The 72,089-nt window shown below is 42.0% G+C and overlaps 1 long non-coding RNA gene across 1 annotated transcript; it reads left to right on the forward strand.

Annotated features, from left to right (window-relative positions):
* Window positions 1–3,064: 3,064 nt before the first annotated feature.
* On the forward strand, window positions 3,065–36,163 carry LOC134356227 (uncharacterized). Its single transcript, XR_010020309.1, has 3 exons — window positions 3,065–3,155; window positions 6,001–6,109; window positions 36,030–36,163. It is a non-coding gene; the product is annotated as an uncharacterized LOC134356227 (long non-coding RNA).
* Window positions 36,164–72,089: the final 35,926 nt, after the last annotated feature.

The raw sequence follows: 72,089 nt of genomic DNA on the forward strand, positions 1-72,089 counted from the left end.
CCGCTTAAAATCAGCTGTATTGAATTTTATTTGATAATAGATCATACAGAATTGCATACCCTGGGGTCATATTCATAGGAGAAGAATGGAGTGCAATACAGATAAAGGGTTAAGAGAGCCAGAAATATGCTGTATGAAAAATGTTTTTTCAGCCATAAGCAAAGGCTTTGCAAATACGGCCAAGGTATTAATAGAGTTCAAATTTGGCTGCACTGGTTCAAATAACCCAGGCTCTGTCAATCTAGTTAATGTATTTGAAACAGTAATGGTGTTCAACAATATAAATGAAAATAAACAATTTCCTACAAGAAAAGAATCTGCAACAAGTGAGCATAATCTTAAAAGTAGATCTAAGCCAATCAATAATTCTTGAGTCATTTTATATTTCTTATGAAATTATCAGAATAAAAGAAAATAGCCAGGGAAAGCCAGATTTTTAGGTGTTAACTGGCTCCTTAAGCTGCCAGTATGCTGACTAAGAAGTACAGGGACAATTCAAATTTGGTCCATGGCTGAACTTGCACAGTGTAATGTGATAATAGTCCCTGTACCCACTTGAATGTTGAGCTGGCTGGACCAGGATTCCTTATCACAATTATCAACCACAATTATTGAGCTTTCTGACATAAAAACCAAACTTCCCTCCTGATTCATCCACTGCAGCCACAGTGCTGGCAACTCCATCCATCAACCTCATCTCTTCCCCTCCCAGCAGCATCCTCTACGCCCACCATTACCAGCTATGCTTTCTTCCCAGAGGTCAATGACCTTCTCCGAGGCGCTAATCCCTGGTGACAGAGTGGAACGTAAATGTGGATGTACATAGTGCTGCTCTATTTCTAAATGACAGTATTACTCTTAGGGTTATGAAGTGCTACTCCAGAAACCTTGGCGACTTGCTGCAGGATGTCTATATGTTGTACGTGTTGGAGCCCATGGTGCGCCAGTGGGGGAAGGTCTGCATTCTCATCTTAATGTGTGAGATACTGAGTCAGCAAATTGGTTATTCTTTGATAATGTCAAGCAACTGAATGTTGAGACTTTGCTCATTATAGGAAGGGTAGAGTACTTCACTGCACTACTGTGTGGTACATGGAGCAAAGATTTTGGAGCTGGGAGGATCTTAGGAAGAGAACTATGAAGTATCTGGCTTCATGTAACACTTCATGTAGCTAGTTAATACGAATTTTTTGTCAAGATATTGGTGGGGACGGGGAACCCTCAACCACTGAATATTGTGGTGGGGTGGGATATGGATGGAGTGATAGAGTGGGTGGTGTTTATTCCTTTTAATTAGGCATTGCCTGGAAATTGTGGAGCATATACAGTATGTTACCTTTTATTTATTAGAGCAAGAAGAAAATCATCCTGGCCTGTGCAAGTAAGCACAGATTGATTGAAATATAAAAATAAATTATTGAAAAATAAAAAAGAATCAATAAAAACTATTAAAAAAATGGAACCAAACACTCTTTAAAATTCCGCATTGGGCATCCTTTTAATGGAGAGGTGGCCATAATGAATCAAAGGTGACTAGGCAAAGACAATATATTTATTATGAAAACTGAGTAGATAGAAACAGTTTTTACAACATTAATGTTTATAAGCAAACTAAATTATTCTAGGTTTATTAATATATTTCTCCATCATTTAACAAGATATTTTCTTGTTCTTTCTCCATTTCCTTGCTGAAGACTTATGTCCAGAAACATTGATAGTTCAATTAGAGTTCATCTTGGTCAACTTTTAAGAAGAATAAGATTGTCAGAAATTACCGTATCCCTGCTCAGACTGAACATACACTTTTAATTCCTTTAGTTTCAATAAAAAATGAAATCAACAATGTACAAAACTGCAAGAGGAAATTGGATAACATGTAGTTTATGAAACAGTCATGTTCAACAGAATTTGCAAATACAAGCTTAATTTTGATGCAATTTGTTCATTTTTTTGACAGTGACTGCACTTCATAACTAATTGAGCTGTGAGGTATTTTGATATATTTTAAACATTACATGAAAAGTACTGTGCAGAAGTCTTAGGCACATGTGTATGGCTAGGGTGCCTAAGACTTTTGCACTGTACTGTATTTGTCAACATGGTGCGGAGAGCAAGTTTGTAAATCTGGCAGGAGCAAAGGATGTTGGGAATGGCGAGGATGAAACGCCACAGGAGGTGTCTGAGACAGGTGGCAGGGAAGCAGTGCCAGGGGCAGGGGGTGGCACAGATGTAAACACCCAGCCCAGAGACACCAGGCAAGGTCATTTGATTCCAAACAATTGGTTTATGGATCATCACAGAATGCCTCTGTTGCTTCTCGCTCCCTCCACCCCCTATCTCCTTTTCCTAACCATGATTCCCCTCTCACTGCTCTTTTCCCACTCTCAGCTCACAAGATGCTATATATATGTGCCTAAGACTTTTGCCCAGTACTGTACTGTTTATTAATGTTGAAGGCAAAATTACAGAATACTGGACAAAGGCAATTTTCTTTATATTTTGTATACTTTTGATTTTTGCATTTAGTGAAGCTTTGTCAAGCTTCGTTTCCATTTCATGAATGATTTCATACGTACAGTCAACTGTGATATCGAAAGGACTATGGGTATCTATCAAGAGCGGTGATCAGTAATGCTGTCAGTGAAACAGGTCGGTGACAATACTTTACAATTCCTGTCATGTTTGATTAGCTGGATACATAACACAATGTTATATTCATGAGTACAACATTTTGCATTGATTAGAAGGGAAATTTAATCAAACATGTTGAAAAATAAATTATTAATCAGAGTCTGTACCTTTTGAACCCTGGGCTGTTTGAATAGACTGATTGGAAACAGCGAAATGATTACACCACAAAGATGCAAAACTTTGTAAAGTATATAAATATTTAATAGATAGATGTTTTCATTTTGATGATATTTTTAAGTAAGTTCGAGAATGTTTTTGGACACTTGCAAATATCAGAAACATTCATCAATATTTGAGCACCTTAGTGGCTTTTGACAACCAGTTCAACCCAGAATTCAGTCTCTTTCCTGGTAGAGCACTCTTGTAGGATTGCCAATCAGCAAGGTCTTCACCTGGCAGGGTCTTGGTCAAAATTATTTTCTGTGTGAAAGCTTATGCAGAGAATCCATGAGTTTTCTAGGAATGTAAGTGGCAGTTACAATGAGATGAGTTGCTTTGTACAAATTCCAGCCTATTGAATAAGCATTGAATAAGGATGTTGAATGACTACACCCCCTTAATTTTATTCAATAATTGATCTGATTGTCTACTTGTTGCATGTGTTTGTTACAGTATACAATATTGATCCCTAACTACAGATTGGAACAAAGGATTAGAGAAATATTAATGTCTTGTTGCTGCTTAAAATAGGAGGAAAGGATATACTACTGAGTAATTACAGGCCAGTTAATTTAATTCCAGTAGTGGATAAATTATCGGGGGAATCAATTCGGAATGGTCAGAAAGTGTATAAGGGCAGGTTGTGATTGGTTAACCTTATCGAAATCTTTGAGGAGGCAACAAAAAGAGTCAACAAAGGTAGTGCATTTGTATGAATTTCAGCAATGTTTTGACAAGGTCCCACTGGCAAGCGAGACAAAAATATAAAGATGTATTGCAGTGAAGGGAAAAATGTAATTGTATTGAAAATTAGCTCAGTTCTGAAACAAGTGATACTGATTTATGAGTGTTTTTATGAACTTGACGAGGCTCAGATCTTCGTCCCTAGATTTTCTTTGCTCATGTTTATGATTTAGGCTTGAATGCAGGGAGCATAATGAAGAGGCTTACAAATTATACAACAAAATAATCCTGTTGTAAGACTCAAAAACAAGAGAAAATCTGTAGATGATGGAATTCTGAGCAACACATACAAAAGGCTGGAGGAACAGCAGGCCAGGCAGCATCTATGGAAAAAAGCAGGACTTCAGTTTTGGCCTGAAATGTTGACTGTTCTCTTTTCCACAGATGCTCCCTTGCATGCTGAGTTCCTCCAGCGTTTTGTGTGTTTTGCTGTTGTAAACCTTTTGCCTTAGGAAGACTTCTGTCAAATCAGAGAAACATGAGGTCAAAGTTTCAGGGAAATGCAACAAGACAAGGTGAAATATGCATTAACTGCCAGGCTTCATGGAGGAGCAGAGGGAGCTTCAGGAGTATGACCACAGATCTTAAAGACAGCAGAGCAGGAATTCTACTCTAATAGGTGAACCAGTGGAAACAAAACAAAGGAGGTGATGCTGGAATTGCATACCCCACTTGTGAGGCTACTGTTTGAGTGTAACATGCAGGTCTGGTCACTGAATAGATGTGCTTGTGTGGGAGAGGGTGAAGAAGATGAAGTTTTATTTTTCTGTATGAAGAATAGGTAACAGAGGATTCTTTTTTCTTTGGTTGGAGGTAGCTGAACTGAGGTGTCTAAAGTTATGGAAGGCCTAGAAAGAGGAAATGGGAATAGGAGGGAGCAACTTCCCTTAGTCACAAGATCAAATCTGGAGGGTGGTGGGTGGATACAAATTTAAAGTGAATGGGAAAAGAAGTAGTGGAGAATTTAGAAAATATTTCCACTTGATGGTATTGGAAAACATTTTAACTCTGTTTTCTAGGTGTTTATTTTAAGTGTTTTTATCGCGTATTGGGTGTTTATTCAGATATTGACTATGCCTTTACTATGCATTAAGTGTCTGTTACTGAGTGCGTGGGATTACTGTGGTATTTGGGACGTAACCATTGAATGAAACCTGTGTACTTTTAACCCCCTCGAGAAAAACGAATGTAACCAAGTAAGAGAGATAAGAGTGATTGATTTATTAGTTAGAGTAAAAAACTTACGGAGGTAGGCTAACCCAGAAGGGCTATAAAGGATGTTGTGTGAAAACGACAAGGGGGCAGTCAGTGACAGACTTACACAGCCTAGTCCACTGTCTGTCTCAGCTTTACTTTGCAAATTAAAGTTTAAACATTTCTTGAAGAATCTTCGGCGCTTCCTTGTCATTTGTGAAACCACGACAATGGGTGGTCTGAAATGTGGTGCTTTCAAGGTTAAAAGGGACAAAAATCCTCATTCCATTAAAAAAGGGGCTAGAAGTGAATTACAGAGTCATGGAGTCATTGCTTAAAGGGGTTCAGATTGGGTAGCTCTTTCTGAACTTGCATGGGGGTGCTGGGCTGAAAAAACCTTCATTGGCTCCATGAATAAAAGTAATCAATCAGGTCTCATTGAAATTTGTTCAATTCAGATCAGTCCGTGCTTAAAGTGTCTCGGTTTTTCGTTTCCTTTCATTATACATCTGCAGCAATTTGCTGGGACAAAACTGGTCCCTGAGAACTCAGACTACATGAGAGCACAGTAGTATGTATCAATGAGCATGAAACTGTCCTGCATCCCTGTGAGTAATCTGAACGTTTGAGGATAGGGAAATGCTTAGCAGGGTGAGACCAACCAAACACCGTTAGTGTCTCCTGTGACACAATTTCACACCGACTTCAGTTGGTAATTTGGAATGAGGAATGAGTGTTCCAGGCAACAACATCATTTCAGGCCTGAAAGGAGAGCAAAATAAATTTGAACTTCCTGATAACTAGTGTTGTTTGGGAGTAAAATCTGTCAGTTGATATGACTCTCTCTAGAGCCTTTGTTCTGAACACATTCATAAAAGATCGGATGTAATCTGTGTCTGTCAGAAGTTCATATGAGTAGCAATGAAATGGTACCTTTCTCTGTTCAGATTTCCTGGTCCCACTAACAAAAGAACGGTGAAAACTGGGCAGATAATTTGCCCACGTGTCTCATGTAAATTGGCTACAAAATATGCATGCATTTTTGACATAACATCAAAATTGCCATAAATTCTGTTCCCCTTCCAAGACAGACATACAATGATAATAATTTTATGAACACCAATAAAACACGAGTCAAGTGTTATAACTTGTTTAACCTGTTTGTCATATATGTTACTATTAAAATTAATTGCATGTATTTATTCTTTACAGGGATTTAACTCAAGTTCAGTGATGCAATATACTGTTTAAATGGCAGCTGCTTATAATCACTTCCATGATTTTTGAGCATGCAGAGAATACATTTCACAAAATATGAAAGGTGAGCGAAACTAGACCTGGTTAACCTGCAGTAAAGTCCCCCCCCCCCCCCGTAAACATGGAGAGCATTTTGTAGTCCTTCTCATTTGGAATCTGACCCATAATTTCCTTTTTCTTGCCTCCCACCCTTCTTAAAGAGTGGAGTGACATTTGCAATTTTCCAGTCCTCTGCAGCCATTCCAAAATCTGGTATCTGTTGAAAGATCATGACTAATTCCTCCACAACCTCTTCGGCTATCTCTTTCAAAGCCCTGGGGTGTAGTCCATCTGGTTAGGTGACTTATCTACCTTCAGCAAATTTCAGCTTCCCAAGCACCTTTTCATTAGTACTAGCAACGACACTCACTTTGCCCCCTGTTATGGCAGTTTTCAACATCTGTTTCCAGGACTACACATCAATAATTTGTAAAGCAAGTTTCAGTCAATGAATTAAGATGCAGATTTGCAGCTTCCCATTACATTGTCTTGCATACTGTTTCACCAAATACAGATTCACAATGTTAATATACTGATGATTATTCTATTTATAGGACATGCTTCAGAAATAAGGTGACATGAAATTGTATCATCGTACTCCCAGTTCCTTTGTATATGTTATTATAACTATAGTTCTTAAATTAAGGATACATTTACTTATGAAAATCTGTATAAAATGAATCTGTTATTCTTCCTATTTTATCAGAAGCTTTTCCTTTTTGAGGTGTACAGACAGCTAAAATGCCACGGTAATATAATTGCAGTATAAATACATTCCACACAGGCAAAACCCATTTGTAATATCCATCAAATCCCATTACAATTACACTTTCTAAATGGGATTTTTTTCCATTTTAGCATTTTATTTGATATTAGCAGAATTGAATATGTATGAGGCATTCATAATCAATGCTTCATATTCAATAAACCATGCATACAAGACTTTCGGGAAAACATAATTGTATCTTATATATTTCCAACAATTAAAAATGTGCCATGTGATTTCCCTGCTATATAATTACCAACAATGCTGGTACTGAGAGTGATAGTTGCATCTTAAATTCTATTTCCATAATAAAAAGGAGATGAACCAGTTCTTCATAATAAAAAGACAAAAGGTGGCAATGGGGGGAATATTTAACACCAGTCACCAACACAAATAAAATGTTAAAAACTAAACTCATCTCTGAAATCAACAATTAGTTTTTAATATTTAAATAAGAGCTGGCAATTTGATTACATCTATTTTAAAGAAAATCAGAATGTTAGAAATATAAGCATAAATCATGTTCCTTAACCACAAGATCTGAATATCATAGCGTATTACTTCAAATGACAAGTTTTTCCTATTGTTACTGCAAGTTTGACCACATGCTTCATATATTATTTGTTAACCACATGATATGCTGGAACATTGATTTTAAAGGAATTGTTAATATGCGGTTGATTGTCAGGAAGAGTCACTTATCTGATTTGGTGTATTGAAGGATTGATTACTCATAGAATGTGTGATATGAACCCTGATTTGTCTCAGAAATCTGCCTGAAGTTTAACCCCAGTCAAAATCCCTAAAATGTTTCTGGCAATATTTTCTACATAATACCAGCTCTATCTATATATTCATAATCACCTTAAATGATCAAATCTGAAACCCACTCAGAATCATGATGGTTGCCTTGATCAACTTACAATTACATTTTCAGAGAAATGATTTAGAAATCCAAATAAGTAATAACATACTGCACGTGCCAAACCTGCAGAATCCCCTTGGGGTGCCAATGCCTCTGCAATGTGCTATGCTATGGTAGACCACCGTTCCTTGTTTATTCCAATCCATCTCACAGTGAATGAGCATATGGCCAAATGTATGTTGCAATGCTCCCTTCTGTTCAGTCTCCAACCTCATGGTCACTGGATGAGTGCTTCACCTACCTCATCTCTGTAAATCAAGCCTCACTGCCAGACTCTCTGATCATTTGTATACTGCCAGGGCATGGCAAGAGGTTTCAAATACCACAAGATCAGTTTCCCTAAAGGATCATTCTTTCAAAGTCGTTTGTCTATTCCTCATGTAATCTATGGCGAGAAGCACAAGTACCAATTAATTCCTCTCCTCAGCACCATTGTAGATGTGATAGCAATTTTCATCTAAGAAGGTAGTAACATGAGAAACAGAAACAGAAACGGTAGGCATTCAGCCTTGTGTCCACACTGCACTTCAATTGGATCATGGCTGGACTTTTATCACTAAAGCACCATATACCTCCAGGGTCCCTTAATATCCGAACAAGTATCAACCTCTGAAATTTAACAGACCTCTTAGGTAGAACGTTCCTAAGATTCAATAAAAGTGAAGCAGTCTCGTGTTGACTCTGTCCCTTATTTGAGACTGTGACCTCTGATTTGAATCATCTCAGTTTTGGGAAATATGGACAGGGTAAGAGGTATTAGAAGTTTGTAATTTTCTATTATTTTACTCCTCCTCCTTCTAATTTCTAAAGAGCATAGGCCCAGTCTATTTAATCCCTTTACAAAAGAAAATCTTCTTTCCAGGAATCATTGCTCTGTCTTTCCCTGGACAGTTTACTAGGTGCTCTCTCACTAGGGTCAATGTAATTTCAGAATTGCACCTTTTTTCTTGCATTCAAGTTCACTTACAGCAAAGACCTGCATACTGCTTGTTTCCCTCCTTGTTTGTTGACATTCAGTGATCACTGAACAAAGACTCTAGATTCCTCTATTTGCCAACTTTTCAATTTTTCTGGCAATTTTCTTCTTTTTCTAAGTTACTGACTTCCTACTTCTTCACACTTTATTCCATGTTCTCATCCACTTAATTACCCTGTCCCTATTAAATTGAAATATTTCTGCATTATCGTCACTACTCGTCCTGTCACTCAACTTTATCAGCAAACCTGGATAGATTACCCTTGCTCCTCTCATCCCAGTCATTAAAGTGATTTGGATGAAGGGAGCAAACACAATAAGATGGACCCTTGACCTCGCAGTCTACTTTAATATCATCGTGCACCTTATTGTTTTTCTGCACACACTTTTTTTGTAACTGTTATACTTCGTTGTACATTGATACTGTTTTACCTCAACGCACTGGGTGTGCAAGTCAAGCTTTTTATTGTATCTCAATAATAAACCAATTGGATTTCCGAAAGGTTTGTGAACAGCTGTGCAGCCAGAGCCAATCCCTGGGGCTCTTCAGTTGCAACTTGTTCCTTCCATTACCAATCTGCAGTCTACTCAATACGTTACCCTGCAATTCCACATCTCTAACCTTGTTTAATGGCCTCATGTGAAACACTTTAAGGATGGACTTCTGAATATCCAAATACATAATGTACATGTCTTCACTACTTATTCTGCCAATTGTAACTTCAAAAGGTTGTTAATGGATATTTCAAATGTATTCCCTTCCGTAAATCCATGTTGATCCTACCTGCTCCATTTATTATGTTCTAAGTGCCTTATTACAACATACTTAAACAGTAGATTCCAAAATTTTCCCCAACTATAGATGTCATGCTAAATGAGTTTTTTCGCTCTCTCCTTTCTTACATAGTTTAGCATTTGCATACTTAAACTGTGCAAATTGTTCCAGAAAACTTGTAACTTTGGAAGATGAGAACCAGTGCAGCTACGATCAGGGAATCACCCCTTTCAGAAACACAAGGGATTCTGCAGATGCTGGAAGTGCAAAGCAACACACACAAAATGCTGGAAGAAGTCAGCATCTATGAAAATGAATTACCAGTCGATGAAAGCTCTCTGCTTCTTTCTCGGAAAAACACCTGACCAGTTCACCTCCGCCACCACCTTCCTTTATCTGGCAGGACTCGTCTTCACCCTCAAAAGTTTCTCTTTCAGCTCCTCACACTTTCTGCAAACGCAAGGGCACCCTTGGACCATGCACATCTGCATGGGCCCCAGCTAATCCTGCAATTTTGTTGGCTACGTGGAACAGTCCTGGTAACATGCTACATTGATGACTGTACTGGTGCTACTTAATGCACCAATGATGAGCTCATTAATTTTGTTAACTTTGCCTCCAACTTCCACTCTATCCTTAAAATGACTTGGTCCATTTCTGACCTTTTGCATGCTTGCAGGGATAAGTACCAGGAGGGTGATGGGTAGGGAGTCCACAATTAATTTCTTGTTCTTGCTGACATTCAATGTGAGGCTATTGTTACAACCCCACTTAATTGCTGATCTATATCATTCATGCATGCCTCTTCAACACCGTCTAAGGTTTTGCCAACAAAATGGTGTCACCAACAAACTTATAGATGGTATTTGAGCCACAGCTGCTGCTTGACCCTTCAGTGGATGTACCATTCAGATCAAAGAAGCCCACTTGATAGGTACCTCACTAATTGCTCTAAACGTACAATCCTGTAGCACTAGCATCATCAGCTGTAGTGTGTACAGTCGACACAGTTGTCAGTACCTCCAGTTGAACCTAGTCTTTTTGTGTGCTTCCCCCTAGCTGTCAGTCTGTGGTTTTGTATTGCCATGTGCTCTTGTTTGTTTTCATGCCCCATGTGCTCTTGTCCCTGCTCCTGCTCTACTCTGGCCCATGTATTACTGAGTACTCCGTCTCTCACCTGTTTCTCATTATTACCTGTATTGCTGCCACCTGTGTCTCATTGTGCTCCACCTATCATCTGCCTGTCTGTTTATTGCTCAGTGTATTTCAGTACTGTGTTTTCACCTGTTTGTTGCCAGATTCTGCCAGGGAATTTTCCTGAGCCCTTCCAGCATTCATATCTGTACTCTGTCCATCTGAATATTGACTCTGCCTCTTTCCCGATTCTTGTTTTTGGATTTCTCTGGATGTTTTGATCTCTGCCTGAACTTTGACACTGACTTTGTTTACACCTCGGGATTTATTACTCAGTTAATATCACTGTGTGCACAGTACTGGGTCTGCGATTGGATCTCTGCTCCAGCGTCCTGATAACAATGCACTATAGTTAGGATGAAATAGGATGAAAGGATGAAATATCTTTATTGTCATTGCATAGTACAATTTGTCATACATCGATACAGTGAAAATGAGTTTGCAACTCTCATACTCAATGCTATAAAACAATAAATAAAATCAAGTAACCAGCCAGTACAAGCAATGTCCAGCAGTACAAAAGCACAACTCAGATGCATGACAGCCACAAAACCAGTATTAAAGTAGCAATATAACAAATTTATGGATGATGCTTGATCGATTGGTTCAGAGCAATTATAGCTCTGGGGAAGAAGCTATTTTTCAGTCTGGAAGTGCGGGCATAGAAAATCTTATAACGTCTGCCAGATGGAAGAAGTTCAAACAGATGATTGCATGGGTGTGTGTTGTACTTACAGATGCTTGTAGCTTTCCTTAGGCAGCGAGAGCTGTTGGTGTCCTCCAGGGCTGGGAGCTGTGTCCCGATGATCTTCTGTGCGTTAGAGACGACCTGCTGAAGTGCTTTCCCATCAGCTGTTGTACAACTGAGATACCACACAGAGATGCAGTATGTTAAGATGCTCTCTGTGGTGCAGCGGTAAAAGGTCACCAGCATCTGTTCAGGTAGACCAGCTTTCTTCAGTGTCCTGAGGAAAAACAAGCATTGCTGTGCTTTCTTAGCTATTATTGTGGTGTTAGTGGACCATGTATTATTCATCTAGGCTACTCTGACAGCATCTTCCAAACCAGTGTTAGTTAAATGTCTGCAATGGACTTCAACTCATTGCAAATCCCTTTAAGGTAGAGGAAAGAACTACAAGAGCACTAGCCAGATTAACGCAGGTTCACATTCACATTAACTAAGAAGAACAAGATTCCTTCGGTATTTTGTTTTCTTTAAATCTTTTCCTTTGTCTCACCAAAGTCCACATTCCATGGACACTGCACTTAGTGGGCACCGTAGTTTCTGCTCAGACATGCTCTGTTTGGCAGAACCCACTGACTTATATCCACATTCCACAAACTCTGACTCCACTGACAGTAACTTCAGTTCACCAATTCTTGCCAGTTACTAATTTAACTGTGTAAGGAACCTCACTGGCACTTATCCTTACTTACTACTGCAAATGAAAACTACTTGATTAGGAAAGTCTGACCGTAAAACTAACAAACAAATAAATACCTTCCTCAACAAAGTCTACACTCTGTGGGTGTTGTACACAGTGGCTGTGTATGCTCTGAATTTTTTTGCAGTGTTTGAAGTTTTAAAATCAAAACAGTTGAACATACACCCAAGTGAGGTGGTTATCTATAAGGATTGCCATAATTTATGTTTATAAATATTGTTGCTTAAAAATGTCTAGTTCATTATTTTTATTTTGGCTGTACCTCTTCCATCCCTTTCCTGAAAAGATGCATTTTTTTTTCTGGTTGCAAATGTGAAGTTTTGTTCTCAAATCTGAGAATAACCATATGCGCAGTGATTCAAAGTGTGTGTATCAAACTCAACAGATGTCTAGCTATCCTGGAAGAGCATTTCAGGATAAGAGAAAAAATATGTTTTAAAATGTAATCTGATAATCAACTGCTTTCTATCAACTATATTTCTTCAGGATTTTTAGAAAAATCATATCATTAAGTGGAAGTAATAGGAAATTGTTTCATTAAAAATTATGTGGCACACATGAAGTATCAAATATCTTAATGCATGTCAACTCCTATTGGATAAAGAGTGAAAACTTTCTACTTGTTGCTTGTGCTATTAAGTACATAATTGTTTGAAAATTTAAAAAATATAATATTTCTGTCCTAGACCAATGAAATTCAATACAAAATTAAAGTTGAAAGTAGAATCCAACAACAACTCTGGAAATGACCAGAGATAGATTTAAGTTAGTGAGGTGTAAAATACAGTATTAGCTTCTGCTGTGTGGGTAGGTTAGATTTTAAAACATCTAATTAGTTTACATATGAATTATAATTTACATATTATCTCAGTCCTTCATTGTTATTGTTTATTAAGGTTGTTCGCTGCTCTACAGAGAGAATTTCAAATAATATTGACTTTTATCAAAACGGCTGTTGAACCTGGACAAGATTCTAAGAGGAATAGACGCCAATGAGCTAGTTTCTAGCTTTTGTGCTATTATATTTAAAATTGATATAATCCTAACGTATGAATTTCAGATCAACTTATAATTTTACGATCAAGAGAAGAGAAGTGATTTAATGTTCTTGACTCATTCATGCTGGTAGCAGAGTCCAGCCTGACTGAGTTTCATTTTTCCATTTTGCTAACCATTAATAGTTGCTATGTTCAAGAAAATATTTTGAACATATTGGCTGGTATTATGTACCTATCTCTATTCTATTACATACTCATATTATATCTACACACAACACTGTAAGAGGCCAGTTCCCATTATAAATGAATGTTTCACTGCATTTAAGGTTATCAGTATTAACAAGTCCTATCTACAATTTGAATACACTTCAGTTGCAATGATCAAGAAACCCCCACTGCTTTAACATTGTTAGAAGTTTAAGAAGATGAAGGATAGACAGGCAAGCAGGCCGTTTGTCCACTTGCATCTTCCTATTTAATAACTGCTACCTTCCAGCACTTATCCCCTGATTGTCTGAACGTTCAAAAGTCAATTGCTCCCTGTCTCAATTAAAATCAGCAACTGAACCTGTACAGCACAATACGCTTGGGTAAAGGATTCTGAAATGTTGCTGCACTCTGTACTCTGCCTTGAGCAGCCAACTCTGAGTTTCAGACACTGATCTCTGGCTAGAGACACTGCAGCCAGGGCAATTACACTGTCAAGTCCCAAAAGAATATTGAACCTGAGATTGCTGGTTATCTATAATTACAGAGTTCACTGTTTCATACTGTGAATAGATCAGGCAGAAGATGAAATGCTGTTTCTCAAGCTTAGGTCAAACTTTGTGGGACAGCAGAAGTGGCCAAGATTAAGGAGGTCTGAGTAGGATGGAGAATTAAAATAACAGGTGTCTGGCAGCTCAGCTTCCCTTCGCTGTTGTGTAAAACAATTACCAATGGAGAGGGCACCACCTTGTAAGCATCAAATTGTTGTAACCACGTTGTAATCACACTAAATTCAGAGACATACAAATGAAATTCTGCCTCATCTTGAAGGAATGAATAGGAACCTTAATCTTGGAAAGGGAAGAGGTAAAAGAGCAAGTGTTCATCTCCTATAGTTGCATGGAACGTGTCATGAGAAGCACAGTACACAGGGGAACTGTCAAGCAAGCAATCCCTTTGGATTGCTGAAGGAGGAAGGCAGTGCTGGAATCATGTTAGAAGTGGGAGAAATAATGCAGAATGATTCTTTGAACTCAGAAGCTGATAGGTTGGAAGATGAAGACAAGCAGCAAAGGAGATCCACATTTACGCTCTTGGTGCAGCAAGAATGAGTGAAAAGTAAATTGTAGGAATGAGAACGTGGTTTGAAACAATTGCTACCAAAGATGCTGCCTGACTGGGTGAGTATTTACTTGGTTTTCTGTCTTTACTCTCAGAGGTCAGTCAGCCTCCAGAGAAGCAAACATTGAAAGGCATGCATTTCAATAGAATTGCAAAATTGTTACAGATGGAATAGCTGCTTGAAAGAAAAGCAAGACCTTGGTAGATGACATTAAAAGTTATTTGAGCAAAGCTGTGAAAAATAACATGTAAATAATGGTAATACTGAACTGCCCACTAAATAGCAAAAGAGTAAGATTGATCATATTAATATCTGTCATATCTGCAGCATTTTTGCTTTTTGAATATTCCGTTCTCAATATGATTCATTCTATTTAAATACATAACGTCATTAAACTGATGACCAAGGTTGCCCTTGTCATGGCTGATTGGCCTTCGTTCATCTGAAACTAAACATTAATGCTCCATTAAGTCATGCAGCCTCCCTCTGGAGCATAATTCCACCACATTATAGCATGGCATCAATCCACCAAGTAACTGATTTGCTCTCTTTAACTGTTCTCAATCCCTTGTGCATACTAGCTCGTGGTTCCTCGTTGCACACATACTGTTTCCTTCTTCACTTGCACAAAGAGGACAGTCTCCCAGTGACCTAAACCTTCCTTTAACCGGCCACTTTTTCTATCCCTGCTGTTTTCAACCTGACCTCATCGTCAGCCCCCAGTATCCAGACAAAGCTCAAAATTCAGGAATAGGATCTAACTTTAATTTTCTGAGTGTTCTGTGGCTTTCTGAGTGGAACTCAGAGTTATTCCAGATTTTGTCCACGTCTTCAAGTTAAATTACAGTATTGGCTGTGCTGATGCAATTTGAAATAGTCAGGGCTGGGAAAGATAAATATGTATTTTGGGGCACAAGAGACCCTTCAGCAGGTTATAATGCAGGTTGAGTGACCTGCCAAAGGATAGTTTCCTCAAAATGAGAAATAAGTCTTTAGAACCCAGGTTTAAAACACAAGACATTTCAGGTCATTATGGGTCTAGATTGTTCTATGTTCATGGTTGTATTTCCGTACTTCATGTTGTTACAAAACAAGAAACAGACATTTTCTGCAGCGATCCCCTTTAGGTAACTCACATTCATCCAAAGCTACAAGAGTGAGTCAGACAATTAATTCCCTGATAGAAAGATTATGGGGATGCTAAAGTTACTGTGAGTACTAGACTCTTTTGTTGGTTCTGGATTCTGGACTGATAACGTCCTTCATCATCCTTTATTCTGTAAGTAAATACAAAACCGAAGTGGAATTGTACTGTATCATATGAGATAGCGAGATAATGAAACGTATGGTTTCTTTTGGAGTCATGCCAGTAAAATAAAACTATACACATTAATCACTGCGATCCAACAAGTTCAACAGCTGAAATTCCTTTTTACATTAGAAAGTGAAACAGTGAGGATATGATGATTATCTGTACTCTTTGAAGGTTTTTTGCTGCCTTGAGGATTAGTGTGCCTTGCTGCACAAGCAGTTTCCAGTATTAAAAATTAATCTCATTGTGACAGATACAATACCTACAGTGTCTATGTATCACCTTTGCAAACACCAAGGCTCTCAGATGGCTAAAGTTCTTTTTTTTTTAATTGGAATTCTGTTTGTTAATTACGGTTAGAAGTTAAAAAAAGGGAAACTTTTGTAATCCAAGTTGTCTTGCTTGATTTTGAAATCTTAGTATCCTACTTACTTGAGGTGAAGATTCCAGTTCATATTAATATTGATATTCAGATATTTTTGATATTCAGGTCTTTTTTAGAAACTGATTTCCTTTAAGGAACATATCAGATTATCTAATCTAGTTAAAGATACCAAGTCCAACTATCTAGTATAATTCAAGCAGGCTATAGATTTCTGCATATTGGATTGTCCTGGATCTTGCTGCTTGAGGTCCTGCCAGCCTACATTTAATTTTTTAAATGTGGTGACCTGAATTAACTGACTCTCTACGCCCTACAAGGTGGAGCAGTGTCTGAGTGGCACATAAAACTGTTTTATTCTGAAACCTAATCTCTGAAAAGATCTGACACCTTCTAATTGATTGCCCACTGATAAAGACAGCAAAGTTTTGGATGTCCTTCATGTTTAGTGACCCATAAAAAGTAGCCCCAAAATGGACTTAAACAACTAAACAAATTATTAGTAAAGTGAAAAGAACTTAAAAACACATTTAAATGTTAACACCTAACTTGGAAAGATTAAAAAAATACAAAGTACTAGGCACTACCAAGTTCAGTACTGATGTTTCTCCACAGTATCAGACGGATGGGGTAGCCAGTGGTACTCCTGCCCTCCCTGGCATAAAGCTGGGGGCTGGGTGTGAAGTGCATCTGGAACTTCCTTCAGTGAGTAACTGCTCTGTCCCAGGGATCCATGGAGTCTCGTGAATTGGCATCTCACACCCCCCACCCCCCAAGCTCGTCACATACTTCCATCTTCCACCACTCGCATGCAGTCAGTCACAGAATGCTCTACACTTGCACTGGCTCCAGCCTTCGTGATTTTAAATGCCTTTATCAGATCTTGTTACAAGGAGAGCAACACCGATTTCTGCAGTATTTCTACATAACCGAAGCCCTTCCTGGAATCATTTTGGTAAATTTCTTCTGACAAAAGATTCATGTTTTACACTGTCTTGTTATTAGACCAGAGAAAAAATATTCAGTCCTGATGAAGGGTCTTGGCCCAAATCATCGACAGTTTACTCTTTTTCATAGATGCTGCCTGGCCTACTGAGTTCCTCCGGCATTTTGTATGTTTTGCTTGGATTTCCAGCATCTGCAGATTTTCTCTTGTTTGAAAAAGTATACACCCTTCTTTAGTAGTTTCCTCTGATCTATACTGTAGATATCTCTGAGTAAAACTTACCAGCTCTCTTAAAATAGTCTAAGTTGTTTCCCAACTACTTTACACACTACCATTTTTTTGGTATCTTTTGTTCCATTTTCTAAGATGTTCTTTGCTACAAAAACCAACCAATCTCACTTATGATACTTTCTTTCTTCTAATTACACAATGCTTAGAACTTAGAACAGTAGAGCACAAAGTTTGTGAAGACTTTTTAACCTGCTCCACAATCAATCTAACCATTCTCTCCCACACAGCCCATACCCCTTCATTTTTCTTTCATCTATGTGCATGAGTGTCTCTTAGGTGTCTCCAGTACATCATCTCCTACCACCACCCCTAGTAACACATTTCCATACATCTACCACTCCCTCTTTTTAAATACCTATCTGTGATAGTTCCTGTAAACCTTCCTCCACTCACTTTAATAGGAAGTCTTCTGGTGTTAGCCATTGATGCCTTGGGAAAAAAGCCGACGGTTGTCCTACCTGTCTATGCTTCACTATGTTATACATCTCTATCAAGACACATCTCACCTTCCATTGCTTCAAAGAGAAAAGCTCCACTTCTCTCAAACTTTTCTCATAAGACATGATCTCTAATCAAGGCAATATCCTGGTAAGTCTCCTCTGCACCCTCTCAAAAATGCCCACATCCTTCTTATAATGAGGTGACCAGAACAAAACACAATGGTCCAAGTGTACTCTAACCACAGTTTTATAAAGCTACAACATTACCTTGAGGCTTTTGAACTCAACCCCTCAACTAATGAAGGCCAACACACCATATGCCTTCTTAACCATTCTATCAACTTGCGTAGTGACTTTAAGATATCCATGGACTTGGAACACAAGATCCCTCTGTTCTTCCACACTGCTAAGAATCATTTTCCTCCACACTTCTTAATTAGATGAGAAGATTCCATTTTTCTTTTACCCTCTCTTTGAAACATCTTCCTGGTTTCTTTCCCTATTAATTTAGCACAGATTTTGAAATCATCCTTATTCTTCAATCAGCTCAAGAGGAAACATTTTGATCCCCGAACCATTATTCAGAATCACTCTTAAAACTGGTTCTTTCTTCCCCCCACCCCCAACCTCCTAAACATAAAAGTATATGTGCCAAGCTTACACAACTTGTTCCATTTTCGTGGGTCTGTCAGCCATCTTCTCAGACTGAAGTAGACACAGAGTTGCGAGAAGTTCAGTGACTTTGCATAAGTAACATTGTACTTAGGACTGACCTTGGCTCTCCAGTTGGAGGCTGGTCAAGGACCTGTGCTATGAGAGATAATTGCTTTCCCATTGTAATATTGCCTTTTTGAGCTTAAGACCAATATCCCACAAATATTTTTAGTGCGTTTTCAATACCTACTCATTAGCTTTTAGCTGTTTTATATGAGGAGACCAAGTTTAACAGCTCACAAAAATGGATCAGAGCTTTATCAGGTGTGAAGATCAGACAGGATCTGTATTTTTTGCCTGCTCAGTGGAGTGCCGTTACCATGGCAACTAATTAAATGGACTTTTTTCAAAAATCACCTGGACACCTCATTAGGAGGCCAACAGTGACTATTAGATAGTCACTATTGAAGCTGCTTGAAATGAGCTGCCCCCATTAAAAGGAGGAGGAACTATATAGCTGAAACAGGTGCTGGCATGAAGGAGAAAACGATGCAAGACAAGTACAGGTGAGCTCTGTATTCATTAGATGGTGCACTGAGGTAGAAAGTAGAAGAATGATCAGGACAGCTTCTGGCCAGGAAGACATCCAAACACAAAGAGAGAAAGAAGTGGATGATATCCCTGAGTTATATCTGTATACAAGCTCCAAGGATGGGAACATAATGATTCTAGAAGTTAAATGAACTTGTGCAACTGACAAAAACCTGTTGATACTGTCACTTAGCAACTGCACTGCTGGCTCCGGGCTCCAATCAATTCTCCAAGAAGTTCTCAGTTGCCTGCAGTTTGTGGCAACCAGGACTTGTACCAGAAGTCTAGCAGGAAGATGATGATGAAGGGTCACCCTCAATAGATTTCAAACATTTTGCAGCTAGACTGGAGGCACCCATGAGGTACCTATCATGTACCATCCTTTGAATTGAACTGTGTCTGGGCTAGGATGGCCTGTTAAGTGTATACATATCCCCACGTCCAGCAATGGGCAAATTACCTTGTGCGTGCTCAGGGGAGATAAAGCCAAGGGAATACCTTAATAGAAAGCTCCCATTGCCCAGTGGGGCATCTTGGTGAAAAATGTGACTACGGCAGTAAACCCTTCTGGAAAATAAAGAGTGGATCCCTGTAGGTGGTCTGACGGCATCCTGTAATCATCCTGGTAGTTTCTGCATTCAGATATTTCCTGATATCTTGACTTAGACTTGCCACTTGAACCAGATATGCCTGGATGAGAGAAAGGGGTTGCATCTGTGCAAAGCCACCAGCTTTGGTAATAATGTTATACACAATTTAGAGACCAAAGTCATCTTGATACTCATAAGCCCCACCCTATGGGCAGCTTTGTTCTGAATTTTACAATACTAATACTCTTTGCCCTTTCACAATTCCTATGTGGGTTGGCAAGTTTACAGATGACACAAAGGTTGGTGGTGTTGTAGATAGTGTAGAGGATTGTCAAAGGTTGCAGAGAGACATTGATAGGATGCAGGGGTGGGCTGAGAAGTGGCAGATGGAGTTCAACCCGGAGAAGTGTGAGGTGGTACACTTTGGAAGGACAAACTCCAAGGCAGAGTACAAAGTAAATGGCAGGATACTTGGTAGTGTGGAGGAGCAGAGGGATCTCGGGGTACATGTCCACAGATCCCTGAAAGTTGCCTCACAGGTGGATAGGGTAGTTAAGAAAGCTTATGGGATGTTAGCTTTCATAAGTCGAGGGATAGAGTTTAAGAGTCGCAATGTAATGATGCAGCTCTATAAAACTCTGGATAGGCCAGACTTGGAGTACTGTGTCCAGTTCTGGTCGCAGCATTGGACCAGATGTGGAAGCGTTGGAAAGGGTACAGAGGAAATTTACCAGGATGCTGCCTACTTTAGAGAGTATGCACTATGATCAGAAATTAAGGGAGCTAGGGCTTTACTCTTTGGAGAGAAGGAGGATGAGAGGAGACATGATAGAGGTGTACAAGATAATAAGAGGAATAGATAGAGTGGATAGCCAGCGCCTCTTCCCCAGGGCACCACTGCTCAATACAGAAGGACATGGCTTTAAGGTAAGGGGTGGGAAGTTCAAGGGGGATATTAGAGGAAGTTTTTTTACTCAGAGAGTGGTTAGTGCGTGGAATGCACTGCCTGAGTCAGTGGTGGAGGCAGATACACTGGTGAAGTTTAAGAGACTACTAGACAGGTATATGGAGGAATTTAAGGTGGGGGGGGTTACATGGGAGGCAGGGTTTGAGGGCCGGCACAACATTGTGGGCCGAAGGGCCTAAACTGTGCTGTACTATTCTATGTTCTATGTTGTCGCCTTTAAGAAAGTAATCTGATTTTTCTTCACCATTTAGTGTATGCTGCCAATAATTTGTGCATTAATGATTTTATCTCATTGGCCACCATGCAGAACCTGTTAATTCATATTTAATGCTTGCCCTGGTGAATCATCTTTTGATTACAGGCATTTGAACTTGTGTTCACTTTGAATGAAAACAAACATTTTCGGTCGGATCGTATCATTAAACATTCTATCTGCATTTTCTTTCCATTAGTTCAATCGTTTACAAGTTAACTAATATTTTTACTGCAGATTGATTTTGTAGGTGGATGATTTTACCAAATGCTAGGGCAGGAATGTTCCATTGATTCTATTTCTATTCATGACTGTGAATTTTAATTTTCAGATACAATCTAATTTTCTGTTATGCTACTTCGTGGTTGACAATCTTTGTTATTTTGCATTTCAGTTTGTGAGTAAGATCAGCAAATCAGTACTGACTGGTGAGAAGGTTGTGGGTGGGCCAACAGGGACCGAGGTTGTGGCACTGAGTTTCACACTTGCATGTACAACTCATCTTACCAGCTAACAAAAGCCCAGCTTATCAATATGAATGTTTTTGAGTTTGCTTCCCAGAGGTGTTTATACCACTGATGTTTAACCCCTACTGGATGATATGGCATCAGTATTGCCATTGTAGGGTAGGCAAGTTACAGATTTGCTCCACGATAGTAAATGAGGGAATGCTTGAGAAAGAACTTATGACTTGATTAAATAGCAAGTATAAACAGGAATCAAAAGTAGGGAAAAAAAGCCATTCATTTCTTGCTGGCCTGACAGACTCGATTGCTGCTGAGAAGCGTAATTTTTGTGCCATTGTAGCTCTTGAAATCTGAGCATTATTTACTAAAGATTTCCAAGCTTTAACATTTCAATTAGATTTCCTTTGGTTTGTTGAACAGGGTATAATTTATTTATTTTCATATCCTGGGTTACAGATAATTTATAGTACTGCTGCTTTGAAGTCATTGAATTGTTTTTGCCATTAAAGTGACTTGGCTGTTTTGGCTTGTTATTACAGATCTTCATATTTACTCTCTTCAAATGTTTGGATCTTTCAGCAATGTATACCTTGGATGCTGCAAGTAGTTCTAGCCCACTGCCTGGTGTGTAAACTTATTGGGAACATATTCCTTGAATGTTGAGTGTTCTGTCTTATACTGATCCTTTTCAGCTCCTGTGCACTATTTACAATTAGTTTCTTTTGTTTTCTATCTTTTCTTTAGTTCACATTATGTGAAATTTGTCCAATGTCCTTGTTTTTTTTTGCCAAGCAACGGCATCTTTAGCTGATTATATTGCATATCCCCTTTATTACTGTATTTGTTCATCATATAGTTACCTAAAATCTGTCTGGATAAGTTCAATGTTGGAATGTAAGCAAATCACCTCACTAATCCCTGTGTGTTCATATGTGGGCATAGTTTTTTGAAAAGTTGTTTGCAATACCAGGATGTTGCCACAAAGGGGTGCCCTTGTGCTTTGCTAGTCTTCTGTTTTTAATAGACTGGATCACATGGACCTTCCCCATGCATTTGCTGTGCTGCATGGTTGGTGTTCTTGGTTCTGATAATGTGATTTCTACAAATTGATAGCTGGCAAATTACTCAGTCCAAAAATGCACATAAATTTAATCTTAACGCACAATTAGAAAGGAAACACTGCAGAGTTAATGACTGTTTGTCCAATAGCTAATTTAGCTCTCACTCATTAGTTCACACAGGAACACTTCCAAAGTAAATGGCTGAACAATGCCATCACTGCCTATTAATACAATTGTCTAAAGCAGGAGAAATGGATAAATAGAAAAAAAATATTAAATTTAATCATTCTTCAGCTTGTCTCATTTGCCTCACACCCGCTTTGGAACATGTATTTTAAACTGACACGTAACTACAGAGTTGTGCCAGTGTTGGACAAGCATTACTTAGCTTCCACCCCATTTCTGAGTTGGCTAAGATGTTTAGCAAAGAAGTATGAACCAAAAGAAAACGCGATGAAATTATCTAAATGCTGAACCATTTGCCGTGAGCTAATTTTTTTTAAAATAGTGTAATTTAACATTTTGGTACATGTAAAGTAGTGAATGACATTGTCTGCAAGAGTCAGACTTGGGCATGCTCTGGAAGAAAGGGGTGAACTGAAGATGGCAGTAGTGTTGATTGAATTGCAAACATTCCAGATGTTCTTATTGAAGCTCAGTCAACTCAATGTCGGTCATCTCGTCCTGACATTGTGCTGGACTGCTAGAGTTGGGCAGGAATAAACAACCATATAGACAGAGTTGTTGGAATACATGGTGGTTGCCACTTGGAGAGGATCCATTAGTAGCATTGAACTGATCTCATCCACTCTAGAGGACATCAAATTGGGGTTTCATTGAAAAGAAGGCACACCCAAGAGAAGTGTTTGGAAATGGTGCAGGAAATTTAGATTAATGCACCAGAAATTTCAGTGCACTTGTAAAATAGCAGCATACTGTGAAAGAAACACAGGAATCATTACCCAACTTTTTAATGTTGCGTTTTTGGATGGCAACAATCCAAGCAGTGAAGATCTTGTATAGTTTGTAATTCAGCAACTTTACTGCCCAAGTCCAAGGCACGACCTCTATATTGGAAAAATAAATAAAACTTCCTAGAATCTTCATCCAGACTTTAAAACAGCATTTCTTTAAAGGTCAATAAGATCTCTAGCAATTGGATGTTTTCAGAAGAAGGATCAGATAATTGAAGATTAAATATAACATACAATTTTAAAAAGTGATTCAAATTTGGAATGTCTTGAGTAAATAGGAAAAAATCTACAAAATGAAAGATAATGGCATACTCCCACATGACAGCAGTGGTGGTCATTGAACTGTTTGTATTGGAAATACAACTCACTTCAAAAGTAACTTTTTGGCTATAATGTGCTTTAAGGAGACCTAAGCTTATTTACAGACGACAGTGCACATGTGCCAGCTGAAGTCCATTTGGTCTGGTTGCTCGTCATTGTCAAACCATCTCTTGATGCACATCTGGTTTATAAAGAAAGGGCATCTGGCAGGTTCACAGCGCCAAAGGATTATTGACTCTGCTCTAAAAACAACTTTCTGTCACCTTTCCAAATTGTTTTCCAGAAACTTCTAACTAGAACATTTAACACATTTGCATATAGTAAGGCCAGAGTGAGGATTTCCAGCTGGTATATTTGTATAACTACTCACCATATTGTATCACCTCAGTGGGCATCAAATACACAAAGCTGAGCTAGAAACAGCCAATGTCACTTTCACTGGGGTTAATATCGTTATGCAATGCAAGTCTGAGCTTGTAAATATAGATGCTAAACACAAGAGATTCTGCGGGTGCTTAAATCTAGAGTAACACACACACACAATTCTGGCGGGTCAGGCAGCATCGATAGAAAGAAATGCACAATTGATGTTTCGGGCCAAGGCCCTTCATCGAGGCTGGAAAGAAAGAGGGAAAAAGCCAGAGTAAGAAGGAGTACAAGCTAGAAGGTGATAGGTGAAGATGTGAGGGGGAAGATAGATGAATGGTGAGGAGGATGAGTGAGAAGGTGGGAGGTGATAGGACTGAAAAGGTAAGAAATAGAAAAGGTAAAGGACTGAAGAAGAAAGAATCTGATAGGAGAGGAGGGTGAATCATGGGAACAAGGGAAGGAGAAGGGACACCAGGGGGAAGTTATCTGCAGGTAAGGAAAAAAGAAGAGGTGAGAGGGGAGCCAGAATGGGGAGCAGGGAATGGAAAAAGAGAGAAGGGGTAGGGGTAAGAAATTACTAGGAATGAGAGAAATCAGTGTTTATACCATTAGCTTGGAGGCTACCCAGACAGAATATGAGGTGTTGGTTCTCCAACCAGAGTGGCATTAGAGGAGGCCATGAGTCTGCATGTCAGAAAGGGAACGGGGCTTGGTCTTAAGATGGTTGGCCACCAGGAGATCCTGCTTGTTGTGGACAGAGCAAAGATACTGGACAAAGCGGTCCCCTACACTGCATCAGGTCTCACTGATATAGAGGAGGCCAGACAAAGAGCACCAGATACAGTAGGTGAGCCCAATAGGCTCGCAGGTGAAGTGTTGCTCCACATTTGATCCACTTTTATTGTGCTTTAGTTGCCTTCACCCCTCTACTGTCAGCGTTATTTGGCCAACATCTTTTCACTGCTTTGATTTATGCCCAGGATTAAGTAACCCTGAGTTAATGATCAAATCTTTTTTGGAGATGTATTTTGCACTCATTCATTGCCTTGTAAGGAACAACTTTTAAAAATGAATGCAATAAAATGGGTATATGGCTTGAGTTGAGGAATGGGATTGATGCAATTGCGATCATGGACCGGGAGCAAAAAGGCCGTCTTCCATGTTGTAAGGAATTGCAAATATGGAACAAGTGACATAAATCGAAAACGACTGCATTTGGCAGTGATAATCAAATTATTAAATATCTTTTCATTCAATATTAATATTCACCCTGTGTATTAAGTAAAGTGGACTAAACTAATTGCGAAGCAACACACATAAAATGCTGAAAGAACTTAGCAGGTCAGGCAGCAAATGGAAAAGAGCAAACAGTCGACGTTTCGGGCCTGATGAAAGGTCTCGGCCTGAAATGTCGATTTTTCATAGATGCTGCCTGACCCGCTGAGTTCTTCCAGCATTTTGTGTGTGTTGCTTTGGATTTCCAGCATCTGCAGATTTTCTTGCGTTTGTGTAATTTAATTGCATATTAATTTCTTTTTGTGCAACAGAATTGTTTAGATATTATAATTTTAGTAAAGGAAACCTCAGTGGTAGTTTTGATGCAGAAGTAAATAGTTAATCTGTTTTTCAAAATGTCTATCACTATTTGCTGTTGAAATTCTAAAATATTTTTCAGATGCTATATTGTCACACCAAGCTTCGTAACACTGTATTAGAATGATTTCATTTTTGCTGGTGGACTTGACAGTGTTAAAGCTGACTCTGTGAAGACTTCTGGTGAAATGTGTCACTGTGGAAGTTACATTAAAGCCAGACATGCAACATCTCATTTGAAAGAGCCTATTTTATGGTTAGAGGCAAGAGTCTGCTCTCACAGTTACTGCATTAACAGTTGCTTGCGATGATTTGAAATGAAATCTGTTGTCATCAGGATCTGATTCAGTTTGACATTCTTTATAAATAATCTTTGGGATTTATGTGGGTCAGAATCCTGACTGACACCCACAGAGTCTAAACAATGGACTAAAAAGTAAGAATCACACATCAGGCTTGATTTATTTACAAAGGGTGAAACAAAGGCTGGGGATGAGAGAGAAATAAAAGAGGTGAGACAAAGTGACAAAGGACTGGAACGTGTTGGGAAATGCCAGAAGTATGATGCCAAATTGTTGGCATTTCTCCATTAAGTGACAGCAAAATGGGGATTCCATAAGGGTGTTGAACCGGTCGATCTGGTGTTCTTGGATTTTCAGAAAGCTTTGGATAAAGTCTGCATTAAAGGATTAGTTTGCAAAATAAAATCACATGGTACTATAAGTATCTTTTTTTTGGCATAGATTGAGGAAAACTGGGATTTGCAGTGAGGATCTAACAGACAGACTCCTGGGATGGTAGAACTGCTGTATGAGGAGGGACTAAATTGACTACATTTGTACTCAAGCTTAAAAAAATGAGAAAGGATCACATTGAAACTTTTATTCTGAAGGGGATTGACAGATTGGATACCTGTTTGGTAGGTTTCGGGTGTCCAGAGTGCAGGGCCATTGTTTTGGGTTATTGGGCAAATTTAGGATTATGATTTTTTTTAAACTCCTATTAGAGGCTGGTGAACTTGTAAAATCCACTGCTATAAATGGCTGTAGAGGCCATTTTATTGTTTTTTTAGACAGATTGATAAATTTCTGGATATATGAAAGTGTATGGGGAGAGAACCTGGAACATGATATAGAAATACACTCAATGGCCACTTACTAGGTACACCTGCAAATACCTAATCTGACAATTATGTAGTAGCAACTGAATACATAAAGCATGCAGACATGCTCGAGAGGTTCAGTTGTTGTCCAGACCAAACATCAGAATGGGGAAGAAATGTGATCTAGGCAGATTGGATGGTAGAATGATTGTTGGTGCCAGACAGGGTAATATGAGTATCTCAAAATGTTGATCTCCTGGGATTTTCACATATAACGTTGTCTAGAATTCACAGAGAATGGTGCAGGAGACACAACAACAAAAAAAAATTCCAGCAAGCGGCAGTTCTGTGGGCGAAAATGTCTTGTTAATGAGAGAGGTCAGAAAGAATAGCTAGCTTGACAGTAACTCAAATTACCATGGTTTACAATAGTGATGCGCAGAAGAGCATCTCTGAATGCACAAGATGTCGAACCTTGAAGTAGATGGGCTACAACAGAAGACCATGAAAATACACTCGCTGGCTATTTTATTAGGTAGACGGGGACCTAATTAAGTGGCCACTGAGTGTAGATGATTCTTTAAAATTGAACTGAAATAACTGAACAGGCCTGAAGGGACAAATGACTGTCTCCTGCTATTATTTCCTATTTCTGTATTAGCTGGGTTTCACACATTTTAAGGAATTGCTTATCAGGGAGTGGATTATTTGTTGAATATGGAAATCCAGTGAAAGACTGAGAGGCATAGATAGGGTAGATAGTCAGAAATTTGTCCCCTGGTAGGTATATCAAAAGCAAGGGACTGTGGGTATAATGTGAGAGGAAAATGTTTTAAAGCAGTTATAAAATTTTGTTGCACAGTCAGTGGTTGATAGCTGGAACCTGTTAGCAGAGGAGATGAAGGTGGAACTTGATACAATCATTGTTTGAGACAGAAGCTTAAATGAACAAGCCATATAAAGATATGGCTCTTATGCAGGCAGACTGGAAGAGTGAACGTGGCTTAAAGATCTGCATGACCACAATGAATTAAAGGGCCTGTTTCTGTGCTGAACGCTCGAGAATCCCTGAAATATAGGAAAGTGTATGAAATCCTGCAAAGCTTTGGAACTATTAAAAGCTTGGCTTGAAATGTTTGACCAGCACAAAAGGTAGAACATCAAAGGTACAGCCCAGGAAGCTCAGGCTTTTCTAATATTGTGGATGACACGAAGTGTGGTTGATGGAAGGGAAAATTTTCTTCCATGTCAAATGTCCATCGTGTGGGCAGGCACAGAGATGAGGAGGCAGAGCTAGGGTCATGTTCAGAGCACTTGTTGAAACCAGCATACCTGGTGTCAAAGGAGCTCAATTCCTCTCAAATGAATATCTTCCTGATGTACCCACAATACCCCGAGCGAGTCTAGTCGCATTTCAACTTGACTCACAAAGAATCTCACAGTCTACTGACTCTCACAGCTATCTGGACTATTCCTCCTCTCACCCTGTCTCTTACAAAAACGCCATCCCATTCTCGCAATTCCTCCGTCTCCGCCGCATCTGCTCTCAGGATGAGGCTTTTCATTCTAGGACGAGGGAGATGTCTTCTTTTTTTAAAGAAAGGGGCTTCCCTTCCTCCACTATCAACTCTGCTCTTAAACGCATCTCCCCCATTTCACGTACATCTGCTTTCACTCCATCCTCCCACCACCCCACTAGGAATAGGGTTCCCCTGGTCCTCACCTACCACCCCACTAGCCTCCGGGTCCAACGTATTATTCTCCGTAACTTCCGCCACCTCCAACGGGATCCCACCACTAAGCACACCTTTCCCTCCCCACCTCTCTCTGCATTCCGCAGGGATCGCTCCCTACGCAACTCCCTTGTCCATTCGTCCCCCCCCATCCCTCCCCACTGATCTCCGTCCTGGCACTTATCCGTGTAAGCGGAACAAGTGCTACACATGCCCTTACACTTCCCCCTTACCACCATTCAGGGCCCCAAACAGTCCTTCCAGGTGAGGCAAAACTTCACCTGTGAGTCGACTGGGGTGATATACTGCGTCCGGTGCTCCCGATGTGGCCTTTTATGTATTGGCGAGACCCGACGCAGACTGGGAGACCGCTTTGCTGAACATCTACGCTCTGTCCGCCAGAGAAAGCAGGATCTCCCAGTGGCCACACATTTTAATTCCACATCCCATTCCCATTCTGACATGTCTATCCACGGCCTCCTCTACTGTAAAGATGAAGCCACACTCAGGTTGGAGGAACAACACCTTATATTCCATCTGGGTAGCCTCCAACCTAATGGCATGAACATTGACTTCTCTAACTTCCACTAAGGCCCCACCTCCCCCTCGTACCCCATCTGTTACTTATTTTTATGCACACATTCTTTCTCTCACTCTCCTTTTTCTCCCTCTGTCCCTCTGAATATACCTCTTGCCCATCCTCTGGGTCCTCCCCCCCCCCCTGTCTTTCTTCCCGGACCTCCTGTCCCATGATCCTCTCGTATCCCCTTTTGCCTATCACCTGTCCAGCTCTTGGCTCTATCCCTTCCCCTCCTGTCTTCTCCTATCATTTTGGATCTCCCCCTCCCCCTTCAACTTTCAAATCCCTTCCTTCAGTTAGTCCTGACGAAGGGTCTCGGCCTGAAACGTCAACTGCACCTCTTCCTACAGATGCTGCCTGGCCTGCTGCATTCACCAGCAACTTTGATGTGTGTTGCTTGAATTTCCAGCATCTGCAGAATTCCTGTTGTTCACAAAGAATCTGTCCTGTTCACTCAAATCAAGGAATCAAGCTCAAGGGATGCAACTGAACAAACTCCTCCCTATACTATAACACTTACCCATAGGCTTGTGTCTTGCCCATGGGTTTCAGTCTAATGTTGTCTGGTTGTGATGAATCCAGAGACCTATGATGGGGACTTCAACAAAGTAGAAAAGCAAGGTTTTGCACCCATCCTTGGCAATAATACAGTTCAGTAGATGGGGCTGATGAAAGTATATCACAACAGGATCGTAGAGGTAGCTAAACGAACACAGGCAAACTACAACTACTGATGGACGAAAGTCCTGCTATGGCTGAGAATGAGGATGAAGCCTAAGTATTACTACTATCAAAAGCAACACACAGTAAATGCTGGAGGAAATCAGCAGGTCAGGAAATAGAAATGGATCAACAGTTGACATTTTGGGTCGAAACCCTTCTTCAGGAGTGGAAAGGAAGGGGATAGACACCAGAATAAAAAGGTGAGGGGAGGGGAAGAAGGATAGATAGACAGTGATAGGTGAAGCCATGTGGGTTGGAAAGATAAAGGGCTGGAGAGGAAGGAATCTAATAGGAGAGGAGAATGGACCGTAGGAGAAAGTGAAGTTGGAGAGGACCCAGGGGAGGTGATAGGCAGGCAAGAAGAGGTAAGAGACCAGAGTGGGAAATAGAAGAAGAGGGAAGAGGAGAGGGATTTTTTTTTACCAGAAGGAGAAATTGTTATTCATGCCATCAGATTGGAGGCTACCCAAAAGGAGTACAAGGTGTTGCTCCTCCACTCTGTGGGTTGCCTCATCTTAGCACATGTCAGATTGGGAATGGGAATTAAAATATTTGGCCACAGGGAAGTTCTGTTTTTGGAGATAGAGCAGAGGTGCTCAACGAAGTGATTCACCCAATTTATGATGGGTCTCACCAGTGTAGAGGAGGTCACATCGGGAGCACTGGACACAATAAACAATTCCAGTAGATTCGCTGGAGAAGTATTGCCACACCTGGAAGGACTGTTTGGTGCCCTGAATTGAGGTGAGGGAGGAGGTGTATGGGCAGTGTAGCACATTGGCTGCTTGCAGGGTTAAGTGCTGGGATGGAGATTAATGGGGATGGAAGAATGGACATGGGAATCACAGAGGGAGTGATCCCAGCCGCAAGTGGAGAGAGGGAGGGATGGAGGTAAAGATATGTCTGGTGGTAGGGTCCTTTTGGAGATGGCAACAGTTGTGGAGAATGATGTTTTGGATTAGGAGGTGGTGAGCAAGGACAGGAAGAATTCTATCGCTGTTAAAGTGGTGGGAAGATAGGGTGAGTCCAGCTGTTCTTGACATGGAGGACATGCAGGTGAGGTTTACATCAATGGTGGAGGAAAGGAAACCTCGTTCTTTGAAGAAGGAGGACATCTCTGATGCCTTGCAAAGCAAAAGTGCATCAAGGGAACACATGCAGCAGAGTCAGAGGAACTGAGAAAAGGGAATAGCATTTTCACAAGAGACAGGGTAAGAAGAGATATAGTCAAGATAACCATGGGAATCAGTAGGTTTACAAGAGATGTTGGCCAATGCTTTGTCTCCAGAGATGAAGACAGAGACATTGAGAAAGGGGAGGGAGGTGTCAGAAATGGACCAAGTGAGTTTAAGGGCAGGATGGAAGTTAGAGACAAGTTTGATGAAACCTATTGATATCAGATGTGGCTTCAAATCCAGGGATCAAGACATGTCATGAAGGCAGAGAATCTGCTGCAGTTATGATGTTCACACACTCTATTAGTGAATGTGGACATGAGGTGAGATCAGACTGAGCTGGTCCTGATATTTTCACTGCTGAAATTATTGTCCATGTGCTGAGTGGTGACTACATTAAGTATGGATTGGAAAATGGTGCCATTAGTGGATATAAACAAGAAGACTTGACACCAGCAAGAAGGGATCATAGAAAATACATAGACATGAGCTTGTAGTCATAGCTCAGTCTAAGTCATGTGAATGGAGGAAAAAGTTAGATTTACTCTAATTTTCTCCCTTTGCAATTAAGTTCAAAGGTTAATTTTGTTGTCAAAGTATACATGTACAACTCTGGCATTTGTCTTCTCCAGTTAGCCATGAAATACAGAAAAACTACAGGAGTCATTGAAAGAGAAAACAGCAACCCCCTTCCCACGTGAAAAGGAAAAAGAAACAAAACCCTCTACCCCCAAACCCCCCCACCCCTCCTTTGCACAAAAACCAACAGATCACCCACACGGAAGATGGCAGCCAGGACATCAAAATCCCAAACCCCAACCCCCCTCATTGCAAAAAAAAACAGCAACAACATCAAATCCTGTACCCCCTCCCCACAAAGAACAGCCACAACATCAGATACCCAACCCCCTCCCTGCAAAAAAGAGCAGTGCCAACAGCACCAAACCCCAACCCCCTCTCCCACACACAAAAACCAACAAGAGCACCAGAGTCCAAATCCCCAACCCATCCCTTGCACAAAAAACAACACATCACCTACCCGGAACCCCAACCCACCAATCAGCAACAAGAAAGGGAACACAGAAGGCTGAAGGAGACCAATATAAACTACAGACAAATAGTCACATAAATTGTAGAATTTTGAAAACATCCTCTCGCCAGAACTGAGGAGAGTGGCCACTCAAACTCAGATCTTCCACGAAGAGCGACCGCAGCCTTCCGAACGCCGCCAGCTTGGCTACCAACCACCATCAACCTGTGGCTTCCATGGAGAGCGACTCCACATTCAACTAGATGCCTCAATCTTCCTCAATGCTTCAAAATGGAGTCACTCATGGCCCCGAACCCCGTTTCTGGTCCTTCTGCATGAGGCAGTCCGTGCTTGTAGCTGTCCGGGCACTGCAGAGCGCCAATACAGGTGTTCCCCACTTTTCGAATATTCACTTTACGAAACCTCACTGTTATGAAAGACCTACATTAGTACCCTGTTTTCGCTTTCAAAAGGTGTTTTCACTGTTACGAAAAAAAGCGCACGCGAAAAAATCAGCTCGTGATAAAAGGCAGTGCACGCCCCGAGCAGCTGCTCTCCCCCGGATTCGGGACTGCAATCTCGCCGACATTGCTTAAACACATGCCTGTGAGCAGCCATTTGCAAGATGAGTTCTAAGGTATCGGAAAAGCCTGAAAGAGCTCGTAAGGGTGTTACACTTAGCGTAAAACTAGACATAATTAAGCGTTTCGATCGTGGTGGACGAAGTAAGGACTAAGTGAGTTTGGCTTGTGGAAGCTGATGAACATGATGTTGAAGAGATTTTGGCGTCCCATGACCAAGAACTGATAGATGAAGAGCTGATGCAATTGGAAGAGGAAAGGATAACAACTGAAACTGAATACAGTAGCGAACAGACCGAAAGTGAATTCGTCCAGGAACTGAACGTGAAGCAACTGCGTGAGATTTTCACTGCAATGATAAAGTATGACTTTAATTTTGAAAGGGTACGTCGGTTTAGGGGATATTTGCAGGATGGTTTGAGTCCTTACAGAGAACTGTATGATAGAAAAATGCACGAGGCTCAGCAGTCAAGCAAGCCTTCCGCATCAGCCACAGCAGACGATGAACCTCGACCTTCGACATCGAGGCAGGCAGTCATAGGAGAAGATGAGCTGCCTGCTCTAATGGAAACAGACGACGAGATGACACCCCATTGTCCCACCACCCCACGATTCGCAGAGAATGCAACGGTAGCCGGGACGCACACAGCACATCTTTAAGAAAAAAGCCAAAATAAACATGCTAACTAATTAGGTGCCGCCCGACACGTAATTAATTAGCATGTTTATTTTGGCTTTTTTCTTAAAGATGTGCTGTGTGCCTCCCGGCTACCGCTGCATTCCTGCATGCTTCGTGGTTCGGTATCTGTCGGTGGCCTGGAGGGTGGGACCACTGCACCATCCCAACCTGTGACGACTCAGTCTAACACACCCTCATCAGTGTGCTCGGCGCTGAACCAATTCCGGTAAGTGATACTACACTGTACATACATTATTTCTACTTTATATTGGCTATGTATTTTTACGTGTTATTTGGTATGATTTGGCAGCTTCATAGCTTAAAGGTTACTGGAGAGCACTTGCGCCGTGTTTTTGCCAACAGCGCTTGCGTGAGATTTTCTGCCGACGGCGCTTGCGTGAGATTTTTGCTACGGAGAGCAGTGCAGTAATGATTGTGGAAAAGTATTTCTACTTTATATAGGCTGTGTATTTATCATATCATTCCTGCTTTTATGACATGTTACTGTCATTTTAGGTTTTATGTGTTATTTGGCATGATTTGGTAGGTTATTTTTGGCTCTGCGAACGCTCACAAAATTTTCCCATATAAGTAAATGGTAATTGCTTCTTTGCTTTACGACATTTCGGCTTATGAACTGTTTCATAGGAACGCTCTACCTTCGGATGGCGGGGGAAACCTGTATACTGAATATACTGTGTACCTTTATTGTTTTATAAATATCAAATCTATTTTCATGAAATGCTCTTACACACGGATAAAATCACTTTTTGAAGTAAACTTATTGTGCCTTCTCTGCTGTAGCTTTCACAGTTTGTCTCCTAAATTCTGAAACAGCTCTATTTGCATTGACCTGTTTCTCGATCTTTATTTGCAGCATTGCAATGTGAGATTTTAGTAAGCTAATGATTTGGTCAAGTGGAAGGTATTTCATCTGATAAGCAGTGCAGCACTTAGAGCATTTAGTGATAGCTATACTGCATTCCAAACCTAATTATTTTGTGCCTATCTTCTCTACTGAGCAACAACATTTTGCTATCTGCACTTGACTATAAAATGTTATCCACAAGGCTATTTTTAACTCAACTTAAGTATCAGTAAAAAAATGGATGCCAGACATCACAATGAAGTGTATGACCTGTTAATTTTTCAATAAAGAAATAAGTTCAACATAGCTGCTGATAATAAATAACCCCATTAGACTATACCCGCATTGTAACATAATATCCATATTCAGCAAATAAAATGATCATTTCTTTTGACAAATACTCTTGCAGTTCATCATGTCACCTGAAGTTCTGTAAGTAGAACTTCTGTAAGTATATTAGAACTATTATTAAATAAGTAAAGCTGTCTTCCAGGCTACTCTTCTGAAGCTGTTTTAAAAATTTGACATACATGCTTGTATACATTCTTGATGCATTCTGAGTGACTCATTTCCTGAGTCAGTGGATTATTTTGATCTGTTTCCTGACCTGTGTTGCGGGCAGATGGAAAGAATGGCAGGTATCGAGTGCTGATTATAATCTGTTCAAGTCCTAACTATATATTAGGAAAGTGACAATGATTTGCATCTATAGTAGTTGCATTTGTTTGGATAGTCACTGAAGGTATATGCCCAACAGACTTGGATGTAATGACACTGGGGAAATTCCCTTCTATGTAACTTGTGTGTATATGTGTGTAGGTACATATGAACATCTATACACACACACACACACACACACGCATATTTGTGTGTGTTTGTATATGGTAATAGAGCAGATAAAGTGGAGGGGAGTGATAATAGGCAAACATGCCATAGTGTATTTTTATGTCACAAGTCAGGGACCATGGTTTCAAAGGTAAATTTAATGTTGGAGAAATGTATGCAATACACATCCTGAAATTCTTTTTCTTCACAACCATCCATGAAAACAGAGCACTGCCTCAAAGAATGAATGACAGTTAAATGTTAGAACCCCAAAGCCCCCCCCAGCTCCCGACTCCCACGCGTAAGCAGCAACAAGGCAATGACCCCCCCACCAGCAAAAAGAGCATCAGCACCCCCGCCACCAAGCACTCAAGCGTGCAGCAAAGCATCAATAAAAACACAGACTTGCAATACCCTAAAGACCAATCATTCACCCAGTAATTTGACATACCATAGGCTCTCTCTTTCCCTAATACGGGAAAAAGAGGTGTCCCGGTTTCACAGTGAGAGGGGAGACATAACAAACAACTCACTAATTTACGATGTTAAAAGTCTGTTGCAACGCTTTTTCCAAACTCTGTGCCCAAAGAACTCGGGCCTCTGGGCACACAGCCAGCTTGCTGCCTTCAATCTTTTGTGTACTCCCATGACACACCAGATTCCTGCGGAGGCACCGACCTCGAGTCTGCCTGCCTCCAGAGCGGTAACTCAATGTTTAGCATATGGCTTTACATTGCCTATGATCACTGGTTGGGGTTCACTTCCCACCTCTCCCTGTAAGAAGCTTGTACGTTCTCCTGTGACTGTGTGGATTTCCTCCAGGTGCTCTGGTTTCCTCCCACGTTCCACAGACATGTTTAATGTGCGTGAGCTGTCAGCATGCTATACTGGTGGCAGAAGCAAGGCAACACCTGCGTGCTATCCAGTATAATCCTCGATGATTTGAATTGATGCAAATGATACATTTTGCTGTATGTTTTGATCTACATGTGACAAATGAAGCTAATCTTTAATCTTTTGTTAAAGTAGATCTTGTGAAGTGGAAGTTCAGTTACCTGCTGGATGCACCTTGTCCCTTTGCTGCCAGGTTTCTTGAAGATGAGAAAACTTACCCAGCCTGGATTCAATTTTAGAAAGAAGATTAAATTTGAGTTATGTTGCCCATGTGACAGGTTTGAGTCTTGTCATGTTTTGACATTCTACGCAATGCAAACACAAAGCCACTTCTTTTATGGGTATTACAAAGGCTCTTGTTGTTTCAGATTCGTGACCCTTGCACTATAAAATATTGTTGCTGTAAAATATATGCCAGTCCACAGAACAGAAAAGAAGAGAGAGAAGGGAAAGATAAAATTGCTGTGTACAGTGAAAGGCTGGACAAATTGAGCCAGAAGGATAAAGGGGTAGGGCAAAAGATCTTGGGAATGGGACAAGTAAAAGAACAAAAAAGTGGTTCTGGAAGAACTGCAGCTAACACTCTCAGATTCATCACTGAAGAACAGGGACAGTTACTATGATCCAGAATTGTTCATCTCTGTTAAGTCTGGGAAGTTATGAAATGCCCAATCAAATGACAGGAGCTGTTCCTTGAGCTTTGGCTGAACCTCATTGGAATAGTGTAGGCAGGCGACAGGGAGATCAGAGTGGGCTGCAGAATTAACTAATGACAGGTCAATGCTAACACAAGGTCACATTTGCACATAGAATACAGATAACTTAAATAACTAAACTTTCTAAATAAAGACTAAGCTTTAACACCCTGTGGAAATTTTCACTGAGCATGCTTGTTCCGCTGCTTCCACACTGGCTTAAAGAAAATGCAATGTAATCTCCTCCAACATTTATACATTTAAATGTTTGTGTGTGTGTACTGTATATATTACATTTAAAATATATAAATGTAGAAAACAGTGGAGATATATATCATAATTTAAAATTTTACTGCCTAACTGTTTATTCAGCAAATTTCTGAATTGCCCACCTCTGGAAGTAGACAATATTGAGCAAGAGACTAGCACAAATCAAAATGCATAACACAATGTAGAGGCAAATGTTGGAGCAATTCAGCACCCAATATGATGTCTGCTGAACAAAAGGTCATCCGATATGTGATGGCTGTCGGCGGGGGGGGGGGGGTGCAATCCTCTGGGCATCACCTCAATAAATATCAGCAGAGGAATGCCAGCAAGTCAGGAGCTGAGGTAACAGCCCAACAGACCTTTTGCTGATGGCTAAAACTATGCCACCGGGCAGTTGAAGCTATCTTATGGCAATTAGTGCCATTCAATACTAATTGTGTTCTTGTACAACTTCATGTTTAACTTATCTTTCTCTTGTGAATGTTGTGTCTCTGGTGCTGCTACTGCCGGTAAGCTTTTTTCACACTGGTGCATATGACAATAAACCCGATTTTGACTTTGAACACCTGGCTCTCTGCTTACCTGGCTCTGAGAAAGCAATTTACCAGAGTCGTCCAAGTACCAGTATTATGATGATGGTGGTGTCTTGGCTGTTTGGTGAATTGGGTTATGATGGCCCACATGATTTTCTGCATGTCGGTGCTGTATTTTAGCGCTAATTTCAAGAGGACTAGGGTATAAAAACAAGGAAGTAATGCTGAAGCTTTATAAGGCACCTGGTGAGCCCTCACTTGGAGTATTGTGAACAGTTCTGGGCCCCATATCTAAGAAAGGATGTGCTGATATTGGAGAGGGTTTGGAGAAGGTTCACGAGAATGATTCTGGGAATGAAAGGTTTGTCGTATGAGAAGCGATTGTTTGCTCTGGGCCTATACTCACTGTAATTTAGAAGAATTGGGAGGAGGGATCTCATTGAAACCTATCAAATGTTGAAAGGCCTAAAGAGTATGTCTGTGGAGAGGATGTTTCCTATGGTGGGGTGAGTCTACGACCAGAGGGCACCGCCTTTGAATAGAGGGATGCCCATTTAGAATGGAGATATTAAGAAATTACTTTAGCCAGATAGTGAGGAATGTGTGGAATTCGTTGCCACAGGCAGCTGTGAAGGTCAGGTCACAGGATGTATTTAAGACAGAGGTTGAAAGGTTCTTGATTAGTTAGGGCATGAAAGGTTATGAGGAGAAAGCAGGAGAACGGGGTTAAGAGGGAAATGGATCAGCCATGATGAAATGGTGGAGCAGATTCAATGGGCTGAATGGCCTAATTCTGCTCCTGTGTCTTGTGTCATATTTTGAAAAGGTGACACACTGAAATTTGGGTGATTCTGAAATTGGGGTTAGAATAATATTCTTCAATGGTCTATCGTTTAGCAACAGAAGGCATACAGCTAATGTAAAATCTTGTCACCTCTGTCTGCACTATGTCCTTGGGGAGAGAGGACTGATTCCGAGCATTCCCTATGATGGATGATCCACTTGGAAGCCCTTTAATGTTCCTCATCTTCATTGAATCAGGTCAGTAAAGAGGACACACTGTGAACGTTATCAGTACAAGTAATGTGCTAAAAATAAATGGAAGTTACAATTGGCGCAAAATCGTGGCATCAAGAAAGCAGTGAAGACACGCAACAGAAATAGCCTGCAAATGTTACCTAAACCTTAACACCTGAACACTCACCTATGGTCACCTGTATATCTGGAAGAAATGTGACCCAATATGATGATCCGGTGATGATATTGAAAGCATTATTTTAGCAACTTTGCATCAAAACCAAATGATAGTGTAAATTTGCAACTGTAAGTTAACTACACCTTTCCCTGGCCTCCTAACATGGGGCCATTGATGCAGTTTTTCCACCCCCACCCCGCCACATCTTTGTTTCACACTTGCTCCCCGAGCAGTCAAACATGATGTGACATCACCGGAAATATCCCCTCAGTAAAGAAAGTAAACAAATAATGAGGAATAGATTGAGAAAGGGATGAGGTATGGTTCATATTCTTAACCTATTTTGCTGCAAAATTTTGTCCTAATAAAACTTGGCGCTTCAACAAATTGTGGTTAAGATTTGACTGCATTACATTGATTCCAATGTTGTGTAATTTCCTATAAATGTAATGTTTTTAATAACAATAGACTTATCCATGACAACTTCACTATCTTGTATTTCATTGATGGGTCATGTGGTTTGCATACTCCTAGACTGTCTACAATATGCGCACAATCTCAAAAATTCTATATCTTGGAAATCTAGCTTGGAAAGAAAAAACACTCAAGACATGATTAATTCACAGATCCCTGCCACAAAACACTTCCATATCCCACAAGTTATCCAGTAGGCATAGTTCAATACCCATTTAGATTTTCACTTCACCATTGTTACACAATTAATTCTGTCATTCTATCCTATTTCTTGTTGTTGCTGTGTACTGTTTTAATTCTTTGCTCTCGTATGAATAGTGTATATCACCCAGGAATAGTAACTGCTTTGAAATAAGCAGCTGCAGTAAAACTTGTTGATTCTGCTATTAACACCTCCTCCAGTAATCGAGCAAGGTGTGCCAACTAACAGCAGAACCTGGACAACATCCAGCCTTTGAGTGAAATATGGGAGGTAATCATGGCAAACTTCTCAGTAGGGGTAGGCCTGGCAATTTCCTCTTGATTTTCTGGTGTAATTGGTAAATGGGTTTATTACTGTCATTCTCTACCATCAGCTAGGTGGAGGTCACCAGTGACCAGAAGGTTAGCTGGACCAATTGTTTCAACATCCTGGCTATTGTGAGACAGTCACGGGTACTATGCAATACTCTAACCCCTCATTCTGGCTTCAGGAGTGGAAGAGTGAACTACTTCAATTGTCTTGGTGGCCATTGAATTTTGATTCTGTGAGATGGCCAGAACAGTTAGTTGTTGACCCATGACATCCATGCTGGTCTCTGGTTCACTGAGTATTCTCAACAGATGAATCTCAGCCTGTGCTCTCCTAATCTCTGCTTTTAGTGAGATTGCAGGAGAACTGGTAAAAAAAAAACAAAAAGGAGGCAAATGTAAAGTTTGGGAAATTGAATTTGAACAGGTTCCTTGAGGAATAAAATGGAAGCGGGTGAGAAACATGGAATATTGAACAAATGATCAGCAATAATCAAAATGAATAAACACAGTGTGGAGGCAAGTAATCTGGAGGGCTGAAAGGGGAAATGCTCTGGGTGAGTAGGTTTGCAGGGAATCCCAGGGCATTATAGATATAGATTTAAAACAAAAGCTAATCACCAGGGAGAAACTAGAGCCACTGAAAGATAAAGGGGGAGATTTAAGCCTGGAACCGGATGAAGGGATGAGTACTAAATCAGGGAGAAGGACATAGAGGATAGTGAAATCAGACAAGGGTTCCCTTTAAATGCATTAAGGGAATAAGTCCCCAAGCCATTAGGGTCTATCCCAGATTATTGAGAGACAAGATTGCTGGGATCTTGACAAACATTACTTTATCACATTTAACCATAAATGATGTCCAAGGGGACTGAAGGTTAACAAATGTTATTTGCTTCTTTGAGAAGGATGGTAGAAACAAACTAGAATATTACAGGTTGATGATCCTTGCATAAATGGTGAGGAAATTATTGGAGAAGATTCTTAGGGAAAAGGTCTACTTATTTCTGGAAAAGCATGGATTTGTTGGGGATAGTTAGCATGGCTTTGTGTAGGAGAGGTCATGTATTACAAACTTGACAGAAATTTTTGAGGAGCTGACACAAGAGATTGAGGGTAGGGTAATAGCTTTTGTTCATGAATTTTAGTAACTGTTTCAACAAGGTTCCACCTTGTAGGCTGATCAAAAACTTTAAGGCACATGGGATAAGGGGAAACTTGGTAGACTGGATTCAAAGTTATCTCGGGCATGGAAGACAGAGGGTGATGCTGTGGGCATATTTCTCTGACCGGAGGTCTCTGACCAGAGATATTCTATAGGAATCGCTGTTGGGTCTTTGGTGATATATACAGTGATTAGGACAAAAATGTAGGATAAGTTTTCAAATGACACAAACATTGATGAAATTGTAGATAGTGGGGAAGTTTGTCAAAAAATTCAGCAGTGTATTGACCAGTGGGAAATGTGGGCAGAGAAATGGCATACGGAGGCTAGTCTGGACATACATGTTGCACTTTAGAAGGTTAAGTGTAAAAGGGAAGTATATAGTAAGTGGCTGGACCTTTAGAAACATTGAAGTGCAGAGGCACCTTGGGGTGCAAGCCCATAGCTCCCTAAACTTAGCAGCATAAATAGATAGTGTGGTAAAGGAGACATGTGTTATATTCGGCTTATTGATACAATGTTGAGTATGAAAGTTGTCTTTCAGCTGTATAGACATGTTGAGTATTGTGTTAAGTTCAAATCATCACATTACTGCAAGGATGTACAGGTTTTGGAAAGGTTGCAGAGAGGTTCACAAGGATATTGTCTGGATTAGAGAACTACAAGAAGAAGTTGGCCAAACTTGAATTGTTTTCTCTATAGCTTTGGAGACCTGATGAAATTGGAGGTAAAGATGGGGTAGTCAGTCTATTTCCCAGGGTGGAAATGTCAAATATTAGAGGGCATAGACTTTCAAGGTGAAATGGGCAAGTTTGAAGATGATTTGTAAGGAAGGGTTTTTTTAATTAAGAGGGTGGTAGGTGCCTGGAACATGCTTGATAGGGGAAGCAGAAATAATAGCAATGTTTAGGAGACATTTATACAGACTATGATCCGGCAGGGGATGGACTGAGGTAAATTATGTGCGGGTAGATCATGGCAAGGCAGTGTGCTTAGCTCCGTGCTCTACTCACTTTACCGTTAAAACTTTGCAGCTAAGCACAGCTCCAATGCCATATTTAATTTTGCTAACACCACTATCATAGATTGAATCTGTAGCTGTGATCCATCAGCATGTAGCTGTCATAGCTTGGTGCTAACAGAGACCAGATAATTTGTAATATTCAGAGCCCACAGATGCCTTCATTCATTTAGATTTTGTGAGTTTGGTCTTCCTGACCCTGTTAATAATATTTACTGAATTTCTATCCTTATTCTCCCAAGGACGATAACATGAAAAATTAGGGTTTGGGACTCTGCGTTTGCAATATGAGAGCTGGATTTACAAGTGTAAACATCTGATGTAAAGAACAGCATTGTTAAACCCATGTTCAGTATTAATATGGTAATTCACCTCTGGAAGGTGATGAAGTAAGAAATACTACTATGATGTTAAGGTAACGAAATTAAAACAGATAATGTTGGGAATATTTAAAAGGTCATACAGCAGTTGTAGAGAAGGATACAGTAACTTTCAAAATCATAGATTGTTCATCAATATTAGGCTTTAATGCCTTAGCTTAAATGGAATATTCAGATTTGGAAATATTTTGCTGGACTAAAATAGAAGGAGATTAGATATCTGGGTCATTGAAGTTGACTTGAAACTATTTCCTGCCTGATACTTGCATCCAAAACAAGGATAACAATACAAAAGTATTTAAAATATTCTGTTGCATTCCATGATCTATAACACAATGTTTACAAAGAATTTTTAGAATTTTTTAAAATCCTTGAGCTTCTTTCCATCATCAACCACAAATGTTTTACCTTGGAAAGTTTTTCAAATAGCTATTTGCTCAAAGGCACTAGTATTTAGGAGGCAGTGGCTGGAACTGTAGTGAACAAAAAGCACGGGCTTGTGGGAGAGTTTCATGATCAGGCCTGAGATACTGTCTGGTGGTTGGATAGAATGTCAGTGCTGGTATTCAGCAATGGGATGCTAGTTGGGTGGGGAGAGAAGAGAAGGAAGCAAGAGATTGTGGACCTAGGCCCAGACATAAGAGAGCTGGGAGGTCATGAGGGAAGGTTGTGGAGGATATGTTCAAGTTTATTTTCATTTTCATAGGCATATATATCCAAGCTATAAATACCATGAAAATTAGTTTTTGCAGCAGCAGGGCAGTATATTATAAACATGAAAATAAATTTTCATAAACTAAAGAGAGATCATATTCTGATGGGGGAGGAGATCAAAAATGGTAGCTTTGCTAGGTGGATTATAGGAGACATTTGAGCTTCTCCAGGCCCAAAAGTAATGCTGAGAAGGGACTTAATGGGGACATCCACTTGCTCTTTCCTCGCATCATCTATCTGTACTGGGCATATTAAACTTGAAACTATATTCGATGCAAAAACACTTCTGTAAAGAACATTAAATGCACAGCCTGTATTTGTGCAGTAATTAAATTCCTGCTTTGGGTGTGTAGGTCATTCAAAGGCATTCAGGTATCACTGGCTTACATCCAGATGTGACTGTGTTGAAGCAGGCTGCAGTTACAATTATCTACTCGTCTGCCCACTATTCACTCCTTTTTGGATATAAATTCTGTATCCTTCTATATCACCCAAAATGTTCTTTTTAATAATGGGATTTCATAGACACAATTTGATGAAATTACCAAGTTTATCTAATAGTTGTGAAGTGTTTAATGCTGAAAATACATCCCTCCATTTATATTAATTTTTCAAAAATTAGGAGAAGAGTTTTTGTACAACATTGTACAGGTGAATTTATAAACCTTTATGAGAAATATTTTAAGCTCTTAGGAAGCTATTGGTGCATTAGAAGGAGAACAATGGTTTTGAAATAAAGCTGCTTTGAATTTAATATCATGATTTTATGTTCCAACTGATTAAGCCTTGAACAAATAGCTGATTTCTCTCCAGTCTTTCATCAACACAAAGCAAATATTTTTTTAACATTCTTCAAGAAGAGAACTTTGTCATTAAAACTAAATGCACAATCAATAATTTCATGGGCAACAATTTCCTTTTTATTTCATTAGAATATATTGATTAGAATAACGAACATATTTGGGGAGTTGCTCGGAATAGTTCCAGACAATGTGAGGGACCTAAATTAATCTCAACAGTATGAAATGACAGAGCATCAATAACATTGATGACCATCTCATCGCAACCCAATTCCCTTAGACTTTTTGGTTTAGTCATGCTTATTTTGAAGGAGCATCATAAACTTAACAGTTTGTTACTTTTTCTGAAAATACTAGATTTTACAGAAAAAAAGAGGTTACATCATATTTTTAATTCCGTTGGAAGAACAGTGTTATTTGCAGATGCTTTTTTTCATTTTGGGCATTTGAGTCGAATTTCCTGTTTACTTACAAGAGAAAGGTACTGTAAGACATTTTGAATCTGGAACACACTGGCTAATGGAAGAAAGCATCCCAGAGATGCAATCACTGTAGAAAGCATTGCCTGATATGACCAGCAATCTTTTGTTATTATAGTCTGGATGAGTGATTTCATGTTTTTACACAAAGATGACCGAGATCTCTCAGTGTTACACAGAAGTCTCTCAGGAGAATGCTGTTCTTTATACGTTACTTCTACAGAGATGATGTCATGGCTTTATTGCTCATTGAGTTCTTGCAGATCATCTCAAGGGTTTAGTTTCCATGAACTGTGCAAGATAAAGGTTTGAATGATTCATTTCACATTAGCCATTGAAGATTAATGTGGGAGTATAAGAAAAGGATGTAATGCTTATAAAAAAAGTCACAAACAATGGTTAATTTGCTGTACAAAACCATGGTTAATTTACTATACATATTTCTAGCAACTTGCCCTTTCTCATTTTCATGTCATACTTTCCTCCTTCAGATGTGTCTGTGTTATTCACTTTGACATTTCCACCGATCTCACCAGAGATTGGAAGATCTCCTTTCTGGCTTCCACCTTTACTGAAAGGTATGACCACACTGACACAGTTATAGGCAAATGAATGAACTTATCATCGGCTATTTTGGTCACAGTAGGATACATGCAGGCCCTCAAAGTTTCTGCAGTATTTAATATCTTTAATCACAATTTTCTTCCACCATTACAGCCTTGTTTAATTTACCCAGCTTTGAACATAGCTGCCCAGAGCTCTAGTGCACTCTATTAATATGCTGCAGCAGTGCATCAAAGAACATTTCAGATGCTGTCCCTTGATTAAAAACTCTCATCATGCAGCTGAATGAATTGTGTGCAGTGCTGTGTCAAAAATGTATCACTTTACATGTTAAGGACAAGGTGCAATAGGTATTTTGGCAGAAGGAAGACCAAATATATCTGCGGTGGAGATAGTACATCAGAATCAGGATCAGCAGAAGAGTGGGATGGGTTGAAGATCTGGACTGGCAGAATCCTCCTTGTGGAGGTTGGAGGTAGGTAGAATCAAGGATTCAGAAGCAGAATTAGGAGTGATAGAGACAATGGGAGGAGGGACTGGGAGAGTTATTGAGTTGGTAGGAAAGATACTGAGATTAGGCGAGTCAATGGGGAATCGGAAATGGATTCTGGGATTAGGAAAATCAATGGGATAGGTGGGGCCAGTGAGCTCATGACTGGCAATAGTAGGGAAATTGGAGACCAACATAATTAACGCATGGGATTGAGCAACTGCCTGATCATGGGTTGGCATATAGACAGGCAAAGGATGAACTGGTGCTGCCATGAACCTGGAGCTGCAAAAAATGACAAACATGGTCCAAAGTGAGCATTGGTATATGATATCATCTCACATGTCCCTGATGTAGAAATTGAATTAAGGATGCAAGGATAATTTGAAACATCTGGTCATACATGCTTATATTCCAGCTTTAATTGGTTAGCTTAGTAAGATTAAACCAATTGCATTTAAAGTTTTAGTTGTAATTTTTGCTTTCTCTTTTTAATTCATCACTTTTCAGGCAGTCTATTAGCACACTATAGCATTTTGTGTTAGTGATGAAAATGTTTGTAATAGTTAATAATTTTGAATTCCAGGTGCTGACATGAGCAACGTTTGAATAGCACGTGTCACTATGCCACTCCTTTAACTTTCACCCCACAGGGAAAGTAGTGAATTTTCCACCATAAACCTGTATCAAGTGGTTATGACTGCAGAACATCATATATCTGGTTCAACATCACCCAGATTATTTCACCCATGAAACCTTCCTGCCCTTAAGATTTCTGTGGATAGAAAACAAAGACAATTGGCCCCACATTGAACTGGTTGCATCATTTAGATCTTGCCAAGGTGCACCCACCCCCCAGAATTTTATGATATTTGTTAACAAATTTACAGATTCCAATGGCCAGTTCTTACTGTCTAAGATGCAAACCGTGCGGTGTTAACAGCCAAGATCCCTGGATTGTGTTGCACTTGTGTGCTTGAAGTGCTGCTCCTGAAATTTCAGGTCTGTACAGTTGTATCCTAATTCAAACTATTTTTCTTGCTCCCAATACCATACCCGAGACTTCAGGAAAAAAAGAAAGATACATAACTGGAAACATTCACAGATGATGTAATATTCTGGCCCCACTAATGGAAACATATTTTGTTAATATCTCCTCATTTTCCCATGTGATGGCTGTATGTGCATTTTTTCCCAGGATACAATTGAAGACCTCCAACAGTGACACTCTGTTGCCAACAAACGCATAAGAATCCCCTGGGATAATGCCCCAGTTAATTTTTCTTTGCTTTTTCTCTGAAAAGTCAATTTTACATTGAGCTTTAAAACCGTATAAGGGGAAGGGGAGGGGTGTAAGGAAAGGAAACAGGAATGGATGGAGGAGCAGTTGTGTGGGATGAGAAGTAAGACCCCATGATGTCTGGATGTGAAAACTGACCCATATTTCTAACTGCGAAAAATGGGACTGATAAAAAATATGGCAAAAACAATGAGGTTTCGAAGTACTCTTTTATCATATTAATATATATTTTAATATTTATTTTTTTAAGTCTTGGTATACATTGAATACCTGTGCTCAGAAAAAAAAATCTTACGACAATGTAACTCTGTAGTCTAAGTGAATGAAAATCCCAAAAACTGCAGTTGCTGGAAATCTAAAACTTAAAAAAATTAAAAATCGCAGCAGCTCAAACTGCATCTGTGGGAAGACGGAGTTAATATTCCAAGTGGTTGAAGAATCTTTGTATGAATTAAAAAGACCAGAGAAACCTATTAAACTCCAGAAAGAATGGGGGAGGACGCAGGCAATGGAAACTGAGAGATGAGACTGAACTCACATGGCCAAGCAGACTGTCACCCAATCCTCATCTTCTTTCTCAAGTATAGGAGACCACATTGTCAACACAGAATACACAACTCTGCATCAGATGAAGAGCAACTGAATCACTACTATACTGAATTGTAACAGGTCCTAATGATTATGATCCTGTGTATTTTGAGACCTGTAACATAATCCATATATTTTATACCTTATAAATTTCCATTAAGTATGTGATGAAATGGTTCAAGATAAGACCAATTTGAATGACGTATTATTTAATTAGGCTCAAAATCTGTAACGTTACAATGTTGCTTGCAGATATTACCACAGGATTTTAATATAATTCTGGAATGCCATTAAGTAATAGACTAATACAATCTAGGTTCAGCCCTATAAGAAAATAACTACAGTATGTTATGTGTGACATAAAAAGAAAGTGATTTTTTTTAAAAGATTGAATTTTCTTGCAATGGTAAATGTATCCCAAATGCAAACTAGTGTAGGGTTAACTATTTTAGGAAATACACACATAATGCTGGAGGAACTCAGTGGGCCAGGCAGCCTCTCAGCCTGAAACGTCGACTGTTTACTCTTTTCCATAGATGCTGCCTGGCCTGCTGAGTTCCTCCAGCAATTTGTGTGTATTACAGTACTTAGATTTCCAGCGTCTGCAGACTTTAGCAACACACATCAAAGTTGCTGGTGAACGCAGCAGGCCAGGCAGCATCTCTAGGAAGAGAACAGTCGACGTTTCAGGCCGAGACCCTTCATCAGGACTAACTGAAGGAAGAGTTAGTAAGAGATTTGAAAGTGGGAGGGGGAGGAGGAGATCCAAAATGATAGAAGAAGACAGGAGGGGGAGGGATGGAGCCAAGAGCTGGACAGGTGATTGGCAAAGGGGATATGAGAGGATCATGGGACAGGAGGTCTGGGGAGAAAGACAAGGCGGGGGAAACCCAGAGGATGGGCAAGGGGTATAGTCAGAGGGACAGAGGGAGAAAAAGGAAAGTGAGAGAAAGAATGTGTGTATAAAAATAAATAACGGATGGAGTACGAGGGGGAGGTGGGGCATTAATGGAAGTTAGAGAAGTCGATGTTCATGCCATCAGGTTGGAGGCTACCTCGACGGAATATAAGGTGTTGTTCCTCCAACCTGAGTGTGGCTTCATCTTTACAGTAGAGGAGGCCGTGGATAGACACGTCAGAATGGGAATGGGATGTGGAATTAAAATGTGTGGCCACTGGGAGATGCTGCTTTCTCTGGCGGACAGAGCGTAGGTGTTCAGCAAAGCAGTCTCCCAGTCTGCGTCGGGTCTCGCCAATATATAGAAGGCCACATCGAGAGCACCGGTCACAGTATATCACCCCAACCGACTCACAGGTGAAGTGTCGCCTCACCTGTAAGGACTGTCTGGGGCCCTGAATGATGGTAAGGGAGGAAGTGTAAGGGCATGTGTAGCACTTGTTCCGCTTACAAGGATAAGTGCCAGGAGGGAGATCAGTGGGGAGGGATGGGGGGGATGAATGGACAAGGGAGTCACATAGGGAGCGATCCCTGCGGAAAGCAGAGAGAGGGGGGAGGGAAAGATGTGCTTAGTGGTGGGATCCTGTTGGAGGTGGCGGAAGTTACAGAGAATAACATGTTGGATCCGGAGGCTGGTGGGGTGGTAGGTGAGGACCAGGGGAACCCTATTCCTAGTGGGGTGGTGGGAGGATGGAGTGAGAGCAGATGTACGTGAAATGGGGGAGATGCGTTTAAGAGCAGAGTTGATAGTGGAGGAAGGGAAGCCCCTTTCTTTAAAAAAGGAGGACATCTCCCTCGTCCTGGAATGAAAAGGCTCATCCTGAGAGCAGATACGGCGGAGACGGAGGAATTGCGAGAAGGGGATGGCATTTTTGCAAGAGACAGGGTGAGAAGAGGAATAGTCCAGATAGTTGTGAGAGTCAGCAGGCTTATAGTAGACATCAGTGGATAAGCTGTCTCCAGAGACAGAGACAGAAAGATCTAGAAAGGGGAGGGAGGTGTCGGAAATGGACCAGGTAAACTTGAGGGCAGGGTGAAAGTTGGAGGCAAAGTTAATAAAGTCAACGAGCTCAGCATGCGTGCAGGAAGCAGCGCCAATGCAGTCGTCGATGTAGCGAAGGAAAAGTGGGGGACAGATACCAGAATAGGCACGGAACATAGATTGTTCCACAAAGCCAACAAAAAGGCAGGCATAGCTAGGACCCATACGGGTGCCCATAGCTACACCTTTAGTTTGGAGGAAGTGGGAGGAGCCAAAGGAGAAATTATTAAGAGTAAGGACTAATTCCGCTAGACGGAGCAGAGTGGTGGTAGAGGGGAACTGATTAGGTCTGGAATCCAAAAAGAAGCGGAGAGCTTTGAGACCTTCCTGATGGGGGATGGAAGTAATAGGGACTGGACATCCATGGTGAAAATGAAGCGGTGGGGGCCAGGGAATTTAAAATCATCAAAAAGTTTAAGAGCGTGAGAAGTGTCACGAACATAGGTAGGAAGGGATTGAACAAGGGGGGATAAAACAGTGTCGAGGTATGCAGAAACAAGTTTGGTGGGGCAGGAGCAAGCTGAGACAATAGGTCGGCCAGGACAGGCAGGTTTGTGGATCTTGGGTAGGAGGTAGAAACGGGAAGTGCGAGGTGTGGGAACTATAAGGTTGGTAGCAGTGGATGGGAGATCCCCTGAGCGGATGAAGTCGGTGATGGTGTGGGAGACAATGGCCTGGTGCTCCTTAGTGGGGTACGCATGCTGAGCTCGTTGACTTTATTAATTTTGCCTCCAACTTTCACCCTGCCCTCAAGTTTACCTGGTCCATTTTGGGAAGGAGGCTTATAGACATTGCAGATTGGGAGGAGAAAGCCATCAATTGGACTCAAAATGCAATATCTTCTCTCAAACTGAGGTCCACTTTGAACAAAGGTGCTCCGTTCTTGTAGCTGAGAAGGGAAGTAGAAGGAGAGGAGAAGGAATTCCCAGGCAGCATACCTTTACCATCCACGGTTAGATTTATGGTTCCAGGAACCAGCATCTGAATCATCTCAGGACCTATAATAGAAATTGCTCCAGAAGAGAAGGACTGGGACTGGTGAATGTAATATCTTCAGTGCTTTATCTTTTTCACTACCTCTCCCAAACATTACAATCTCAAATGAAAATAAGAAATTATAAGTGTGCTTTTATCTGTATTTATACTACATGGTGCTTCTTCTTCAGTAATATAACTAGCAAGGTTTTTTACAAAGGCTTCAATCTACATCATCCTTTTTAAAAGGCTATTTCTAATTGACTAGAAAGTGAGTTATAACGTCCTAGTGATCAATTGCCGTGTGAAGGAATTCTGATTTAAAAAAAATAATACCGTGCTCAGATCAAAAGGGCTGCAAGCAGACCCATATTATATTTTGTTGTTTTAAATTAATACTAAGAGAATGGTCTTGAAGCTGCTCTTACTGGAACGGAATAAATGATGGCTGTGAAAAATCTATATGTTCAGCAAAAGGTTGACTACTTCAGGATTTTGTATGAAATCAGGATAGGTAAAGAATTCAGTGCAACATGATTGTCTTGTCTAGTATTATCACAAAACATTAATCTGCATAGCTTAAATGTTGTACAGGAGATTTCATAACCTTGATTTGCAGTAAATCCTCTGAAGTAGGTCTTTGGGCACTTTGTTGTAAGTTAAATCATACCATGCCATTGTTACAAATCATTGATTTTAAAAGCAACTTCATAAGAAGTTAAAGCTGATTTATACTTCTGCGTCAACTCGACGCCGTAAGTATGGCGTCACCGTGAACCCTAAGCAGAGCCTACACGGATCCCTACACCGTAGCCTGACGCACACCTCTCCCAAAATGTAACTACGCGTCATGGCAACGCAGACTGCAACAACTGTGATTGGTTCGCTTGGTAGCATCGCATCTCCTTCTGCACTGCAATAGCTTCCCATTGGCCGACTGAAGGGAATGGAAGGAACTCTGGCTGCAATGTTTTCCATAAAGCTTTACAGATCTTCGAAATTATGGAGGACACATTTCACTTTTACGGAAAAAAGACGCTCGCTTTAAACTTGTTTACCCCAAGAAAGACTACCATGATCATGAAGCCTTGTGTGGGCAGGTGTGTGCGCATGCGCAATGTGCGTGAATTGCAGAGCGACGCAGACATACCAACGCACAAGTATAAATGCTCATAATGCGCGTAGGCCACTTGCGTAGGTTACAGCGTCGAGTTGACGCAGAAGTATAAATCAGCCTTTAGCCAGCTGGTGGCATGGTGGCATCAGCGCTAGACTTCGGAGCAAAGGCTCCCGAGTTCAAATCCAGCCGGCTCCCTTGCATGCTTTCCATCCGTGCTGGGAGGAGCGTCGAGCTAGCAACTTGGCCTCGTAAAAATAAGAAAGCCTGCTAAAAAACACCGTCATGACGGCGTCCCAATGCTTTCTTCTTCTTCTTCTTCACAGGAAGTGACTCTGCAAGGGGGCTGCTGGCCGAGTCCTTTATGCTACTGTGAATGGTCACAAGAAAATGAATCTCAGGATAGTATACGGTGACATACACTGGCAGGCCACAGAACATATGTTGCTGCTGTTGCTCAAAATGCCACAGGAATTAGATTTATTTATTTATAGCATTGCTTTCAAAGCAGATCTAGCCAATGGTGGAAACACTGTAAACTTACTAGGAAACTGTGACCTAATGTTGCTTGTGAATATCAAGTGATATGTTTATGGTCAATTAAGTTAATTAGCAGAATCTCTACTGAGATGCACACACAATGCTGCAGTGGCAAAACTATCATTGCCTTCTGATATATTAACATCTTGGTGAAAATGTGAGAATTTTAACACCTAGGATTTCTGCTTTGATACTGCCTTAGAACCCCTGCTGGAAAACATCTGTTAGGAGATAAGGAATGAGTTGGGCTCAGCTCAATGTTTGCAGAAAAGTACAAAGAAAGAGAGCAAACTTTGGGACACAGATTCTACGGATGCTGGAAATCTGGAGCAACACATGGAATGCCGGAGGAACTCTGCTCAGGCAGCAACTATGGAGGCAAATGGATAGTCAATATTCTGGGGTCACGACCATTCAAGAGGCCTGGAAAGGAAGAGGGAGATATGGCGTGGAAATAAGAAGTGAGATAAAATGGCTGACCTCTAGGAGATCCAGGCTGGTACAGCGGATAATGCTAAGGTAATCAAACTTGGCACTATTGAAGGAAAGAACTTTAAGCCTTTGATAAGGTGCCACGCATGAAGCTGCTTGGCAAGATAAAAGTCAATGGTAATACAGAAAAGATACTAGAATAGATAAAGGATTGACTGATTGGCTCAAGGCAAAATCTGGAAATAAAGGGAGCCTTTACTGGTTGGCTGCCCATGACTAGTGGTGTTCCTCAGGAGTCAGTGTTGAAACTGATTCTTTTTCCATTATATGTCAATGATTTGGATGATGGAATTGATGGCTGTGTGGCCATGTTTGTGGATGTTACAAAGATGGGTGGAGAGGTAGAGAGGAACTGAGACTGATTAGGAGAACAGTCAAAGAAGTGGCAGATGGAGTACAGTGTTGTGAAGTGTATGGTCATGCACTTTGGTGACAGGAACAAAAGTGGGCTATTTTCTAATCTGGCAGAAAATTAAAAAACCTGAGGGGCAAAGGGACCTGGGAGTCCTTGTGCAGGATTCCCTAAAGATGAATTTGCAGGTTGAATTGGTGGTGAGGAAGGCAAATGCAATATTAGCATTCATTTCGAAAGGAGTAGAATATAAAAGCAAGGATGTAATGCTGAGGCTTTATAAGACACCAGCAAGGCATCACTTGGAATAATATGAAAAGCTTTGGGCCCCTTATTTAAGGAAGGATGTGCTGACAATGGAGAGGATTCAGAGGAGGTTCACGAGAATGATTCCGGGAATGAAATGGATATTGAATGAAAAGTGTTTGATGGTTCTGGTCCTGTACTCGCTGGAATTTAGAAGTGTGGGGAGTGTTAGGGTATATCATTGAAAACTATCAAATGTTAAAATGCCCAGATAGAGTGAATGTGGAGAGAATGCTCCCTATAGTGGCACTGTCTAAAACCAGAGGGCACAGCCTCAGAATAGGGGGATGTCCTTTCAGAACGTTGATGAGGATAAATTTCTTTAGCTAGATGATGGTGAACCTGTGGGACTCGTGGCCATGGGCAGCTGTAGAGGCAAAAGTCATTGGGTGTATTTAAGGTGGAGGTTGATAGGTTCTTGATAGTCAGTGTGTGAAAGGTTACGGGGAGAAGGCAGAGGGATGGAGCAGCCATGATGAACTGGCGACGCAAACGTGACTGTCCAAATGGCCTAATTCTGTTCCTATCTCTTATGGTCTAATAAAAAGTAGGATTAATGTAGGATTTGTATATGGGCTGTTGATGCTTGGCACAGATTCAGTGAGCTAAAGCCCTATTTTTGTGCTGTATCTCTCTCTCCCTGACTTGTCACATTTAAATCTGACTGAATTAGAAAGCCACGCTTCTTCTGTTGGGCGTGGGCTAATGTTTATCATTGTCACTACTTTTCTTGTTCAACAAGTTGGCTGTAGAATTGATAGGTGGAATTTGCTGCCTTACTTTTCTATTTTTTTCTCATTTTAGAGAAGTTTGCTGTTAACTGTGTGGTCCTGTGATGTTCTGAAGATGGTATTCATCTCATAAGGGACAATGGTTTTGCATTCATTAATCCACAGAGACAAAACAAACCTATTCGTAACAAGAAACATTTCAATCAACTGGAAATGCCAAATGAACTTTTCACATACAAATTTAAATGTGCTAATCATAACTTACACAATTCTAAGTTTTGTGGATGAGCCCAGCTCATTCGTTTTACTCTCCACTCAGGCTGGTGTGACCGCCTTCAGATAGCATGTGCAATTTCTTCTCTTTCTTAGTCTGCCATGCCATCAAAGTTGTGGAACCTGATGTCTCTGCGGTAACTTGGATCCCTTCTCATCTGTCCTCCCCAATGCCTTTTCTATTCTATGCTGTACAACTAATCATCTGTCTTCAGCAACCAGCCTTCATTACGGAGTACCATTACCATTACACTTTAACATGCTATTCATGGCTTGCTCTCACACTCTCTCGGTGTTTGCTGTGGGTTTGTTTCCATCAGCTGTGGTCTGGTCTGATGCAGCCGGCTGGTGTTCATCACTTGGGTTCTCTGCAATGACATTGTTTACTGGGTACACTTGATCTCTTGCTCTGTCTGTGAGGGTGACAAGAAGGTGGGTCATACGGTTTAACCTGAGTCCAGTGTTTCCACTGGCTGCCTCGCCGGGACTGTACCTCAGCACAGGCATTATTCATCTGGAGCACCATCTGTGATTCTATCCACCTGGAAGTGAAACCTGTCCTTTCACCCAGCTCCCTTACCACGACTGTGGGAGGACTATCTCCTTTCCCTCTGGCTCTCTCTGACCAGTAATGTTATTTTGCTTGTTCTCTCAGCACCTTACCCAGGTTACAGTGGTCCTTCACATCTCCATGGAATCTTACTAAGTTGGCAGTTGTAGCTTCTTCCCGTACACTTGTAATTTCTGTTGCTTCTTGTTCTTCCGCTGCCCTCCTCGCACTGACGTTTGGCCACTCGATCCCTTTCTGCTGAGCCTTTACTGTAATCACTTCAGGCAGTTGCACGACTTCTGACAAGGTGATCCCCTCACCTTGGGACCTACTGACATGATACCCACACATTGCCTTGTCTCTCCTCCCTGCTTGAGGCTGCTCTCTCTCTTTGGGCCATGTTAGCTGCTTTGTGGGTCACACATATTTGCTGTTCCTGACTCGTCCATGTTATTTCTCCTTTTCCTGAGTCTATGATCACATCTGCCTTACTCAGTGTGCCTTCCTGCAGGATAGTATCTTCATTGTCCGGGCACACCAAAAAATCTACAGGAAGCTGCACTCCCTCAATCTCAAGCTGATTTCTCACCACCCTCATTGTTTAACCTCCTGTAATGGTAATATAAATCTCCTCTCCAGACACTGGCTGATGATCCCGATTCCACTGACATTTCACATTACTGATCCCCTAATAAACTGCTTGTGCACATCCGTGGATGACCACCACTGGCAATAGCGGTGGCCGTCAGTCGTTTGTCTGACCTCACCAGCCCTATAATCTGGTCAGCAGTTGAGTCGGAAAGACTGCTGTGGATTCTGCCTGTTTTGGTGAGTAATTTTCACACTCCTCTCATTTTTCAGGGCACTTTTCTCCAACCATGGCCTGAGAATCCACAGCTGTAAGAAATCGTCTTCTTTACCCTCCCACATCTATTGCAGCAGTTCCTTGCTACCTGCCCCGGCTGCTGGCAAGTTCTCTGTGACATCGCAGCAGCTACATTTGCCACTGCCACCTCACACCTTCTCTTCCCCCTCCCTTGGTCTATCTCACCAGCCCATGATAATATTACAGAGTAGGTCCATCCCACCACTATTCCCAAATATAAAACTTCCAAGTGGGCTGAGATCAGGCCTTCCTTCAGCATTTTCAAGAAAACTGGGTCACCCCTCCCTGGATTATCCAACCTGATTATTTCTCAAATGCTCTATCTACGCTCTGCATAATCCTTGGGTGGCTCATCACTCTCTGACATTATCGTTCCCCAGTTACTCTCACCTCCCTCTAGTCATTGCCTCACTTCCCTTCGTTGCCTGTATTCTCTGTAGTTGCCCATGTACCATCCTGCACCCCCTGGGCCACACTGTCCCACATACTCCACTGGCACTTCACTTTTACAGCACGTGTATATCTTTGGGCTGTGTTTGGTGAATTTCATCCATTTCCTTGAATTTGTACCAGGATACTGAATTCCCACATGTGACTCTAAGTGAGGGTAACTCTGACAAAATGCTTTGCTTCTCCCTGAGGGTGAAGGGCTTATGAATGGTTGTAATCAAGTGAAAGGGGTGGTTCGTATCATGAGGGTTCTCGAACTGACATTGCCTGACCTCATTAGGTGCCACACACATCATTAGTCCTGACGAAGGGTCTCAGCCTGAAACGTCGACTGCGCCTCTTCCTATAGATGCTGCCTGGCCTGCTGCGTTCACCAGCAACTTTGATGTATGAGCCCTCAAATGTTGTAATGTGAACAAAGTCACTGGACAGAGACCGAAGTGCTTCATTCTACAAAAGCAAGCAGCAGGCATCATTTTAAGACTTTTTCAGAGGAAAGAGCCAGTTTGACACAATATTACATAACATTTTATATGCTAATGATCAAACAACAATTCTATATTTACAATATATCTACAATGCTTCTGTTGAATTGCATGTAACTTTCAGACTTCCTTCTTCATGCTCACACTCCAGACACCCAGAATGAATGTTAATCAGCATTGTCTGGTTTCTCAATTGACTGATGTTTACAGCTCTGGGAACCGATTGTCCAGAGCTGCATTTTAAATTTAATCTACAGTCCATGTTTAGGTCAAAGGATTGGTTGCTGAAGTCAGTTGCTGAAGTTAAAATTAATATTTTGCTGTACACTCAAAGTCAAGAATATGCCCTAACATCTGCTATGGAAATACCAATGCCTTTGAACAGAAAGTCTTGCAAAAAGTAGTGGTTATGGCCCGGTCCATCATGGGTAAAGCCCTCACCACCATCGAGCACACCTTCATGCCACGTTATCACAGGAAAGCAGCATCCATCATCTGGGACCCGCAACACCCAGGTCATGCTTTCTTTTCACTGTTGCCATTAGGAAGAAGCTACAGGAACTTTACCACCCACATCACCAGGTTCAGGAACAGTTATTGCCCCTCAACCATCGCGCTCATGAACCAAAGGGGATAACTTCGCTGAATTTCAGAATCATAATCGGGTTTATCATCACCAGCATGTGTCGTGAAATTTGTTAACTTAGCAGCAGCAGAACCATGCAATATATGACGGGAGCAGAGTGAAGGCTTAAGGGCTTCGGCTCAACGGGCTTAGGTGGAAACGGGCGAGGCGAGGAAGGTTTGGTATTCATTTTTGTTGTTGTTGTTATTTGAGGAGAGGGGAAGTATGAGTGTGAAGGCAGTTTGTTGTTCTCGGTGCCGGATGTGGGAGGTCCTGGAGTCTCCAAGCCTCCCGGACATCCACGTCTGCACCAGGTGCGCCGAGATGCAGCTCCTAAGGGACCGCGTTAGGGAACTGGAGCTGCAGCTCGATGACCTTCGTCTGGTCAGGGAAAGTGAGGAGTTGATAGAGAGGAGTTACAGGCAGGTGGTCACGCCGGGGCCACGGGAGGCAGACAAGTGGGTCATGGTTAGGAGGGGGAAGGGGAAGAGTCAGGTAATAGAGAGTACCCCGGTGGTTGTGCCCCTTGACAATAGGTACTCCTGTTTGAGTACTGTTGGGGGGGACAGCTTACCCGGGGGAAGCGACAGTGGCCGTGCCTCCGGCACAGAGTCTGACCCTGTAGCTCAGAAGGATAGGGAAAGGAAGAGGAGGGCAGTTGTGATAGGGGACTCGATAGTAAGGGGGTCAGATAGGCGATTCTGTGGATGCAGTCCAGAGACCCGGATGGTAGTTTGCCTCCCTGGTGCCAGGGTCCGGGATATTTCTGATCGTGTCCAAGATATCCTGAAGTGGGAGGGTGAGGAGCCAGAGGTGATGGTACATATAGGTACCAATGACATAGGTAGGAAAAGGGAAGAGGTCCTGAAAGGAGAATATAGGGAGTTAGAAAGGGAGTTGAGAAAAAGGACCGCAACGGTCGTAATCTTGGGATTACTGCCTGTGCCACGCGACAGTGAGAGTAGGAATGCAGTGAGGTGGAGGATAAATGCGTGGCTGAGTGATTGGAGCAGGGGGCAGGGATTCAAGATTTTGGATCATTGGGACCTCTTTTGGCTCAGGTGTGACCTGTACAAAAAGGACGGGTTACACTTGAATCCTAGGGGGACCAATATCCTGGCGGGAAAATTTGCGAGGGCTACTGAGGTGACTTTAAACAAGGATGGTTGGGGGGTGGGAATCAAATTAAAGAGACTAGGAGAGAGGAGGTTAGTTCACAACAGGGGGATGGGAACCAGTGCAGAGAGACAAAGGGTGTAAAATGAGGGTAGAAGCAAAAAGTAGTAAGGTGAAAAGTAAAAGTGGCAGGCCGGCAAATCCAAGGCAAAAATCTAAAAGGGCCACTTTTCAATGTAATTGTATAAGGGCTAAGAGTGTTGTAAAAGCGAGCCTGAAGGCTTTGTGTGTCAATGCAAGGAGCATTCGTAACAAGATGGATGAATTAAAAGTGCAGATTGTTATTAATGAATATGATATAGTTAGGATCACAAAAACATGGCTCCAGGGTGACCAAGGATGGGAGCTCAACATTCAGGGATATTCAATATTCAGGAGGGATAGACATGAAAGAAAAGGAGGTGGGGTAGCATTGCTGATTAGAGAGGAGATTAACGCAATAGAAAGGAAGGACATGAGCCGGGAGGATGTGGAATCGATATGGGTAGAGCTGCATAACACTAAGGGGCAGAAAACGCTGGTGGGAGTTGTGTACAGGCCACCTAACAGTAGTAGTGAGGTTGGGGATGGTACTAAACAGGAAATTAGAAATGTGTGCAATAAAGGAACAGCAGTTATAATGGGTGACTTCAATCTACATATAGATTGGGTGAACCAAATTGGTAAGGGTGCTGAGGAAGAGGATTTCTTGGAATGTATGCGGGATGGTTTTTTGAACCAACATGTCGAGGAACCAACTAGAGAGCAGGCCATTCTAGACTGGGTATTGAGCAATGAGGAAGGGTTAATTAGCAATCTTGTCGTGAGAGGCCCCTTGGGTAAGAGTGACCATAATATGGTGGAGTTCTTCATTAAGATGGAGAGTGACATAGTTAATTCAGAAACAAAGGTTCTGAACTTAAAGAGGGGTAACTTTGAAGGTATGAGACGTGAATTAGCTAAGATAGACTGGCAAATGACACTTAAAGGGTTGACGGTAGATATGTAACGGCAAGCATTTAAAGATCGCATGGATGAACTGCAACAATTGTTCATCACAGCTTGGCAAAAGAATAAATCAAGGAAGGTAGTGCACCCGTGGCTGACAAGGGAAATTAGGGATAGTATCAATTCCAAAGAAGAAGCATACAAATTAGCCAGAAAAAGTGGCTCACCTGAGGATTGGGAAAAATTCAGAGTCCAGCAGAGGAGGACAAAGGGCTTAATTAGGAAGGGGTAAAAAGATTATGAGAGAAAACTGGCAGGGAACATAAAAACTGATTGTAAAAGCTTTTATAGATATGTGAAAAGAAAAAGATTGGTTAAGACAAATGTAGGTCCCCTACAGACAGAAACAGGTGAATTGATTATGGGGAGCAAGGACATGGCAGACCAATTGAATAAATACTTTGGTTCTGTCTTCACTAAGGAGGACATAAATAATCTTCCGGAAATAGTAGGGAACAGAGGGTCTAGTGAGATGGAGGAACTGAGGGAAATACATGTTAGTAGGGAAGTGGTGTTAGGTAAGTTGAAGGGATTAAAGGCAGATAAATCCCCAGGGCCAGATGATCTGCATCCCAGAGTGCTTAAGGAAGTAGCCCAACAAATAGTGGATGCATTAGTGATAATTTTTCAAACTCGTTAGATTCTGGACTAGTTCCTGAGGATTGGAGGGTGGCTAATGTAACCCCACTTATTAAAAAAGGAGGGAGAGAGAAACCGGGGAATTATAGACCGGTTAGCCTAACATCGGTGGTGGGGAAAATGCTAGAGTCAGTTATCAAAGATGTGTTAACAGCACATTCGGAAAGCAGTGAAATCAACGGACAAAGTCAGCATGGATTTGTGAAAGGAAAATCATGTCTGACGAATCTCAGAATTTTTTGAGGATGTATCTAGTAGAGTGGATAGGGGAGAACCAGTGGATGTGGTATATTTGGATTTTCAAAAGGCTTTTGACAAGGTTCCACACAGGAGATTAGTGTGCAAACTTAAAGCACACGGTATTGGGGGTAAGGTATTGATGTGGATAGAGAATTGGTTGGCAGACAGGAATAAACGGGACCTTTTCAGAATGGCAGGCAGTGACTAGTGGGGTACCGCAAGGCTCAGTGCTGGGACCCCAGTTGTTTACAATTTATATATTAATGACTTAGATGGAGGAATTAAATGCAGCATCTCCAAGTTTGCGGATGACACGAAGCTGGGCGGCAGTGTTAGCTGTGAGGAGGATGCTAAGAGGATGCAGGGTGACTTGGATAGGTTAGGTGAGTGGGCTAATTCATGGCAGATGCAATTGAATGTGGATCAATGTGAGGTTATCCACTTTGGTGGCAAAAACAGAAAAGCAGATTATTATCTGAATGGTGGCTGATTAGGAAAAGGGGAGGTGCAATGTGACCTGGGTGTCATTATACACCAGTCATTGAAAGTGGGCATGCAGGTACAGCAGGCGGTGAAAAAGGGGAATGGTATGCTGGCATTCATAGCGAGAGGATTCGAGTACAGGAGCAGGGAGGTACTTCTGCAGTTGTACAAGGCCTTGGTGAGACCACACCAGGAGTATTGTGTGCAGTTTTGGTCCCCTAATCTGAGGAAAGACAACCTTTCCATAGAGAGAGTACAAAGAAGGTTCACCAGATTGATTCCTGGGATGGCAGGACTTTCATATGATGAAAGACTGGATCAACTAGGCTTATACTCATTGGAATTTAGAAGATTGAGGGCGGATCTTATTGAAATGTATAAAATCCTAAAGGGATTGGACAGGCTAGATGCAGGAAGATTGTTCCCGATGTTGGGGAAGTCCAGAGCGAGGGGTCACAGTTTGAGGATAAAGGGGAAGCCTTTTAGGACCGAGATTAGGAAAAACTTCTTCACACAGAGAGTGGTGAATCTGTGGAATTCTCTGCCACAGGAAACAGTTGAGGCCAGCTCATTGGCTATATTTAAGAGGGAGTTAGATATGGCTCTTGTGGCTAAAGGGATCAGGGGGTATGGAGATAAGGCTGATACAGGGTTCTGAGTTGGATAATCAGCCATGGTCACACTGAATGGCGTTGCAGGTTCGAAGGGCCGAATGGCCTACTCCTGCTTCTATTTTCTATGTTTCTATGATGATATAGAAAGAAAGTCAATCAATCAATTACAGTAAGTATATACATGCATATTGAATAGATTAAAAATAGTGAAAAAAACCAGAAATAATATATATTAAAAAAGTGTGAGGTAGTGTTCCTGGGTTCACGAAACAGATAGCAGAGGAGAAGAAACTGTTCCTGAATTGCCGAGTGTGTGTCTTCAGGCTTCTGTACTTCCTTCCTGATGGTAACAAAGAGAACAGGGCAAGCCCTGGGTGATGAGGGTCCTTAATAATGGTCGTTACCTTTCTGAGGCACTGCTCCTTGAAGATGTCTTGGATACCATGGAGGACAGTATGCAAGATGGAGCTGACTAATGTTACAACTTCCTGTAGCTTCTTTCGGTCCTGTGCAGTAGCCCCTCACCCCCCACCCATACCAGACAGTGATACAGCCTGTCACAATGCTCTCCATGGTACATCTATAGATGTTTTTGTGCCTTTTAAGTAACACATTAAATCTCTTCAGACTCCTAATGAAATATAGCCACTGTCTTGCCTTTTTTATAGCTGCATCGTTATGTTGGGACAAAGTTAGATCCTCAGAGATCTTGACACCCAGGAACTTAAAATTGCTCATTCTCCACTTCTGATCCCTCTATGAGGATTGGTTCGTGTTTCCTCGTCTTACCCTTCCTGAAGTCCACAATCAGCTTTCATCTTAGTGACACTGAGTGCAAGATTGCTGCTGTGACACCACTCAACTAGCTGGTATATCTTGCTTCTGTATGCCCTTTCATCTCCAGCTGAGATTCTGCCAACAATGGCTCTATCATCAGAAAATTTACAGATAGTATTTGAGCTATACCAAGCCACACAGTCATGAGTATGGAGGGAGTAGAGCAGAGGGCTAAGCACACACCTCTGAGATGCGCCTGTGTGGATCATCAGTGAGGAGAAGATATTATCACCAATCCGCACAGATTGTGGTTTTCTGGTTAGGAAGTCAAGGATCCAATTGCAAAGGGAATATTGAGAATACTTAATCATATTAATTGAACGACAGATGTCGCACTGCAGATATACCATGGAGAGCATTCTGGCAGGCTGTATCACTGTCTGTTATGGGGGGGGGGGTGCTACTGCACAGGACCAAAAGCAGTTGCATAGGGTTGGAAATTTAGTCGTCTCCATCTTGGGTACTAGCTTACAAAGTACCCAGGACATCTTCAAGGAACAGTGTCTCAGAAAGGCAGCATCCATTATTAAGGACACCCAACACCCAGGGCATACCTTTTTCCCACTTTCACCATCAGGTAGGAGGTACAGAAGCCGGAAGGCACACATTCAGCGCTTCAGGAACAGCTTCTTCCCCTCTGCCATCTGATTCCTAAATGGACATTGATCCTGTGAACACTACCTCACTTTTTAAATATATATTATTTCTGTGTTTCCATAATTTTAATCTATTCATTGTATGTACACTGCAATTGATTTACTTATTTATTATTATTTTTATTTTTATTTATTTATTTTCTTCTATATTATGTAATGCACTGAACTGATTGTTAACGTGAGTGAAGTTATCCATACTGAGTCAGGAGCCTGATGGCTGAAAGGTGATAACTCTTCCTGAACCTGGTGGTGTGGGTCCTAAAGGCTGATTTATACTTGCGCGTATTAGCTTACGCCGTAGCCTACATAAGTGGGCTACGCCGTTGTGAGCATTTATACTTGTGCGTTGGTGTGTCTGTGTCGCTCTGCAATTCACCGCCAAAACGCCAGTTGGCGGTGGGGTTTCTATGCCATTGTGTTGAAACTCAACATGAAGAAACTCAAACTTCAAACAATGGTGACTGAAACTGAAGGAGGATGAATTTTCTGTGCTTGTCCGGCCACTGAGAGACATGGACGAGGAAATGCATTTCAAATATTTTCGGATGTCGGCAGGTAGATTTGACGATTTGGTTCATCGTCTCCAATCATTTATTTCACATCAGTGTATGCACAGTATACTCAGAGACTGGCAATCACCATTTGAGTTTTAGCTTCAGGTGGAAGTCAACAGGCTGTAGCAGGTAGCTACCAACTGGCGTCAAGCACAGGGTCCTCCATAATTTCGGAGGTCTGTAAAGCTTTATGGAAAGCATTGCAGCCAGAGTTCCTTCCCTGCCCTTCAGTCGCCCAATGGCAAGCTACTGCAGTGTAGGAGGAAATGCGATGCTACCAAACAGACCAATCACAGTTGTTGCGGTTTGCATCGCTGCGATGCGTAGTTACATTTTTGGAGAGGTGCCCGTCAGGCTATGGCGTAGGGTACGGTGTAGGGTACATGGCTGCGCCGTACCTACGGCGTCGATTTGACGCACAAGTATAAATTGGCCTTGAGGCTGCTGTACCTCCTTCCCGATGGCAGCAGTGAAAAGCGAGCATGTTGGGGGTCCTTGATAATGGATGCTGCTTTCTTGTGGCAGTGCTCCTTGTAGATGGGCTCAGTGGTGGAGAGGACTTTTCCTGTGATGGAGTGGGCTGTATCCACTGCTTTTTGAAAACTTTTTTGTTCTTGGGCATTGGTGTTTCCACACGTATACAAATAGTTATTGTAGTCATGTGGCACTAGGGATTGGAGTTTGTAAAGCTACTTTCTAAATTTTCATTACAAGCATCTTCATGTTTCAGTATGCAATATTTGTTCATTGTATTTACTTAAAATTATAATTGAAAAAAACTTGATATGATAAATTTAAACTCTTGTATGATATGCCCATGGCAATAAAGTCTGTAACTGACCATTGAAGTCATTCTTTTGGTAATAAGTGTCTCCATGTGATAAGCTTTTGAGAATTTCATATTAGCCGTAGAATCTTCAGCTTAGCAACTAACACCTGGTAGAAGCAACAAAAAATGTCACTGAATGATAATCTTTTACAGAGTCATATATATCCAACTCTACCATTAAGTCCATATCCTTTACCCTTACCCCATAGAGCAGATTCAATAATATTGTTATTGTCATGCTGTACGTAACAGTAAATTCAATAAAAAAGACTGTTGAGTCTGAGCAAAAACAGTTGCCATTTAACTTGCTGCAGCAAACTGATAAATAAATATGCCAAATTTAAAAGCTTTCTAAAAACGCATTTATTTTTATCTGGATGATTAACTTAAAATTCATGTCACTAATGTCAGCAATTGTTTGTTCAACTGCCCAGCCTGAGCTGAGGCTACTTACATTGGCATGACCTCAATTAATTCTCACAGATTTGTTCTCTCTGCTGTCTTACTTTCACAGACAATAATATGAACTATATTATAACATTTTCATCCGTACAACGTTTTAAACATTGGATCTCATATTACACAAGACAGAATATGTGTGAATTAAAGTATGTGCTTGCTTGGTTTTCTCTTTCTGAATATATTTAGGAGAGAGAAGAGGCAGATCCATACATAGAGACCTGATGCTAACTGAACGAACTTTTAGGTTTCAGCTTTGCAACTCTCCTGCTGTGTACGGTATAACCATTTCAGGATCAATATATTAGAGGCCTACTTTCAATGGATTATTTAATTCCACAGAGCACAAACTGGCATAGCTGGGCACTGAATGTGCAGTTACAGGGATGGGACTTATCTCCCAAGGCTAAATTTGATCATTCCCGATTGATGTAAAGTAAGTATGATATATTGAAATACAAAAGCATTCATGAGTGAAGATTTTTAAAACGTCCTTGGGGCTGGTGTTTGATAACAGAACCTAGGGAAAATATAATGAAAAGAAAGCTAGATATCTGGTGAGCAATTAAGTAATTAGGGCTGTGGGAATCATTCTCCCCTTGAGGCCTAGGTTGACAGGTAATGGAACTTCAATTTATCACTGTAAATATGTAAAATATTGATAAACCTCAGATTTGATTGTGGAAGAAGTTGATCTCTTTTTGTCCAGGTTGTTTCAATGTTCTATTAGATTTGATTAACATGCTAACAGACAGCAGTGAGGCAAAAAATAGAAATTCTATTAGATCACGTTGGACAAGTTGGATCTAGTTCCAGCAGCTTAGCAGCTGACACTTCGTCCTCATTACAGAACTGAAGCAAATGCATCAGGAACCATGCCTTCTCATTGAAGCAATTAACATTAAAATTAAATCAGGAAGCCAACTCATTAAATTTTGTTTTATGCTAAAAGTGCTCTGACGCAATCAATAAACTAAAAAGCAAAAGATAATTGTGGATTGTCGTAAAATGGACACATCAAATCCTGAGGGATGAACCTATCAATGTAATGATGTCCTGGCAGCTGTGGTTTGCTGTTACAGTGATTTATGTGGCTGGCTGTGACTAGAATGAATTTTGCTCGTCCATGATAACATACTCTGAAGGTTTATAAGACAGTTACATAAGTGTAAATAATCTCTTGCTCCTGTGGTGATTCCATTTATTATTGTTCTATTGCAACTTTAATGCCAAAAAAATACTAGTCAAGGTTCTGATGCTTATGCATGGACTATATTAGTTATGGGATTAGTTATGATTATCCAATTTAAACGGAGATGGTGGGTGCTTGTTAGTGATGCAGTGGACGTCTCTATGCCAACCTCTCATGCAGTCAGTGAAACAGGTATTTGGTGGTTTTTGTCGGGGTGGTTTCCAGGCCCGAACTCCTCACCGCTGCCCCAACCACCTTCTGGAGCAAAGGTGATCATGATACATATTTTAACTCTCCTCTTCAAGTTGCAGAGACTTGTAACAGAGAAATGGCACCAAGGCCAGCCAGATTCCTGCTGATCTTTTTGTCCATATAATCATCCCACTTACCCATATTAAGTACTTTCTGGCCTTCCTTACTTTGCAGTCATTCAACTCCTTTAGGATCCTGATGAAGGGTCTTGACCTGAGCCGTCAGTTGTTTGTTCCTCTCCATAGATCCTGCCTGACCTTTTGAGTTCCTCTAGCATTTTGTGTGTGTTGCTATCCTTTAGAGTATTGACTTTAGTGTAACATTGTTAAACCTGATCCTTGGTTCCCCTTCAAAACTTCCTTCTAACCACTTATACAAAAAGCCACTACCATTCTCATTTATCTGTGTTAACAGGCAAGTAGAAATTCTGCTTCTTGTAAAACTACCACAAAAATGTTAACACAGTTATGACTCACAACTAGCCCTCTGCTCTTTTCTGCTGGATATTGCCGATTGCTCCAAGCTGGAACATGCACAGCTTCTTGCAGAACTTATTTTTAACTGAGTAACAAATCTTTGTTCAAATTATTAAGTTACACTAAATATCACAGATAAGGTTATTCTTTTTAACTGCAACTAACCGATTACAAGTATTTTTGAATGGAAAATATAAATATAAATGGTAGAACAAATTATGTCATTGTACAAGATTATAATGATTTAATGTCACATACTCTCCCTACCTTGTCAGTATCCGGGAGAGTGACTGAGCAGTTAAGTACAATCATGACATAGTTTTTAAAAAATCTAAACATGGAATTTTAAACAAAAAAATAATATGCTTAGTTTGAACAAAAATGCAGATTTTAAAAAACAAACTACTATAATTAATGACATACAATTTATTTGGATGAACCTTGGCTGATTACAGACTCATTTGAATGACAAAATATTCCAAGGCATTTTATGCTGAGAATTTATGAGCTTAAATTGTATCCATCCACACATATAATCTAAGAAATCATGCTTGCTGATGCCACTGTGTGTGACAATGAGGGCACTGGCCATAGGCCCTGGGCTAAGGAAGGGTGAAAATCAAAGTTAATTTTCCTATTCAGTAAACTCTGGCAAGATCACAGCTATTGACAGGATTGGGATCTGTCCTGTTCCTCATAAATGAAAGCTTATCAACACCCCTGTCGGGGGTCACGATGGAAAATGGCCACATCCATAACTTTAATCAAGTCTGTTGGGAATTCTACACCTCGCTATATTATTGTGACACTCCATTGGGGGCGGGGGGAACCAGCAGCCCACCCCTGCATTTCTAATGACCAGCACTGTCTGTGGTTCTTGTGTTAAAATGCTTTTGTGGCATTATGGTGGGAAGTTCCAGTTCATTTATTGTTACATTTTTGTTTTGAGTTATACAGTTATTTGCTTGTGTGTTTGTGGGTCACCCTAACTGTAATCAGGGTGTGTGATGGTCACCTCCCCTGTCTGTATGAAACTGAGCTGTTCTCCCTCTGGGTCATGGTGCCCGGTCTGTTTTTGTGTTTATCACAATAAAGCTGTTGTTGTGTTGAACGAGCTTCCTCATATGTCATTATGTACCAAATGCTTGCCACATTGATGTCAGGATTGGGATGAGAAATTGCCAATGAGATTGAAGAACTACAGCCTTGGATAGAATGCCTTAAGACCCGGGGAATAAGCTGAGGGACCGATCAGTAGGCCTCCCCTGCACTCCCGGGCAGGGCTCGTGAAGACGGGACCCGGAGGGAGGACCTGGGAACCGAGCATTGTGCCTTTCCAAGGAACTCGACGAAGCAAGCATACCCGGGCTCCCCCACCCGGGGGACGGAGTGGAGCACATCTCCTGCCTCCGTAGCAACCCGCACCAGAGAACCCAAGACGCCATAGCCATGGAGGATGGGCACCATGACAGATGCTGCCAGAGCAACAGGAAGATCAAAGGGCCTCGGCAATTTCCACCGCAAGGTCCACTCTGAGGCTCCCGAGATACAACAGTACCAGAGACCTGGAGCCTTACCTGACGCAAGTCAAACTTGCCCCATTGAAACACGGGTGGAGCCCCCGCCAAGATAGTGGTGCACCTTGCCCTGGCACTGGAGGGAGATGTCCTGCGGGCCCGCCTCGCCTATTACTCCAAAAGACTGAGGTTTGGTAAAATACTGAAAGGCTTTTATTCGCTGTACAATACGACCTCCACAGTGAGTGTCTGCCCCCGGACTGAGGGGGAGGGGCAAGGCGAACACCTTTATACAGGACTCTGTGGGAGGAGCCACAGGGGCAGTCAGCAGAGGGGTGTGTCCAGACAGGTAACCGAGTTACAACATATATACATGGTTTACCACATTCACCCCTCCTTTTTTAAAAAAGAGTCCCGCGGGGTGAAGTGACTGACAATATTTACAAGAAGTATATTTACCGGTTAAGTCTATCAGGCGGTTGAGTTCGTCGCTGTGATCTACGGAGCACCGGCGGTGATTGCACCGGCGATGGCGGTTGTGCTGGCTCCGGCCTGACTTCAGGTGTCAGCACGTTAGGCGTCGGTAATCCCTCGTGCGTGTGCGTCGCGCCCGGTATGGGATTGTCGTGTGGTGTCTGTGTAGGGGTTGGGGTGTGCAGTGTCTCGTGGGTACATATATCAGTGGGTATGGGGTTAATAGTCACCACGGAGTGTTCAGGGTAGGGGCCCGGTGCCCCTGCGGGTGCCAGGTCACGGATGGAGACCGTGTCCTCCCGCCCATCAGGTAAAACCACGTAGGCATACTGGGGGTTCGCATGAAGTAAGTGAACCCTCTCGACTATCGGGGAGTATTTATTGCTCCTCGCATGTTTCCGGAGCAGCACTGGCCCCGGGGACGTCAGCCAAGATGGTAGGGTGGTTCCAGTGGTTGATTTTCTGGGAAAAGAAAAGAGCCGCTCATGAGGGGTGGCATTGGTGGCCGTGCATAACAGGGAGCGGATGGAGTGGAGTGCCTCGGGAAGGACCTCCTGCCAGCGGGAGACCGGCAGTCCCTTTGACCTGAGGGCTAAGAGTGTGGCTTTCCACACTGTGCCATTTTCCTTCTCTACCTGTCCATTCCCCCGGGGATTATAGCTCGTGGTCCTACTGGTTGCAATACCCCTAGCCAGTAGATATTGGCGCAGCTCGTCACTCATAAATGAGGACCCTCTGTCACTGTGGATATAGCATGGGTATCCGAACAGAGTGAAGAGCTTGGGCAGGGCTTTTATAACTGACGTGGTAGTGGTGTCGGGGCAGGGGATGGCGAAGGGGAACCGCGAGTACTCGTCAATTACGTTAAGAAAGTACATATTGCGGTCGGTGGAGGGAAGGGGGCCCTTAAAGTCAACACTCAGTCGCTCAAAGGGGCGGGTGGCCTTGATGAGTTGTGCCTTTTCGGGTCAGTAGAAGTGCGGTTTGCACTCTGCGCAGACTTGGCAGTCCCTGGTCATCATCCTGATCTCCTCAAGGGAGTAAGGCAGGTTCCAGGCTTTCACGAAGTGGAAAAGCCGGATGACTCCCGGGTGGCAAAGATCAACATGTAGGGTGAATAGCCGGTCAATCTGCGTGCTGGCGCACATTCCCCAGGATAGGGCATCGGAGGGCTCGTTGAGCTTTCCAGGCCTGTACATGATGTCATAGCTGTAGGTGGAGAGTTTGATTCTCCACCTCAGAATTTTATCATTTTTGATTTTGCTCCGCTGCTGATTATTAAACATGAATGCGACTGAGCGCTGGTCAGTTAGCAGGGTGAACCTTTTGCCGGCAAGATAGTGCCTCCAGTGCCTTACAGCTTCCACTATGGCCTGGGCCTCTTTCTCTACCGCAGAGTGCCGAATTTCAGGGCCTTGAAGGGTACGGGAGAAGAACACCACCGGTCTTCCCGCCTGGTTGAGGGTAGCAGCCAGCGCAAAGTCGGAGGCGTCACTCTCTACTTGGAAGGGAATGGCCTCATCCACCACATGCATTGCTGCTTTGGCAATGTCCCCTTTTATGCGGTTGAAGGCCGCGTGGGCCTCGGCAGAGAGGGGGAATGTGGTGGACTTGACCAGGGGGCGGGCCTTGTCTGCATAGTTAGAGACCCATTGGGCGTAATATGAAAAGAAGCCCAGGCACATTTTGAGGGCTCTGAGGGTGTTGGGAAGAGGGAGTTCCAACAGGGGGCGCATACAGTCAGGGTCAGGGCCAATGACTCCATTCTCCATGACACATCCAAGGATAGCAAGTCGGGTGGTCCCAAATACACACTTGTCCTTGTTATTGGTGAGGTTGAAAGATTTGGCCGCTTGGAGAAATTTTTGGAGGTTGTTGTCGTGATCCTGCTGGTCATGACCGCAGATGGTGATGTTATCCAGATATGGGAACGTGGCCTTCAGTTGGCACTGGTCCACCATCCGGTCCATTGTCCTCTGGAAGACAGATACACCATTCGTGACACCAAAGGGGACGCGCAGGAATTGATAAAGCCTGCCGTCCGCCTCGAAGGCAGTGTAAGGGCGGTCCTCCCGGCGGATGGGGAGCTGATGGTAAGCGGATTTTAGGTCTATGGTTGAGTACACCTTGTACTGTGCTACCTGATTGACCATATCCGCGATGTCGGGTAGAGGGTACGCGTCGAGCTGCGTGAACCTATTGATGGTCTGGCTATCCTATTACCATCCTATTCTTCTCCCCGTTCCGAACAACCACCACCTGCGCCCTCCAAGGACTTGTGCTTACCTCAATGACCCCCTCCCTGAGCAGCTGCTGCACCTCCGACTTAATGAAAGCTCTGTCCCCTGCGCTGTACCTCCTGCTTTTAGTTGCCACAGGTTTACAGTCGGGGGTCAGGTTGGCGAACAGTGGTGGGGGAGGGATCCTGAGGGTGGAGAGGCCACAAGTGGTGTCAGTAGTGTGGCAGTTGGCATGATGTTGGGTGGGATGTGCGGGTCGGTGTGTGTGTGTGGTCAGTAGCGGGGTACGTGACATATCTCTACAAAACAGGGGATTTATGACAGTAATTGGCGGGAGGGGCCCATCATACTTCATTGTCACACTTTTCAGGTGGCTCTGGAAGTCCAACCCCAACAGCACAGGGACACACAGTTGAGGCAAGACCAGTAACTTAAAGTCCCGATATTCTGCGCCCTGCACCATTAGCGTCGCTATACACCCCCCCCGGATGTCTGTTGTATGCGACCTGGAGGCCATGGTGACCCTCTGACTTACCGGCCGTATCATGAGTCCACAATGCTGCACCGTGGCCGGGTGGATAAAACTCTCTGTGCTGCCTGTGTCAAACAGGCAGCTTGTCCTGTGCCCCTCCACCAGGATGTCCATCATTGACCTTGCGAGCTGGTGGGGAGCGCTTTGGTCGAGGGTCACGGAAGCCAGGGTGGGGTCGCTGTCTTGGTCCGATGCAGTGGGGTGGCCCGTGAGCACCCGTTGGTCGTAGGCGGTGGGAGGTGGCGCCAACCAAGATGGCCGCCCCTATGTCTCGCACGTGGTGGCGGTGTGCAGGGAAGATGGCAGCCCCCATGTCTCGCACGTAGTGGCAGTGTGCAGGGAAGATGGCAGCAGGGAAGATGGCGGCCCCCATGTCTCGCACGTAGTGGCAGTGTGCAGGGAAGATGGCGACCCCCACGTCTCGCACACGGCGCTGCTCGATCCCGCTCGTGGTTTTGACTTACAGACCTTGGTAAAGTGGCCCTTCTTTCCGCAGCTGGAGCAGGTAGCTTGTCGGGCCGGGCAGCGTTTCCGGGGGTGCTTCTCCAGTTCGCAGAAGTAGCACTTCGCGGACTCACGACTGGCTGCAGCCGAGGTCGATTCGCCGGCGGGTTGAGGGGTCTGCAGCGCCCACGAGGCCATCGGGGGATCGCGTGCCTGGAGAGTCTCGGAGTTATGCAGTCCGGCCTCTAACATATCAGCCAGCTCGATCGCCGAACTTAGGGTAAGATCGGCTTTTTCCAGCAGCCGCTGGCGCACGTACACTGACCTGGTCCCCGTAACGAAGGCGTCTCTCAATAGGAGTTCTGCATTCTGCGCCGCCGTCAGCTCCTGGCAATTGCAGGCCCGCACGTGCGTCCGTAGGGCCTGGACGAACTCAGCACTCGATTCCCCGGACCGTTGTTGCCGTGTCGCTAAGCGATGCTGAGCATAGACGCTGTTTATCGGCCGCAGGTATTGTCTTTTGAGTGCGTTCATCGCACCGTCGTAGTTCGGCTGGTCTCTGATCAGCGAATAGACCCGTGGACTGACCCTGGAGAGTAGAACTCTGCGCTTCACTACGGGGTCGGTCGCTTTA

This window comes from Mobula hypostoma, chromosome 1 (assembly GCF_963921235.1).
Source record: "Mobula hypostoma chromosome 1, sMobHyp1.1, whole genome shotgun sequence".
Lineage (NCBI taxonomy): Eukaryota > Metazoa > Chordata > Chondrichthyes > Myliobatiformes > Myliobatidae > Mobula > Mobula hypostoma.